Source organism: Cygnus olor, chromosome 1 (genome assembly GCF_009769625.2).
Source record: "Cygnus olor isolate bCygOlo1 chromosome 1, bCygOlo1.pri.v2, whole genome shotgun sequence".
NCBI classification, from domain to species: domain Eukaryota; kingdom Metazoa; phylum Chordata; class Aves; order Anseriformes; family Anatidae; genus Cygnus; species Cygnus olor.
This window is the reverse complement of record NC_049169.1, coordinates 129,931,382-130,003,470: the sequence shown is the minus strand read 5'-3', so window position 1 is coordinate 130,003,470 and position 72,089 is coordinate 129,931,382. Positions and strand designations below refer to the sequence as shown.

General features: G+C 39.9%; 1 protein-coding gene across 3 annotated transcripts; it reads left to right on the top strand.

The window, feature by feature from the left end:
• The first annotated feature begins 24,074 nt into the window (after window positions 1-24,074).
• On the top strand, window positions 24,075-69,818 carry EGFL6 (EGF like domain multiple 6). Of its 3 annotated transcripts, XM_040533511.1 has the most exons (12): window positions 24,075-24,185; window positions 28,995-29,107; window positions 31,242-31,334; window positions 34,184-34,303; window positions 38,019-38,138; window positions 41,159-41,293; window positions 43,050-43,172; window positions 51,840-52,166; window positions 62,827-62,907; window positions 64,931-65,017; window positions 67,717-67,982; window positions 69,175-69,818. In XM_040533511.1, the coding sequence occupies exons 1-12, from the start codon at window positions 24,106-24,108 to the stop codon at window positions 69,268-69,270; spliced, it is 1,641 nt and encodes a 546-aa protein (XP_040389445.1). In that variant the 5' UTR covers window positions 24,075-24,105; the 3' UTR covers window positions 69,271-69,818. The 3 variants fall into 3 exon arrangements, with proteins under 3 accessions (XP_040389445.1, XP_040389462.1, XP_040389453.1); XM_040533528.1 differs by lacking the exon at window positions 51,840-52,166; XM_040533519.1 differs by lacking the exons at window positions 62,827-62,907; window positions 64,931-65,017; window positions 67,717-67,982; window positions 69,175-69,818 and adding an exon at window positions 58,886-59,363.
• The last annotated feature ends 2,271 nt before the right edge of the window (window positions 69,819-72,089 follow it).

Here is a 72,089-nt window from a genome sequence, read left to right as displayed (position 1 = left end):
CAGACACCCTTAATGAGCAAAATAACACAATATCACAAGAAATGGGTATTGCACAAAAGCATAAATGTATTTGAACTAATCATTATGAGTTTCTGAATCCCCGATTCAGTAATACTATGAACTCACTCCTTCCTGTTACGGTGCTTAAGAGAGGGTAAGTGGTACCTTGAGACCTGTATTTTACCACAGAGACACAGAAATATAGACATTTGTGATTTTACACACAGGCTAATCTGTTCATAATTACCAAGAAACATGTTTCCTTGTAGCTGAGAAAAGCAGCATCCCCCTCTTTTTAAAGACCGTGTTTGAGAGACTCGTGAAGAACTCTGGCAAAGCCCGACTGTGACAGACATAGTGTGGTCCAACAGAGTGAAAAGAAAGAATTAGCACATCCATATGTCCTATTTTATGTATACCATGGCACGTGGTTTCACAGTAGCATTCTCCTCAGTCAGCTCTGTGTGTGTAAAGCAATTCTGTCTACCACTAACAACTAACCAAACTTGAGTCAGATTTGGCTTGAAATTTGTCACTCAACTGATAACCCACAATCACTATGGCAAAATATCCTCCTTCCATCCAAGCAGAGAACAGGATACAGGGTCTTCGCTTTGCTTATCAACTGCAGAATATTTCTACCATGCTGTGGGCATGCTGCTGCCTTGTATCCTGAAGGAAAAGTAATAAGGATACAAGCTTGAACCTGAAATGACTGTTTGCTTAGTTTTGACTGGGGAATATGATTTGAGGAAGACGAACAACTTTGTAGACTTCAGAACAATCATAACCAAATATGTATTTTCTTTGACAAATATTTAAAAAATAAAAATAAAAATCTAGAAAATCTCTCTTCTCTCCTTATTCCAATGGGAAAATGAATCTAAAGCTTTGGTGTAACTTCAGTTTTTGAAATTTTCAGACATGATTCACCATTTACTAACTAGTATATACTTACTACAAACTACTTTGGATGCTAAGAGTGACAGTGATTCTAGTCATGACATTTTTATTGTATACTTTTAAAACTATAATTGGAGTCCCCAAGCTTACTTTTTGTTGGAAGCTGTCCTCTGAAGGCTTTTCTGGAGACATGATAAGAGCAAATCTTACAACAAACATGTTGGTTTCAGTTCAGAAAAGGCAGGGAGAACATTATTTTAGCACTCTGAAAGGAATAAAATAATATAAACATCAGACTAAACACAGATAGACATAATGAAATAGCATATATGCAACCACGGAATTATGAACTCTTGGACCAGAGAACAGACTTGTGTGTTGAGTTTTTAATTTCCAAACTTTTCTACAGCTACTGTGTGTATGGTTCTTGATCGCAGAATCTAAGTACCTCACAAGCATTATCCTTCTATTTTTTTCCTCACATAGGGAAATTTCTGTTTTTGTGTGACCACATAAGGGGTAATTTGCTCATGTGGTTTACCCAGCATCATACCAGAAACAAATAGCAGAGAAAAATTCTAAAAAAAAAAAAAAGTATCAGTCCAAGAGTTCTAGCAAAACACTCTTTTTTTTTCTAAAATATATATGGGACAGAATACCCTTTCACTCTGAATTCAGGGCAGATTCAAGGTCCATTTCTATAATCTCCAAATTTTTATTTGTATACATAACATGATAGCATAGGATCAGCTCTGCTGTGGCAAGTCATTCTAATATGAAGAAGACGATATTTTTAAGGTCTCCCTACAAACCTTGGAGATAGTCTGCTGAGCTATAAAATTCAACAGTTTCCACCCTCTGTTTACTCAGTATGGCCCTATAACTCTTTCTGGAAATAATCCACACAGAGATAAGCAATAATGTAGGAGCAGGTTTACTCAAATTCTGTTAAAAAGTGGAGCACATATTCAATATGCAATGTCCTGATTTAATGGAAAGATTATTTCAATTTGACAATTTTAATGTTATAACTTTGCTGTTATGAAATGCCTCTAATTCTACAAAGGCAACGTTTGCTATACAAACTCATTTTGCAAGTGGTTGCTTTGTAGTTGTAATAATCCTCTTGGCAGATTTAATGGCAATTTTCAAAGCTGAGGAAACAGCACTGTTTATTCCTTTTACTGTTAACTTGAACAGAGGATTTAAAAAGGAAAAGGAAAGTATTTATTTAGCTTAGAATCTCTCAGTTTTCAAGTGTATTTAGTTACAGATGGCACTTTAAAGAAAACTCTAAAAATGCATTTTTAGAGTGATGTGGAAGGAATTAGATAATAATAATTCCCCCTTTAGCAACAAAGGGAAAATGTCTTTCCAGCTCTTCTCATTCTCTGTTATGCCTTAGCTACCCCAGTGTCTCTCCAAAGTGAAGGTAATGAGAAAGATTTACCTACTAGAGTTTATCAAAAACACAAAAGTGAAGTTACAGTATTTGCAAAAATAAATACACATCCACCATTTTGCTTACTGAACAGGACACAGAAAAAAACAACAACACTGTAGTGATAGTTAAGTAGGGCCTTATATTTTTCTATACTGTGAGATTTTTTTTTCTTTTATGCTGGTATTAGGGAAACAATGCAAGAGTAAAACTACATACTTTTCCTTGCAATTTCCTTGGATCTTGTATTAACAAAGCCGAAGGAGTCCCAATTCAAAATAAACAAAAAACAACAAAGAAAAAAACACACTTGCACATAAATGTTTTCAAGCAGGAAACTTACTCATCTCTCTCCAACTCAGACCTGATTCTCTGATTCTCTCTCTATACATATCAACATGCCATAGGAAAAAAAAATAAAATAAAAAACAATATTTTCAAAACAATTATAATGGCACAATAGAATGGCTCAGTGGACAAGAATTAGCAGATGGAGATGGAAAATGCTCAGTCCAAAGATGCTGACAGAAAAACGCACATCAAATTACTTTTCAGGAGTGCTCAAAAAATTAGGAGCTTCCTACAATCTGAAAGGGTTATGGCCAGGGTTTCCATTCTTCTAGAAACAACTGATTTTGATGGAATGGAGAGAAGGAGAAGTTTTGCCAGGTTTGAATAGCCTGGATTTTTTTACAGTCTAGGAATGAACAATGCATAGGTGCCCTCTTCTCTGAAGACTACTGATACGTCCAGCCCCTGACGTGGGCACATGATATACAGGCAGGTCTTTGCTTATGTACACTCACTCTTGTGAGACCACATCTGGAGTGGTGTGTCCACTTCTGCTCTTCCCAGTACAAGAAAGACACTGATATACGGGAGCGAATTCAGTGGAGGGGGCCACCAAGCTGGTCAGGCATCTGGAGCACATGGCATATGTGAAAAGACAGAGCACTGAGTTTTTCTCAGCCTTAACAGGAGGAGGTTAAATGGAAACCATATTCCAGGAAACCATATTCCAGACTTATAACTAACTGACTGGAGGATACAGAGAAGACGGAGCCAGACTTTTTTTCTCAGAGGTACACTGGAATAAGACAAGAAGCAACAGACACATCTTGGAACAAGGGAAATCCCAATTAGATATAAGGAGTATATGTATTTTTTAAAATGAGAGTGGCCAAATACTGGAACAGGGTTCAAGACCTGCCAGGGAACAGCCCTCAGTAACCTGATCTAATTCGAGCTGCTTTGAGCAGGGGGTGAAATAGATGACCTGCAGAAGTCCCTTCCATCCTATCTTAATTTTATCCAATCTAGCTATGTATGTATGTATCTATCTATCTATCTAAATACTATTAATACACAGACGCACACAACCTATATCCCAAGTCTGTAGATGGATGGAGTGAGAAGAGTCAGGCTTCTTCCAGAATAATAGCTGGGGATTATTAGTACTACTAACAATAAAAATTCTCTGAAAATACGCAGAAGTCATATTCAGTTGTTCCCTAGGTCCCCAATTTAATTTACCTTTTCCCTCCTTCCCTCAAATAAAAGGTTACCGTAATTGAAAGAAATTGTTTATTATCCACACAGCTCATCATTATAGTGTTCTGGGAGGACAAATTAGAGATTTTTTTGATGCCATGCCTCTCATAAAAAGATGAGGGAAGAGAAATAATAACCCAAAGCTTTTGTAGCACTTTACCATTGCTTCAGGGTGGTCTGTTTGTTGATTCTGAAACACAGTAAAGGAAGATTTAAGTCTGCATATCTGGCTGGATGGTATTTTTGACAGCACAGCATAATAACTGTATTTCATCAGTATCTGTCCTGCATGACTTGGCCTATCAGTCACAGGTGTTACTTCCAATCTTGAGTTTGTCTGAACTGATACCCTTCTGAGCTGCAGAGTGCTGAACAGGAGATATGTGATTTCTTTTGTTATGAGTTATTTATGCATTCTGAGTTTTATACCAGTGTTCTTTAAGGCATTTTTGCACTGTGTACATAATTTCAGTGTATTTGCAACTGAAAAATTTGGATTAAGTTGCCTACTGTAGGTACCGGATAGCTCCCTGACTGTCTTTGATGGGCTTGTAAAAAATCAATCTGAATCAAATTAGAAGCTAGTACAGACTACATGTGGTAGCTTATGCTGCCATTCCTGCGCAGAGTATCTAACCACTGCTATCAAGGAGTACCACTCCAAGACAGGAATTCAGCCTGTGCATGAGCTATGGATCATCATAAAAGAGACGTGTGTTTCCAAAGCCGTGCCTTTGCGTATTCTCTTTTTCTGTAGAACGACTCATTTTGGCTTGATGGTGCTGCCAGATTTTTGTGTGTTAAATTCCAAAATGATGCAAGCAGAAAACTGTTATGCTTGAGTAATTGTCATGGTGGGATTTCTGTTGCTGGCCTGGCTAAAGAAGCCTTCAGATGCTGTAATTGCATGAGCAGATGGTAACTTAAAGGTGTCTTCATCCCTCTTTGCCATCTTGTCCCCACTTTGATTGCTGGCATCATGTTTACACCCCATGCAGTTGACACTCCCAAGTTAAGTTCCAAACTGGGTTTGTACCACATCAGTGGTTTAATTTTATTTTTTTTACTTTATTTACTTTATTTTTATTTACTTTATTTTTTTTACTATATATATGAGGCTTGTTGGAAGAGAGAAGGAGATTTTCACATTCTTATTCCCTGCAGAAAGCCTCAGCCAGAAGCACAGGTCAGTCTAGTCCTCAAGGAGAAAGGAACAAAAAGAAAGGAATGCATGAAAACCCAAGAAAGAAAAAAATCTGATGAGTGACCTGTTCAGTGAATTAGCCATTCAAGAAATCTAGCTTAACATTCCTACACAAATATCTGTCACAAAGTCGAAGCTTAACCATTTAGTTCCTGTCACAGGCCAGGGCTCAAAGGCTGAAGTTTCTCAGGAATGCCCTGAAACGTACATGAACTGACCTACTCAATTCTAAATTAAGAACTCCATTCTAGACATATAAAACATACACAGTTATGAAACAACAACAAAAAAAGAATGCAACATATTGTGTGCAGCACAAAAGAGCATAGGTTTTGCGGTGAGATGGCTGGGATTTCTCCACTTTATGTTTCCTGTCATTCTTTCTCACATGGGGCTCTTTTATCAATTAGCAGCACACCTGTGAAATAAATTTCAACTAAATAAATAGAACCAGCACAAACACGCACACTAAAATCCTGACAGACACTGGCATTTATTCATTATTATAATCTTCCTTCAGAAAACAATGAACACTCTGGGGCACACAGTCATGCAGTTCTGTTTTGAGAGAAGAGATTTTCTCCAGAGGCCACTCTTGTTCAAGACAGGAGGTGTAACTTAACTCTCCTAAACAGTTTGCTGGGGAGAAGCAGGGTACTGAACATTGGTTTCTGCTTCCAAGAGATGCAAACACAACATTGTCTCTCAGCACAGTGTTAACTGCTTAGACTTATACTGTAAACAAGACTAAATTTAAGAAAAGAAGAGCTCATCTTCTACAAGTCAGTGATATAGACAGCTCACTTCAAACACTGAATCAAAACACTTTTAACACTCTGAAGCTCTTACTTATTCCTTCTCTCTTTGAAGCAAGAAGCCAAATATACCCCGGACAGTCAAAAGTTCTGGATAACGATCCATCTCTTGCCTTTTATTCCTCTTTCTTCTTGCACCCTGCTGCTTACGTAGCCCACAAGAGCTCACTATTATGCTACTGGCTAAAGCATCGGATGCCTCCCTTTGGCCAGATTTTCCTTTTTAATAAGCTGCATACCATGTGATTTGTATTTTAGTTTAATAACCTGTACACTTTACTAATAATAATATTGGAAATGGAAGACTGCTGCAAAATGTGAGACAGCTTCCTGCGGCCTCAGAATCAAACAGACACAGAAGGGTTTACAAGCTGCTAGTGCAATTCCCACCAATCTTGTACCAGTTTCTGCTGCTTCTAGCAAGAAGAATCCATGTGCTGATTCAAATTAATGACAAAGAAATTAAATTCCCAATTAAGCAAACTAGGTGACTAATACAGCATTCTGGAAACACGTAGTTTTTCTTTTCCATCTCCTGTCAGAACACTACTGTCAAGATACAATTAATGGACAAAGTATCAAATCCTACTTGTGGGATTTTTCCAGAAAATAGTGATTATCTAACGTAAATAGAAAATGGAGCAAGAAAAGATAGACCAAGTCAGCCTTGAAAAAGATGAGTGTCTTTTAAAAGTGTACCTTTTGGACAATAATCAATTCTCCACCTGTGCTTCGCTATATCACTGCTTTTTACTACAGATGGCCAAGCATCACTCCAAAAACTTCAAGAGCTAGCTCTGAAGACCTCAGAATGAATGAAGCCTTTGAGCAGATCTCTTGTAAAAAAGAAGAAGAAAGATCTCCTTCAGAAAAGAAGATATGCTGTTTATGCAGAAGATTAAAGTACTTTTCCTCTAGTGATCCAGTTTTGGTAATTAAGTATAGAACCCAAGCTGCTAACAGAAGGTAAGGTTAAGGTAACCAGTGAACAAAGAACTGATGCAACCATGGGCATAGCCGATGGAATCTGGATCAGGCCTTCGTTCGTACCATTCCTAGCCAGAGACTGGGGTGTAACTGGTGAGGTGCTAATGAAGCACGCTGTAGATGACATATGACAAGGGGGCCAGACTAACAGGCTCTGCTGTCCTATGCATGTTCCTTAGGGCATCATGAGGTGCAGAGCGCTCACTCCTCTCAGGTGGGGCTAGGCTACAGAAAAGTTGGGAACCACTGTCATAAAGGACTGAATTACCTAGAACTGGTGTATAGATATTCTTTAGATTTCCCTGACAGATGTTTAACAGGAAAGGCAAACTGATTCTATAAAAATCAAAGAGAACACTGAAGTCAGTAAATAATTCCAGTGCTCAGCGTCATCTTGAAAGTTTCTGAAATCTGTGCACTTCATCTTCTTGAAAGCTTTGCATTGTTGGCATACAGGACTGGGCACTAGAAAACACTTGTTACAGTAAGACTGATCCTACATTAGTATTTTAGCCACATGGATCTAAGAAGTTTGCATGCATCTGTTTGCTAAGGAACATCCCAGTGTCTAATCCCACATGGCAGCCACTTCCAGGAGAAACAGGATTGCACAATATAGGGCAAGATAGCAGCCTAGACTAACAGAATCACAGAATCACAGAATCATCTAGGTTGGAAGAGACCTCCAAGATCACCTAGTCCAACCTCTGACCTAACACTAACAAGTCCTCCACTAAACCATATCACTAAGGACTAAATCTAAATGCCTTTTAAAGATATCCAGGGATGGTGACTCAACCACTTCCCTGGGAAGCCTATTCCAATGCCTAACAACCCTCTCAGTAAAGAAGTTCTTCCTAATATCCAACCTAAACCTCCCCTGGTGCAACTTTAGCCTATTTCCCCTCGTCCTGTCACCAGGCACGTGGGAGAATAGACCAACCCCCACCTCGCTACTCCTTTAAGGTACCTGTAGAGAGCGATAAGGTCGCCCCTGAGCCTCCTCTTCTCCAGACTGAACAATCCCAGCTCCCTCAGCCGCTCCTCGTAAGACTTGTTCTCCAGACCCCTCACCAGCTTCGTTGCCCTTCTCTGGACTCACTCGAGCACCTCGATGTCCTTCTTGTAGCGAGGGGCCCAAAACTGAACACAGTACTCGAGGTGCGGCCTCACCAGAGCCGAGTACAGGGGGACAATCACTTCCCTAGCCCTGCTGGCCACACTGTTTCTCATGCAAGCCAGGATGCTGTTGGCCTTCTTGGCCACCTGAGCACACTGCTGGCTCATATTCAGCCAACTATCAACCAGTACTCCCAGGTCCTTCTCTGCCAGGCAGCTTTCCAACCACTCATCTCCCAGCCTGTAGCGCTGCTACAGTTGCGCCCCAGGTGCAGGACCCGGCACTTGGCCTTGTTGAACTTCATACAGTTGGCCTCAGCCCATTGGTCCAGCCCATCCAGATCCTCCTGCAGAGCCTTCCTACCCTCGAGGAGATCAACACACGCACCCAACTTGGTGTCGTCTGCAAACTTACTGAGGGTGCACTCGATCCCCTCAACCAGATCATTGATAAAGAGAACTGGCTCCAGTACTGAGCCCTGGGGGACGCCACTAGTGACTGGCCTCCAACTGGATTTAACTCCACCACAACTCTTTGGGCCCGGCTACCCTTAAATCCAAGTACAGAGCAGTGACAAAGAATTTGCAAATTCACCCCACGTAAATCAGATTTTCTTTAGCATGACAGGATTAGCTGTTATTTATTCTTATAAACCATCTGAAGTTACCACACATGGTCAAGAATGATAATACACAAAACACATGGTGCCCAGTGACACCACACTGGGGCACTGGTTCTAACCGCTGATATGAGGTCTATGAGTCTGGTTTTGTTACAAGCACTGCTGAGCCATGCTGATTGTATCATACAGATTGCTTCTATATCTGGCACCCATTCAGCCTGCATATATACTTATCCACCTCCACCTGGCTGTTCAGACAAATAAGCCACAGGGAAAAAAAAAAAAAAAAAAAAGAAAAAAAAGCCAGACGGCATATAAATCCATCTACACTGAATTACATAAGGGTTGAATATTAAACGCTGTGCAATGGAGAACCACTTTAGATTTCAAAATGGAACAACTCCATCTCAAGAAGCAGGGAATCCAGTCCACCATAAGAACAGAAACTGAACACACTTACATGTTTAAGCACAGCAGATTCTAATGGGATACAACATTACAAAACAAAAAGTATACAGCTGTCTATTCACTCTTACCATCAATGAGTATTGACTCCACTGTTAGTCTACAATGTCTAATTTCTTCAAGTCTTTGGTATGGGATCCCTGTTTCCTCAAATCCAATGGTGTAACAATTCCACTGCTTATCGTAAGGGGATAAAAATGAAGCCAGAGGGAAAACATCTACACAGTTGAATAAATCAAGTTTTTTCCACTGAATAAAAGCTCTGAACAGCCTAGTGCTGAAAATGTCTTTCTTATTATTATTATTATTATCAGGGGATAATAATATCATTCTTTTTCTCCTCAAAAGAAAGATAATCCTCAAGTTTGAGGTCAAAAGCTTTCTGTCTTAGCATTATCACACATGACCCGGTCATATTTTAATGGGACAGAAATGGCCTCTCCTTGTCAAATATTGTGTTCACACTAGTATACTTTTTTCATATGTGGCAATAAGTAGGAGCAGGTGTGGGTTTTGGTTGTAATCTTCTTTCCTACAAGTTTTAGAGTTATGCAACTTTTAGAGCTGTAGAGTTTGCCATAATGTGTTTTCATAATGAACCACATACTGCTCTTGTCTATTCATGGCATGGGGAGGAGCACCAGTTATTTGTGATGCCTGAGCCCTGCACAGCTGTAATTCCAAGCTTTTCCTAGAACAGAAACCAGGATGTAGAAACTTGTATCAGAAGGACTGAGATAGGTAAGAAATATGAAAGGAAATGTGTGGATGAGGACAAGCACCGGAAATAAATGGCAGAACAAAGGTTAAAAGAATAGTGTAATGAATAATGTTGTTCCCAGTCAAAGAGAGGAATGTGATGTGTAAAAACCAGACAACCTGCACTGTGATAAGACCACAGCAGAAACAACAGTAATGGAAAACACACTGAGGAGAAAGGATGGCAAAAAGCCTGCATCCCATCATATACACCATTCCCTCCTCTGTTAGCACAACAGAAGGATAATAGCAAAACACTACTCCTCCATGGATATGGAAGTAACAGGATATGGATCTGCCAAAAAAATAGTTTGTCATTGCCAATCAAGAAGAACCTCAGAGCTGTGATGAGGCCTTGGTAGCCAGTGTCCCTGCTCCTTTTGGACACACACAATGCCACACCACTCAGACACACCTGGGGCTTGTGAATAAATGGAAGTGTGAATGAAGACCATGAGTGAGAGAATGAGTGTGAGTGGAATCAGCTTACTCAGGGTTTTTGCAAATAACTTCCATGTTCCCCTTCCTTTTCAATCTTACGCTGAGTTTTGCTACACTAATTGCCAACATTTTTTTCTGTATAAGCACCTATACATTAGAAAATTAGAAAGACCAAAGCCTAGCTAGAATTTAACTTGGTTAGGGCGGAAAAAGACAATAAAAATGTTTTTATAAATAAATAAACAACAAAAGGAGGACTAAGGAGAACCTCCATCTTTTACTGGATGTGTGGGGAAATATAGTGATGAGACATGAGAAAAAGGCTGATGCACTTAATGACATCTTTGCCTCAGTATTAGTAAGACTAGTCATCCTCAGGGTACCCAGCCTACTGAGATGGAAGACAGAGACAGGGACCAGAACGAAGCCCTTCTAATCCAAGGGGAAATGATTAGCAACCTACTACACCACTTGAACACACTCAAATCTATGGGGCTGCGAAGGACCCACCCAACAGTACTGAAGGAGCTGGTGGAAGTGCTCACCAAGCCACTTTCAATAATTTATCAGGAGTTCTGGCTAATCAGGGAGGTCCCAGTTCACTGGAGCTTTGGAAATGTGACACCCATCTACAAGAAGGGCAGGAAGGAGGCTCCAGGAAACTACAGGACTGTCAGTCTGACTTTGTTACTAGGGAAGGTCACAGGGCAATTCATATTGAGTGCCATCACACAGCACATAAGGGACAACCAGGTGATCAGACCCAGTTAGCAAGGGTTTATGAAAGGTAGGTCCTTCCTGACTAACCTGATCTCCTTCTATAGTAAGATGGCCCACTTAGTGGATGAGTGAAAGGCTGTGCACGTCCTTTACTTGGAATTTAGCAAAGTATTTGATACTGTTTCCAACAGCATTCTCCTGGAGAAACTGGAAACTTGTGGTTTGGATGGATGAACTGTTTGATGGGTAAAAAAACGGCTGGATGGTGGGGCCCAAAGGATTGTTGTGGATGGAGTTAAACCTGGTTGGTGGCCGGTCACCAGTGGTGTTCCCCAGGACTCGGTACTGGGGCCAGTTTTGTTTAACATTTTTATCACTCATCTGCATGAGAGGATCGAGAGCATCCTCAGTAAGTTTGCAGATAACACCAAGCTGGATGGGAATGTTGATCTCCTTGAGATTAGGAAGGCTCTGAAGAGGAATCTGGATAGGATGGCTGAATGCCATCATCACTAGATTGATGGGTTGCTTCCAATTGCATGACATTCTACAAGGCTGAATGCCGGGTGCTGCACTTGGGTCGTAACAACCCCACCCAGTGGTATAGGCTTAGGGAAGAGTGGCTGGAAAGCTGACCAGCAGAAAAGGACATGGGGGTGCTTTTCAACAGATAGATGAACAAGCAGCATGCCCAGGTAGCCAAGAAAGCCAACAGCATCCTGGCCTGCCTCAGAAACAGTGTGGCCAGCAGGACTACGGAAGGGATTGTCCCCCTGTACTTTGCTCTAGTGATACCACACCTCGAATACTGTGTTCAGTTTTGGGCCCCTCACTACAAGAAGGATACTGAGTTGCTGGAACATGTTCAGAGAAGAGCAATGAGGCTCATGAAGGGACTAGGAAGCAAGACATATGAGGAGCAGCTGAGAGAACAATGGACAATGGGAAAGAGCAGAGCTTTTCCATCTTCCTGAACCCAGACCACAAAAAGTTGTAGATTAAATGAAAGAACACCTACCAAGCATGCAGACAGACTGATTGCTTTCAAGCTTGTATCTGCTGGCTGGACTCATTTAGAATGATGCTATGCATTCATGGGAACTAACTGCTTGTTAGTGGTGTGAACAAGGAGATTCTGAAATATTGCACAAGTTTTAAAACAACAGCTATTATTTTAACAGCAGTCATTTTCCAATTACTGTGGTAAGCACACCACCCAATGTGACTTGAAGCCTGAAGAGTATGAGAATGAGATATTTCAGAATGTCAAACTTCCAGGCAAGCAACCAAGCATCATGGAAGAGCTGCTGAAAGCCTTTTTGAGAGTTTATGGTGAGAAAATAGCAAAGCTCTTCACAAAAAAAATAAAATAAATAAATAAATGCTGGGAGGTCCTCTTTCTCTGAAAGTTGCCAAGCAAAGTTTAAGCATGGAAACTTCTTAATGAGCATTATAATTGTTTCTGTTTAACACAGAGAGTAATAGAAAGCAGATGTTTCCTAACAGCCACCTTGAATGAAAGGAGGACAGGGATGGATGAAAGAAAAAGGCTGAAAGGCAGTTGGATATAAACACTATGGCTTCAGAGTACAACTTTATTTAAAGTAAGTATGCAGCTGAGAAGCCAAAAAAATGAAGAAAAAATATTTTGCAGGAGGGACCTAAGGCACACACTTAGCTTTATATTCTGCATATCAGCAAGAGATAGATGTTAAACAGATGTTTGTTGTAAAAAATACTCATAATATATCCCCGCATATATGCTTAAGAAATAACTGGCTCACATGCATAATTTAAAAGAGAGGAATACATGTTATAGGAAAAAGTTCCAAGATAGACTGGTTAAGACCAAAGAGATAGGTGTCTACTCAGCAATGTGAATGGAGGAATAAGAGTAAGTGCTTCTCCGGAGGAGAGTGGCATGGTACCACAGCGTTGAGCGAAGAAACATGTCTATGTTACCTAAAGAAATGAATAGTTTTGAAATCCAAACGTCTTCTATTTCTATCCTTGGGAGAAATGCAGCAGATCAACCTCCAGAGAACAGTCCTGATACTGTATGAAGTGATCTCCAAACTTGGAGATCTTCTGCCTAGATCTCAGACTGGGACCAAAGCCAATGATAACAGTTTCGAGAGCACTGACACAACAAAGAATGAAATGTATGCATTTGTAAATATGAAGCTGCACCAACTGAATGTTTATGTGAATAGTCATTACTGAGAAACAAAGCAAGTTTTATAAAATACTGCATATAGAGACTTTTTTTTTTTTTTTCATTTGGCTTAATTCTGCATCGCTTCTGCTTTTGTTGGATCTTCTTTATATCCTACTAAGATTTGTATGAGGGCTGGAGAAGTTATAACATTTATGACAAAAGGAGGTGAAGGACACTGATCAAATATTCAAGGAATACAGAGTAAGAACATCACCTCCATCAGAAAAAAAAAAAAAAATTGTGATCCAGAGGAAAGCACTGTGTACTCTGTTTTGTGAAAAACAGAATAAAAGCAGATGACAAGGTTCATTTAGAGGGTATCTAGAAGTAAAAAACACTTTCCACACATATGTCACAAGATGGTTCTCTATTCTAGGAATAGAGATCAGTAAGGTTTGGTTTGGTTTGGTTTGGTTTGGTTTGGTTTGGTGTGGTTTTGTTGTTAAAAAATATGATGACAGGCAAAGTTTTGAGCATTGGAAAATGAAGGTCTAAGTAACAGGAAATATCTCATGGTAGGAGTCACATAAAGACAAGCACAGAGTGCCAGATTTAAAAAAAAAAAAAAGAAAAAAAAAAGATTTGAAGAGTCCCTTTGGAAAGATTTATTTTTTTTTAAGTATTTATTATAATACCAGTGCTGTGCATAATGTATTGTATATCTACATCTGCATTTTAGTTCAAACTCAGAATCTCACTTTTTAAGTGAATCTCCTGATTGACCCTACTTAGTATGCTTGGGTTCACACAGACCTTGTGAAATGCACTCCATGAATTTTAGATAAAGTCTTAAGATGCACTCCAAATGTACACATAATGCAAGTGAAACAGTAATTAACTTCTGTGCCAGAGGAAAGGAAACCTTGACTAGATGTTTTCACACGTATTTTAATCCAGGATCCCCTCAGATATTTCATTAGTTCCATATTGTCTTCCTTTCCTTCAGCGACCTTTGTCTCATCTGACAAAATCAAATTTGTCAGCTTTCACAGAATTCTTCGCATTCTCCTGAATAAGTCATTAAATATGCATATATATAGACATCCTGCAGTTCAGTCACTTCTGCCAAGTAACTTTATAACCTCACTTGGAAATCCAGACTGTGGAGTGTAAACTTAACATATGGAACCTCTTACTTATATGTTATGGAACCTCTTACTTATATGTTTAGAAAAGTAAACTACTACCTGATGGTATAATTTTAACAGGATCTTGTTACTGTTGTATTAGGCCACCCACCATCTTGAATGCATTTTTAATTAAAGTATAACCAAATACAAAGCATTTCCTAAGCACTAAGCTTTTATGTTTCCCATTATTTTGGTGAGATATAAGGATTCCCTCACAGAAAGCAGAATTTAGCTAGATACACTGATCCCTTAGGGCTGTCCAGCATTCATGGTGACCGTGTCAATAGATCCATATCCTCTGCTGCACAGAAGTCAACAAGCATTCCCTTACAAACTATGGGGTTGAGTTTAACCATCGCACCAAAGTGAGAAGTGTTAACAAATATCAGAATGACACAAAAAGTCCACTTTGTGGGATATTCCAGAATTTCAGCCAGAAAAGGAGGTTGAAATTCTCACTAAATTTTACTACTGGCAGAGGTTTGTTAATACCTGTGCTCTACTTTTAACAATCTAGTCTGTCAACTTCTCCTCAAGCACACACTGTCAGGGAAGCAATACTACCAGATCTCATAAATCTCTTGATATTTTACAGTTTTCTTAAAGTCTCAGATCCTAGCTAAATGACTGCAAGAATGTCAGCTTTCACATATTGATTTTAATACTCCAGATAGCCTGAAGCAATACTAAATGAGTGATTTCTGAGACTCAACCAGCAAAAACAAAAATTAATCACAATTCATTTTATAATCATGATTCTAACTCAATTCAGAAATTCCATTCATGACTTCTTCATGTTTCTGAATGGTCTGTTAAAGCCAGTAGAGTGATTCACTCTAAGAAATGAATGGATTGTTCTTATTCTTCTGTTTATTCAGTTTATTCAGTTTATTTATTATACTGTATGAAAACTCTGCAAAGACCTGATCTGAAACTACTTGGCAAAACAAATGGAAACTTCAGTAATCTAAAAAAAGAGACATAGTCAGGATTGCTATTGTAGCAATATTTCCAACCTTAAAGCTGTAACTGAGCTATTTTTCATTCTAGCCAAAGCCTGATCTAAATGTTCTAGCTCAAGTATTTGTTTCAACTTCATAGGTCCTTCCTGACTTCTTCATGACTACTTCATGACTCCTAATTAGAGATTAGGTAATTGATATCTCCAACATAAGAAAAAAATAGAATTGTAGACTAACGCTTACTTCCAATACTAAGATGCAGAGAGAACCTGCAACTCACGTGTCTGATAACAGAAGGGTAGTCTTTGCAGCTAGCATTTAAACTATAGAAATCTGTCAGCTGAGAATACAGGACCAAATGCTTTTGAGATGTAAAGCCATACAGATTTCCCCCCAGAACACCTTTGCATAGGGAAATCAGTCTCTGGCCACTCTCGGACTGGACTTTTCCCTGCTATTAGAGAACTTTTTCTCCAAAATTATTTGGATGGTCACACAAATAACAGATGGTCATTATACATAACTGAATTATCTCAATGGACTAAGGGGATTTAATTGTTTTAACAGATATAAGTCATAACCCTCCATTCAGTATACAAGTAACTTCAGCTGCAACATGAGAAAATATCTGCTATAGAAACTAAGTACTTTAACACGCAGAGGAGGTCTGAAGAATTCTGCAAAGCAGCTCTACATCCTGCCTCTCAGAAATATAACTGCTTTCAAGATAGATATGATCATTTGGAAACGTACAAGGAGAGAAGAACGTCTAGACCCTCAGCCTCCTCTAGTAGATGCAGAGCCCAGCTGCTCAGCATTTCTCACTCCAGTGGTCCTGGATGCCTCCTGACCACTGACAGTTTTCCCAAAATGCCAGGTGATTATGAAAAGAATTCAGCTGTAATTTTTAATTTTCCATACATATTATTTGAAGAGAAGAAAAAGTCTCAAAGGCAAAAAAAGATTCATTACTAATTTTAAGTCTGTCTTGTAATTTAAAATTATTAATAGGTATGACATGGGCAAATAGTACTTTCTATGCTAGAGACTATAGTGGTTTTTAAGCAATGCTGCAACTGGAATGTTAAATATTAATAACCACTATTGTAAAAGTAATAACAATCCTAACAAGACTGTGTCATTATAGATTTTGAAGAAAATCCCTTATTGTTTAATTTAATTATAAGTGTTTGATTTTTTTTTTAATTAAAAAAAATCTCAGGTCTGTGACTTTCAAATTGTTACCATCTCCCTCCTCTCAATCAGTTCTATAAAATTAAAAATATTACATGGAAGACATTCCATGTTTCCCCTCTAAGTTAAGATTTTTGTGTTGTTACTGAGCATGCCTGTACTGAGATGGTCAAGGAAGCATCTTCAGGATGCAATGTAATCTACTGCCATACTCCATACAATAATTTCAAAGGGCAATGTCAAATTAGCAAAAGCTGAGGCACTTCAGCTATGAATCCATGATAAGTTCTGTCTGGCTGTATCTGGTTTAATCCTGACTTTTTTCACTCTTTTCGCAAATGTTGAACTGCTACATTTTGATGATTCAAGATAATATGGAAAAAAAAAAAAAGTCTGAATCTTTTTGGCAGGAAACCGGAAACTAAAGAAAATCACGTCAAAAGCCAGGAATTTATACTTATAAAATTCCTCAGTAAAAAAACACACAGTGATTTCTTACTACATTCATTCACAAAGCTGTTGGAAATAGTAATCCCTGATATATACATGGATCGTATAGGAATCAATTAAAATAGGCCAGCTGGGAAACAAGAGCTCACGTGGGGGGCATTATATATTGATACTCAGTGTTAGGTTCTTTACTCATGACTCTTCAGAATTCAAAGTCTAATCTGAAAATGCAATCCCCTCCTTTCTAGTGGAAGGGATACTTAAAGCATGGGAAAGAAAGGAGCAAGCCTAGCTCAATTCTTTCACCACCTCAGTAAGCCATCTTCCACCCCATACTTCCATACCTTTGAGTACAAGCTTTACTGCCTTAGAGGAAAAATCATAGAATCACAGAATCATTTAGGTTGGAAAAACCTCTGAGATCATCTGGTCCTTTAACATAGTACTGGTACTTTAACATAGTACTGCCAAGCCCAACGTTAAACCATGTCCCTAAGCTCTACATCTACATGTTTTCTGAAGACTTCCAGGGATGGTGACTCAACTACTGCCCCGGGCAGCTGTTCCAATACTTCACAACCCTTTCAGTGAAGACATTTCTCCTAATATCCAACCTAAATCTCTCCTGGTGCAACTTGAGGCCATTTCCTCTTGTCTTATCACTTGGTGCTTGGGGGAAGAGCCCGATCCCCACCTTGCTAAGCGTGGTTCAGCTGGAGTTGCACCATCACATGCACATTGTGTACTTCAGCATGCTGTGGAGACTCCCACTCTTCCCCCAAATGAGAACTACAAGCGTAAACAACAGGTCCTCAGTAACTTTCACAGGGGAAGTAGCGAGTATGAAAAAAATAAGTAAATACAAACTCAGGGCATTTCACAGCACTTTGCAAAATATGCCATGAGTACACTTAAGTCTATGAGAACACTCAAGGTCTTATGTGCTTGATTGTATTAAGCTGATGAAATAACTGTTCCATCCAGAATCTGGTTTTAGAGATTATAAAGGAAGACAAACACAACCATATGGCAGTATAATTTTAAGTCAGAAGCCCTTCTCTCAGCCACCACAATTACCATAACTACCTTATAGCACAGCTTACCTGGTGAAAAGATTGCAGGAATATTGATAACCATAAAAGGCCCTCAAAAATAATTTTACTTTTAAGAAACGATCAGCATTGGTTTTCATTTTCTTTTTCTTTTTTTGTGTTTTCTTTCTGTTTGCTGTTACCACTCCTCACTTCGGGACATAAACATGTTTAGCATGAGAGCTCAGAATGCTACATGGTTCTTTGCCTGCCAGGAACCTGACAAGGTGCTGGCAAGAGCAGCCACTACAAGGCTTCACCAACCTCTGCCAAAGCAAATAAGTTGCCACTGTAAGTAGGAGACAGATACTGACTTCCAAGTAGGTTTTAATAAGAAGAAAGCACATATGTGTGTTTCACTCTTGCCTTTCAAAAGAGACATCTTTCCGTAGAGATTCTGAAAATACTTTTCTGTAGCAGCTCAACAGTTTATCTGGGATTAACATTGCTAATAATGATGATAACTATGAGTTATAAAAGAACCATGACTTTCGCTAAAGCCTAATCTGATCTTTATTTTATGGCTCAAGCCTAAAACCTTATTCACAGGAATTGTATGATTGACCTGAAGTGGAATCATAACTGTAAAGACTGTAACAATTTTATAGCAGGATTATTTCTGATTAAGCTAAAATACCATAACTATATAGAAAAATTGCTTTAAAGCTTATTTTTAATTTTGAAGGCAAAATATAAAATGCTTACCATTTGGCTTAGCATTTTTATTTTAAATAATTGCAACATTTATGACCTGCAAACCAAATCAAAGTCAGCTTTTCGATTAAGTTGCTATTGACCAGGGAATTTTATTGAGAGCATTTTGTGCATGACTGAAAGCTGCCTTTTAAACACAATGCTGGTAATCATTTCATGTGACTGACAAGGGAAATATTGGGGGATTATTCTGTGCTAGTAAGAAACCTAGTTAATCTCAAAGCCATATCACCTCATGGGTCAAATGCTTTCTGCAGTATATTTTAATTTATATGTGCAATGCTCCCTTTAAACACAAGCACAATTTTATATCAGTGATGAAAACAAGATTTCATTTCATAGAGAGGTCACTGAGATGCAGAAGGTAAAATTTAAAATATTGTGTTTTCATACCTCTTCCTGCAAAGCTCCAACCTTTAATGAAATCAACAGCAAAATGCTGCACAGTTGTAACAAGAGCAGAAATAGGCTTGCAGAATGAGTCGCATTTTGAGGCTTTTCACTCCTTTATTATAAGCACATTTTCACATGTATCTCAATGGGAGATGTGATCCAACAGCTGTAGAGATGCAATACCTAAGTCAAGCAGACTTAAACCTGATCAGAGGTTTTAATTTGAAATGTCAACAGCTTCCCTCCAGCGATCCACTTACACACTTGCAGTTTAGCATAAACGTATTTAACTCACTAACGCTGCAGAAGACTACTCTTTTTCAAGAAAATATATGGACAAGAGAAGCCATGAGCTCTGCTTTGGGACCAGGATTACACAGAGTTAAACGGGTTATCTGAAACCTGTGGGAGATCCCTGTAAGACATATTAAAGATGACTCTGGAAGCCATGAGCCACTCTTACGTCAGCCTGATATGAACTGGCCCCTGCGTGAGCTCAGTGCCAGATGGGAAGGAGGATGGCCCAAAGACTGCCCATTACCTTCTCATCCAGCAGACAGCCGTGACTACAACCCCAGTAAATTGCTCCCTTGCAAATCATCAGGAGTGGGAGGAGACCCAGGGCCAGTCCTATTCCAGCAAGCACTACTATTTATTGCTTAGCAGGGACCACCAGGGCTCACAGACCATGGAAAAGAGATCATGCTGACCTTTGGGAGCAGCTCAGAAAGACAGCGCATTCTCCTGAACTCTGCTGCATGACTTTTCTGCTCATTTGTGCAGGCGGGAAAGACAGGTTATTTCAATGAAACTTGGTAGTACAAAATAAATGTAGATTCACTGGTACAAAACCGCAGTATTGACAAAAATAAAAATATGTTCTACAGATGGCCAAGGAATACACAGAAATAAAAGTGGTACCAAAACCATACATATTTGCTATGCATATGTATGTCTCTGTGTTCTATCATTAATTTGGAAATGGTCTTTAAAGCAAAAAATACAAAGATGTTATGAGTATTAACCATGTTTATGACTGCACTGATGCTCATAAGTACATTGGGTGAAAAGAAGCAAAATCATTTTCAGGTAAGGATTTCTCTAAGAGAAAAAAATCTCTCACAGAAATTCTCATTTTCAGATACCTTCTTTTCAGGTGAAGTTCTTTCATATCTTCTCTTTTCTTTCCAAAATTATTTTTCTAGTGTTTTTGTTGTTGTTGCTTCTGCTCCCTGGAAACAGTGTGTTGTGACATCAGGCCTCTGCAGCTGTGCTAGTGATTATGTGCTGCCATTTATAAATTTATTGCAAAAGACCATTTCTTCTTCATAACTGCCTTTTGGGGAAAAAAAAAGTTCTAAAATGCATATTAAAATATGCATGTTTAAATCATACATTTTCCAAAGAACTGCAAAAATAACAGTTTTTGCAGTAAAATTGTTTAGATTTTACAGTCATATAAATGTATTTTGAAATAATGAACTTCTTGTACCCCATTCTTCAGTTGGTAGTCTTCTTTAACATACCAAACCATCAAATGCCTTCTGTCTGTGGCCCAGTTAAAAACTAGTATGTAAGAAACACAGGTTGGACATTTTGTGTGTTATTCACTCAGTGCAGCTCACCTCAGTTTGCTGTGACAACCTCTCAACATTATTGATTCTTCTTCACCTTCTGCCAGAGTAGTACTTTTCATACTTAGAGGAAGGAAAAAAATTGGTCATGTTAGGAAATTATATTGAGCTAGTGTGATTTGTTTGTAACTAAAAAAAACTGAAAGTATAGGTGGAGCCTTTTTATCACCTCACAGTGCAATAGCACACATGCTGTTCTCATCTTTTTTTTTTTTTTTTTTAATTTCCTTTCTATCTAAAATTGTCCCCCAAAAGAAGGACTAAAGACTCATTTCAGCTCTTCTGCCTTGGACTGCCATGTCACCAGTTCCACTGCTACTGAAAAGCTGGTACAATGTCTTCCCAAATTCAGATTCCTCTTATACAATCCCTAACTACTGAAAATAAAAAATACAATAAAATAAAAGTATATAAATCTTAAATCAGAACTATGCTAGTGCATTTGGACAGGAAAAAAAAAAAAAAAGAACAAAGAGAAGGCAGAAATACTACCAAAAGAAACTCAAGTTCTTCCCCTTTGTCCTTTAAACAACCTGTTGACACTCTGGACAAGCAACAATGCTTTGGTAGTTGAGTGAAGTTTTACAGTGAGCTTGTCTCCCACTGCAAGGCAACAGTGAGGCGGCTTCTACAGCAAGCAAGCGACCAGGCTCCGGAGTTTTAGCTGAGCAGAAGCTGTGTGTGGAGGCTGTGCTGCTCTCAGGCCAGCCTTTGGTAGGTAGGAGCAACCTACAGGACTGCACTGTGGGGCACAGGAGCATCTGCCACATCAGCCAGTGTGAATAAAGAAGAGAGAGTGGCAAGAGCAAGACTAGAATTCCTCTAGTATAAACCTGCAATCTTCTATTGGCAAATTAGCATTATAACTCTAATGGAGATCATTTCACACACTGTGACTCCGGCTGATTTCCTAAAATTTTCATTCCCGTTATAATCAGATCACACAAGTATAATTTAACAAGTTTCTCACATTCACAGGTAATGAAAGTATAGTTGGAGCCTTGACATTTTCTGTGGCAGAGATGCACATAACTTTTTGGATGCTTAAGGCAAAAACTAATTAAGTGTGAACAAAATCTATTTTTTTTGTCCCATCTTTTCAGAAATTGAGTTAATTACCTTAGACTTGAGAATTTCTCAGCTTGGGAATTATCCAAAAAGTGCCGTGAGACAGTGGATCTCGGGAAAGCTCAGAATCGTGCAGATTAAGATGGCCAAAGAATGCAGATATATTAATATCCTAGCAAATATATGCATTCTCTATGAAGCCCCTTGTTCTTGTTTCTCTAATTATTGTTCTAAATCAAGGACAGAGTTTCAGCTAATCATTTATTATCTATCCACAAGCCACTCTTTATAAAAAAGAAGGATGTTAAGGAAATAATTATAGCTCTTAGCAGACTATAAACAATAAAATTCAGAATTGAATTCTCTTCTGACCAATAAAACTTGTCTTGAATACTGATCGATATTTGAATAGCAAGTCCAGCATCAAACAATACATTCATTTCCATTTGTTGGAACAAATGTGCATAATGAAAACCATGTGTCTTTGAATACAGACTTAAGTAATTGGAATGCTTTCTACACAGTGCTGATTTAACTAAAATGAAGGAAGGCAAATCTAATGAACAGACTAGAAGAGTCTCAAGGTACTATGGCATCTCAGAAAGACAGCAGAGGAGATGCAAACCAGCTTTTGTGCAAACCAGCAGCCAAGAAAAGTATGTCTGTACCTTTCTATACAGCACATAATCAGCATAGCAATTTTCCTGTTATTTATTTACATGTAATTTGAATCCTGTAACTAAATTCCCTACCTTTTGGTAGACCCAACTTTGCTACACTCTCCACTGTTCCACTTAGCTCCACTGCTTCACTCGCTAAGATGACTTAAATCTATTTTGGGAGGATATGTGTAGTTTAAGGTGTCTGAAGAAATCAGGATGACAGCCTGGCAAACACTCAAAACCAGCAGTGGATGGGCAACACAAGAAAACCTCAATTTAGATCATTTTAGATGGCAAAGAGTTGCCATCCCAGCTTTCTTGGACATTCCCATTCCCATGGTAAAGATGACAGGAAAAAAAAGCTGCCCAAAGACGTGTGCTAAATTCAACATGCCAGCCTACAAATGCTCTCCTTCATCATTCCAGCCAGTCCCTGGGGACTGAAGACAGCTAGCACTGTTGACTGTGTCAACCATCCCAGCTTAATCTGCTGAGGAATGCTGGTTGACACTCTCAGAATTGAACGGGATGACCCAGGGCAAGTGACCTCGCTAGAAGATCTGTCTTCTTTTCCTTCCTATGCCACTGACTTCCTGGGTGATGCCAGGTAAGCCACTTACTCCCCAGCTTTCCCTTCTGTCAAAAAAAAAAAAAAAAAAGTTGCTTTAAGAAGGGACAATTATCCAGATCTTGGGACTGGGAAAATGGCTCCTATTAGGCTCTGGGAATTGGGAATAGAGTCAATACTTTTTGACACAATATTACACAAGAAAGTGTTTAGCAGGTAGATCAGTGTCAACATTGGTATCGAAGGAAAGGGGAGGAAAAAAAAAAAAAAATCTTCTCCTTCTGGGTACTTTTATAATAGGAGGAAAGCATCAAGGGATGCCACACAGACAGAACATAACTTACCCATACTGCACAAAAAAAAAAGAAATTGGCTGACAAATGTTGGTCACTTTACCACACTTCTCCAGCACTGGAAAGAAAGAAAAAGAAAGAGGGAGGGAAAGAAGGAAAGAGGGAAAGAGGGAACGAAGGAAAGAGTTCTTAAAGAATCTGGAAAAAAAAAAAAAAAAAAACAAAAACCTGTCTAATATGAAACCCAGCACCCCCAAACGCCAGCATTACCCTAGGATACACAGGTTGAGGCACTTCAAATACCTTGAGCAGCAACGCCAAAGCCGAAGGATTATCTACCAAGAAATAATGTATTAATTAGCTTTAGCCTCTTAAATAACAAGCTGAGCCCCCGGGCAGCCGCCTTAGCAGCCCCAAGGTACCTAAGACCCCACAACCGGGACCCAAACCAGCCCTCAGGGCACCCCCTCGGAGGTGCGGGCAGGGCCGAGGACACCTCCCCGGCAGGCCGCCTTCCCCGGGGGCTGCCCCTTCCCCAGCGAGGTGACCTGGGGCCCCCTCCCCGCCGCCCCGGCCCCGGCCCTCCCTCGCCCCGCCCGGGGGTCCCGGGACAGGCGGTCCCGCCCCCCGGCGGCAGGTTTATGAGCCCCGTCCCGCCGCCCGCCCGCCTCCGCCGCCTCTACCGCCCCGCCGCCGGGCCATGGTGCCGGCGCCCGGGGGTGCCCTGCTCCTGCTGCTCCTCCTCCTCCTCGCCGCCCTCCTCCTCGCCGCCGCGGGCAGGTGAGCGGGGCCGGGCCGGGAGGGGAGCGGGAGGGGATCGGCCCCGACCCCCGGCAGCGGGGGGGGAGAGGCTCCGACCTCCGCCGGTGGCCCCCGGCTGGGGGTAGCTAGGAGGAGAATGCGCGGCAGTTAGGGATGGTCTTGCAGATGGTGGGGGGCTTGTTTGCTTCTTGTCAGGTCTGACAGTGGATGCGCGTAACCGACAAGTGGCAATGTGCTGTTACAGCGCGACCACAAACCCGCTGCCGTAGGAAACGTGTTTGCTCTCAAAGTCAAGTCCCGCTTAAATAAATGCTTGTGTTCCTGAGATAATATCTTCGTGAGATGTTGGGTGTTTGCATTCCTAACACCTTGGAAAGTGTAAAACTGCAAAGCAAAATTGGTGTCTTCTGTTATGACAAAGCATAACCTGGAGTTACCTGAAGCAAAGATGGATGTATTCATTAAAAAATAATGATGTTGTTTCACAGTGTGTTGGGAAACCCAACAGGAACCCCTGCCTAAGGTTGTTCTACAGCCTGTCTTGTCCCAGTTGATGTTGGATGATGGTATCTCTGTCTTCTACCAAAACTGTCGTTCTCCCTTTTTCCTTGAGAGGAAGGGAAAAGAGGAGCAGCTGGAGCATCTTGGTGGAAGTCGTGGATGACAAGAGGTTTTAATATAAGAGAGCAAAGAAAGAACAAAGAAATCATATTGGCTCTGAATAGATGGAAAGAGTAGAAATTAAAATCAGTTTGGAAAAAAAAAATGAATTACTTATGATTATTTTTGTCCTTTAGAAGTGTGGCTTTCAACACCTGGACTGTTAACTTTTCTGCTTTGAGCCCTTCCTTGAAGGAATCTGGTGGTCACAGGAGGACTTAAAGGAACTTCTGCAAGCCCAAGCTAAATTGTATTTAGTGTTTTGGAAGGGGCTCGCAGTAAAGCAGAACTGTTGTGTTGAGTGCCTGAGACAGACCAAAGGGATATCTAAGACAGTCATTAAAAGATAATAGGTGATGCATGTTGGTTTTGTTTAATACCATTATACGTGTATAACTCCAACAAGCAAACAAAATTCCTGTGCTGTCATCTGACAAAATGTTCACTTCTGTTTCTGCACGGCATGCTCTCATAAAAGACTTTTTAGGAATCCTTTACAAACTGCTAAGCTGTAGAAAACCATCTTTTTGTTCTGAATACACCTGTTGGTCAAAATTTGAGGTCTGGTGCTATCTGTTAGCTAGCAACAATGTCCAGATTTTTTTTCAGAGGCAAAATTAAAGAAAGAGGTAATATCCTGTCTTTGAAGTTAAGTGGAAGTTGCTAAGAATGTAACAGATTTTTTTTTCCCCTCAGCAGCAGGCAGCTATTGTGTGTGCAGGAGCTGACCAAAAGTATCCTGTAGAGATCTTATGGAAATAGTGCACTAAATCTATTCAGCAGCTGTCTTGAGGGGGGAAAAAAAAAAAGTAAAAGCTCATAAATGTCCTTCTACACAGAAAACATTAGTAAAAGACAGAAAATCAATAGGACCTGAAAACAACCAACTTTATTTTAACTCAAACCATAATTGACTTTTGTTATCTATTTGCTTGGTTAAATCACCCTTTTGAAGGCTTGCTCACTTTTCCTCTGCAGCTGCGAATGTCATATAGTGCTGGTCAGACAGGGAATAGATCACTCACGTTCACTAGTCAGGAGAACGTGACAAGTCACTTTTTCCATTGTTGGGACTTTTACTTCTATTTACTTTACTGGTATAATGGCTGCTGATGAGGATTACAGTCCAGCACAGCCATCTGCTCAGTTACCACATATGAAAATTTTGATTGCCCATTGGTATTGCGGGCAGTAGCTTGTATTGGTCCATGGTCATAGACTAATTTTGAGAAGCTGATGCAAGGCAAAGCTTTTTTCTTACTTTATAGAATGAAACAACAAAAATACTGTGGGGTGGCAGAGGGAGTCAGTTGAATAAATAAGTCCCAGCATCCAGGTGTGCTTTATTCCTTCTTTCACTAGTTATTGCACTTGTAATATTTTCCTTTGCAGGTGTGTGTTTAAGCAATTGAGGGTATCAGTCCTACCATATCAATCAACCTAGCTTAATTGGAAGATCTCTCTAGCCACTTGATCAGTAGAGCAAAGGAACTTTCTGAATGTGTTTTGTTATAAATACCTAAGTTTTCTCTTTTTATATCAAATTAAGTAAACCACTACAAGAGGTCAAAGTTAACATACAGTAATTTAAGGTCTGACCTCACATCACACATCCAATTGTTTTTTTTTTGTCTGCTGCTCATGTCACTGTAGGTATGGAGTTATATAACTGCCTTGGCCTGGCCAGCATCTGACTGCTTTGCTGTGCATTAATCTAACTTCTTTTGAGATAAAATTCAAGCTCTTTATATTAGTTCATAGAGGAACAATTTCTTTCAGCAGCAGATGAATAAAAATACGGGATATGACTTCATTCAGACCCGTTTGTATCATTATGGGCAACATCACAGCTTTCTCAGTTTGTGAAAGACTCCGTATCTTAAAATTAGATAAGTATTGTCCTCCTGGCTCTTCAGTACTCTTCAAGACTCTCAAGCTTGCTCATGGCTGTGTTCTTACTCTTATGCCCAACTCAAAGCCGCAATGGAAAGTAGCACAAGAACAAATTGATTTTATAGTAGTTTCTCTCTTAGCAAGTTTTTCTCTCTCTGATTTTGAGCTGTCAAACATGTAGATGTTTGTTGGATGTTAAGAGCTGTACATAACATATCCTGATATAGCAGCAGTAAAACTTTCCTGTCACTGCTGGAATTTTGACTGAAGTATCCAAAGGTCCCACCTTTTATTTTTTTAATACCTGTGCTTGTGTCTCACAAGGATCTTGTGACAGCTAGCATGGCCAGCTATTTCTTTGTCATCCTAACTAATGAGGCCCTGGCTTATTGCAGAAGCTTTTATAATTCATCTTCAATGTACTTCATTAAATGCTATCCTACTAGTGTCAGCAATGTCATAGCCACATAAATCAGTTACTTCTCTGCTGCTTCAGCACTCTGTATGGCTCTGTTTGCCACTTGCTGCCTATTGCACCAGTGCCATAAGCTGCTGAGTCTGAGGACAGACCTTCACTAGAAATGAAGACTGGTGTCGCAGATGACACGCTCGGGTTTTCTTCAGTCACACATTTAAACTGCAAGTTATTTGAGGCCAGGCATTTTCGAGTGGACAGTGCCAAGCACAGCAATCTCATTTAGGCCTCTAGGTACTATAGGTGAACTCCTACACAAATACCATTTAGGGAAGGATCAGACACCTCTGGTTTGCATTGCTTCTCCCAGCAATGTCCAGCAAAGTCATAGTCATGTTCTCCTTGAAAGCATCTGCTTGCCCTGACAGGATCTACCCTATCTCTTTAATTTGTACAAAATGCTGAACCTCTGACAGCAATAGGAAGACTAATCTAACAAAACTGGTTTTGCTCACAGATTTTGGTATCTGGGTGGACTCTCAATGATCCATGTTACCTTTCCCACTGCCAAAGGTAGGCTTTAGCCTGGTGCTTGTTTTGGAAGTCAGAACCAGAGAAAGACCTTGTCCAGGGCAGCGTCTGTAAAGTTCAGCTATATTCATTTTATTCACAGTATTATGGAAGATCTTCCAGTTTTCAGAGAAGTTTGTACCAAAATCCTGTGGATATTGTATACCTTGTAAAGACACTTTCATGTACTTGATTCTGAACTGAATTATTAAATGAAAAATTACTAAATGAGCTTGTCTTCCTGTGGAAATGAGCATCTCTTGGAAAGTCATAGGAGTCTATTTCCTCTGAGCTTTAGGCATTTTAACCTTCCAGGGGAGTCATAGCACTATCCAGCTGAATTCAGGGGTGTTTTTTGGGATGCAAGCAGAACACACATTAAAGGCAACTCTGAAGTAACATCTTGTACCTTTGAAGTGTATGTATATATTTTTTAATAGTATGCATTAGCGATGTTTGCAGTAAGAGTGCAACCCTTACATACAAGTACAGGAGGATATAGGCAGCTGAAGTAACAGCAAGCAGAGAAAGAAGATAATTAGGGTCACAGCACCCCGTGCAGCATAGACTAAGCCTGGAATTCAAGGACAATTCAAGTTGTAGATTTCCATCAGATGTACAACTTTGACAACTAACATTGCAGGGCTGCCAACACTTGCAGCTGTTATCCACACAGTAACTTTGAGCCACCTGGCTGTATTGGCTGATTAAATTAACATTTGTATGATCAGGGAGTCCTGTGCAACCTGAATGCCTGGGAATATCTGCACTTATCTCATCAATGTGCACATACACGGTGGCTGCAAGTCTGCAAGACACTGGATCTGTGGGGCTGACTGATGTTCAGAAAGGTGCTTTTCTGCAGAACGAGTAATTTGTCATCCAGAGCAATAGAGCTGAGCAGGTATGGCAGCATATATCCAGTCCTGATTCTTCCTCTGATGCAAGCTGCAGTAGCCCCACTGACTTCACTGAGATTAAAAAAAGACTAATTCTAGCAGAGGCCCTGGTTCTATTTTTTTTTCTTTGCCATGTTTCTCGTTAGAAAGGATTTATGTTATTTATGTTGCAGGGTTGTTTTATTGCAGGTGAGATGCTCCTATCACCCCTTTCTCCATCTAATGCAACTTTGCATTCCTGCCAAGGAAGTGTTGAATACTCCGAGGTTCATTGAGATGAAAATGCCTGACAGTGGATAAAACATGAGAGAAATGCACAAAGGAATATAGGGAGGAATGGATTAAAGTGTACCTGCCTGCTGGAGCTAGTGTTTATCCTTTCTTATGCAGCTCAAGAGTTCGTGGGCAGCTGGTGACTGTGAGCCAGCCTGGGGTGTGTCGCTATGGTTCTCGGATGGATTGCTGTTACGGCTGGAAAAAGAACAGTAAGGGCCACTGTGAAGGTAATACTAACAGTTTGTGCTTGTTTCCTCTCCATGGCTGTGTACTTGGTACAAATAAAAGGACTTGATGTGAATCTGCCAGAAGTTACAGAAGAAAGCTTGTGAGGGAGTGAAGTCTCTTATCACTTGGGTGGGAGAATGAAAAAAACATGCTGGAGAGAGTATCTCCTTAAAAAAGCAGAGCTTTAGGTAAATAACAGCAAACAATAAAATACAGATTTAAAAATTCTTAGGTCCAGAAGTGGCCGTCTGTGCTAACCTCCTGCATACCGTGGCTGAGAGACTGGAACTCGTCAGTGCCTGTGCTGTTACAGCTGTCAAATAAATGCCAAAAATGCAGCATCTTCTGGTGCTACATATGGACCCATGAAATCAATTGGTATCCTTTGTCTTCAAAACTACACAGCCTGTGAGAACCAGGAAGCTTTAACTTTCTAAAAATACAAATAAAACCCAAGTAATAAGTGCACCTGACTTGAGCTCAGGTCAGCATTCTGGTCTGTGGATTGTTGGCTTTATAAGAAAATCAATGACTCTTGAGAAATTTCTAATTTGTTACAGGTCTACAGATCCCAAGGAGAAAGGAAAGGTGATGTGAAATCTTCCTCTAGCTCTGCTTGGGAAAAACACAACAAAATCCTAAAATACGTATTTTAGGAATCTTTCTCAGATGTTGCACCTGTTGCCCCAGAGTTTGGCATTGTCTATCTAGTGAATTTGAATAGAGGCTTAGAGTTGTTCACTGCTGACTGATGCTTTAAACAGAAAGGTGCCAAAATGTCTCTGCTCTGTATATATAGCATATCAGTTTATAGAAAGAAAGAAGTGATGAATACACTTATTAATATTTCTGCATTGTTTAACAGCACGTTAGTTTTGCTGCAAAAGAATAGTAGAGGGACAACCAGCAAATGTAACTTCGAGCTAGTGGAATTAAGTTGGTCTCTTCTAAAGCAATAGGTTACTTTCTTACTAGAAACCAATTTTCATAAGTTTTTAAGGTGGTTCTTTGGCAGATTTCATTAAAACAACTGTAGTGTACTACTGCATTGAAAATCCAGATGCAGTGCTGTACTCTGTTTCAGTGTCAATACTCAACTGATCTCACATTATGCCACTTTGCTTTCAGGGGCAGGGACAATGTTGAACTATGGCTAATCCGCAGAGCCAGCGGTTCAGTACTTCTGAATGAATCTTTTAAATGTAGGAGAAGATGCTTGAATTCAGCAGGATTAATTTTAATTATGAATTTTAATATAGTAACTGTGATTTTCCTATTTCCTGTAGTTCAGAAAGCAGATTAATTACACAAGGTAGTTTGGATGCCCATACGGGTGCATACTCTTTTACTGCTCTTCTAGAGCTAGTACTGACTTAAATGCATGTTCAGTTTGATTTTCCCAGATAACACTCATTTTGATCATCACATTGACTTTAGGAAGTATTAAAGATCAAGGCTTAAGCATTATAAAAGCCAGCATTTAATTTCTGACTAATGATGAGAGTTAGAGAACTTCTACCCTTTAACACATTGAGGATAAGCCCAGCCCTTTCAAGTCATTGTAAATCTGATGCAATTGTAAATATGGGGACGTGTGGTAAGGACAATTGTCTGGTTTGACAGATGTACTCTGGGTATTCCACCATGAGATGGACATGTTCTCAGCTGTAAGAGAGGAGATCTAAAAACAGAAAACCGCTCTAGGGTCTTCTGTGGCTGCAGGAGAGTGCTGTCACCCCTTCCCTGCTCCAAGTGTAGAAAATTAAGCTGCTGGCTAGCTGCTTCTCACATATGGCTTCCCAAAAATAGGAAAAAAGCAGAGTACAAAACTAAATGTAAGTTGTAACCATGGCAGAAAGGAGCATTTGGGAGGGTGCTAAAAGGAGCCCCTTCTTTTCCAGGTCTTTACAAACTGGGAAAAGCATGTGTTCATGTAATCCACGCTAGCAACCATTTTCTCCAGCAGAAATAATGCACTGATCAGTAGATACCATGCTCAAACTAGAGGGAGAAGTATGGAGGATGTTGAACTTCTGCAATAATTTTTTAGGCAGTTAAGCAGGGGAAGAGTTCTCAAATAGAATCATCTAACTTTTTTTTCTCTCTCTCAATTTCTCTGCCTGATTTCCCCAGCTATCTGTGGACATGGCTGCAAGTATGGCGAGTGCTTGGGACCAAACAAATGCAAATGTTTTCCTGGATTTACAGGGAAAACCTGTAATCAAGGTTTGTGCTCATGGGAATATAACTCTAGAAACCAGACTGCTGATGTTGTCTTCTTGTCATTTATTAAGAATTGTCATTTTCCAAAATAGTAAAATAAGATCTTTTCTTATTTACATAGCAGAGCTTAGTGTTTAAGGCTCTTGCCTGGGATACTGGAGATGCAAACTGTAAGCCTCCTTCAGCAAACAGGAGTTTGATCCTATATCATGTATCTCCTGCAGGCTGGTGACAAGGGCAAACTGTCTCATTTATAGTCAGAGGATTAAGGCATGGAAAGATTATATAGGAAAGGAAGAGCCAAAAGTCAAATCTGGAACCCATGTTATTTTTTTTAAACTAAAAATCCGTGCTATTTTCTTAACTAACCTCCTCAGAAAGACAGGCAATTATATGCTAGATGTGTTATTTCTCAAGCTGCCCGGGCCAATGCCATCTGTTTGCATATGCTGACTTTTTCTTTTTTTTTTTTTAGAATTACATACTTAGAAACTTTGAATGCACCACTTTACCTCCATAAGCGTGCAGTTAGACATTGCAATAATTCCACCAACACCGTGGTGACACCTCAGCTTTTGTTGTTGTTCCAGTATATGATCTCTGTATGTGATCAGATGAAAGGAGCAGATCACTGTGCATGGAGAGGCCTTCCTACTGCAGCACAGATGAGTGAAGCATGGAATGAGAACCACATGAATGGAGGGGTCTATTGATGCTACCTTCCTAAGCACCTGTGGTCTTTGCTTAAAAATGTTACATTGACATTGAAAAATAAGAGAATTTTTAGTGAGTCAGAACAACCCTCTTTTACTACACAATATCTTTCAAGCAACATGGTATAAAGCTATAATGTTAAGTATTTAGAAAGCACCATCTTATGCACTTTTGATACAGGGAAAGAAGTCAGCCTCTTGGTACTCCTAGAGAGCAAACAGCAGCTTTGGTTGTGTATAATAGATCCATGGTTACCAGTACAGCCTCAGCCTCTAAACCAACAAGTTTAACCTCCAACATGATTTAGCAACTTCAGTGTACCAAAAGACAACAGAGAAGCCCCCTGCTTGTTTTTTTTGTGCAGTAACTCCAGCTGGATTTGCTATGCCCTCCGTAGGCAAGAAGGTCAGTTCTGTGCACTTGCGGTAGATTCAAAGTCTAAGGCTTCATGGAAGCACTATGTAGACCTGCATGTACAAATTGTCCAGTAGCTCCCTGGGCTGTTCTGTCTTATGAAGTATGGCCAGGAATTTTTTTAGCAAGGTGGTGGCTGGCACAGGCCAGAAATGCCCAGGAGCTATTTCAGTAGTATAGCCATATAGGTGTTCATGTTCCAGTAGCCAGGAATGCTCGGAGCCTCTTTAATTTCCAGGCAGATACAGCCTCGGTCTGTCCTTACAGCAGAATGCCCGGCTGAGCAAGCTCAACGTGAGCTAACTAAAATAACAGAGATAAGGGGACTCTATTAGTCTGCCACTGAGTCTGAGCTAAATTAGCCTTATCTCCATAGGTTCTCTTTTAGAGCTGTGTATGCTATCTCTGCATTACTGTGCATTGTGCAATATAGGTGTAGCTAAGCACTTTTCAAAATGTATGGTCTAAGTGGAATGACTTTTTTTTCACCTCTAGTTTCTTTGTTACGAGAATCTTGGTTTTTCAGTGGAGGCTCAGTAGCAGAGAAAGCCCAATGTGATTTGCAAGTTGATATGTTGTCATTTTTCAAACAGACTCTGTTTAAATAGCTGAGTGCAACCGTCTTTTTCTTCCCTGAACTAAGCTGTAACAAATACTTCACACACATCTATAACTACCACAAAGTTTATGCTTTGAATGGTCTGGAGGTTTTTTTTTCTGGTCTGCAGGGTGCATAGCTGTGAGAACAGCTGCTTCTCCCATTAAAACTGGAGCTCTGCAAGCTAAATGCTGGGAGAGTTGTCTTCATTGAAATTATATTATTGGTCATGTGCTGTTAAGCACCTGTTGAATGGGTCGCATGTGCTGGTGTATTCTGTTAATGAGTTCTGTCTGTTTGCTAATCAGGTATCAAAATACAAGAGGTAGAGGTGTCAGTTCACAGAAATCACAAACACAGACGCTGTTCCCTTGTTACAGAACCAATACCATTGACAATAGTGATGCCTATACCACATAAATTGAGCTTTTTAGGATTCTGGTTTTCTACCAGTGAAATAAAGCTATTGAGAATTTGAAATCAATTTAGTGTCTTGCAAATCCTTTTAAATCCTGGATTGTAAAAAGGAGTTAGGATGCTTTTATTCTCTGGATTTTAAGAATTTGAGATTTTTGTACTTTCATTCTTAATGTCACATGACTCTTTATATTTGGTGTTTCATCTTGGCTATATGTCCCTGCCCTGATAACTTTGGTGCCAATGTGTAGCTCAGGGAAAAAAAAAAAAAATATATATATATATATCTTTGTTTCACTTTAGACTAAGAAGAGCAAATCAGCTTCAGATAAAGATTTAGCCTTTCTAGTACAGAGGTCAGCTGGAGGGCTGAAATATCCAGCTAGAATCAGAGAAATCCAGAAAAATAACTCCCAGATAATACAGCAACTACAATTCTCTTTCCGCCCCTCCACTCCTTCCTAACAAGCTGCCAGATGGGGCCAGAGTTTGCATTACTTTTTCAGGTGTAGAAGTCTGTGTGTTAGTTTTCCTAGCACTCTTTCAGCCAGATGGTCTGCTAAATTCTCATCTTGCAAGGGGTTGGCTTGTTCTCAATCCAGGCTGTTTTACTGTGGGGAATTAAAGGCATTAAGCAATATTATCAGGCTATATGTATGGATATATGTATATAAACCCAGCAATCATCTAATTCCAATGAATTCTGCAGATCTGAATGAATGTGGACTGAAACCACGTCCCTGTGAACACAGATGCATGAATACACATGGCAGCTACAAGTGCTATTGTCTCAACGGGTACATGCTCATGCCAGATGGCACATGTGCAAGTAAGTAATAGAGCTGATAGGATAGGCACACCAAAATGATCTAATCACATTTGATCCCAGCAAAATTTCTTCGTGTGATGAATGGATTTAGCTTGTTCAGGATAGGATTTTTGCCTCAGCTCTTTGGTGCTCTCAGCAGCTGACAGAGGTTTTCTGTTTGGCAGTATATGGACAAAGTGAACTAGGTAATAACTGTTTTTGGTGCTCAGAAGAATTTTTGTCCTGCTGGAAGTAAAAATCTTTGATAGTGTTACTTCAAATGAAGGACAGCTTGTATGAGCTTGGCGCGTAGCTGTGCTGGTTCATCTGTTGAATAAGGATGAATGAATCAATCCAAGCAAAGCACCAATACAGACTATGCTTTACTGTGCTGAACTTCACGGCATTATTCTTGCTTTACCTTTCTGTGCTCCCTGACTAACTTATTTTCTCTCAGTGCTAATATGCTTCCTACAGTTGCTGCTGGCTTCTTGCAAACATTTGTCCACTGTGCTAAGGGTTATCTGAACTGTGTTTCTACCTATTTTCTCGGTCTTTAAGCCAGCATGTAAAGGAAAGCATTCTGCTTTCTTAGTCAACCTGATTTTCAGATGTGAGGAAGCTTCTTATTTTTCAATGATACTGTTTTGTTTCTAGAAAACACTTTCTTTTTGCCCCTTATCTGTTTGAAATAGTGCAGGTATTTCTGCTTTGAATTTCACAAAACCCTAAGTAAAATGGGGACAGCCCTTTCTGGAGTCTACTGGGCTGAAGCAGATGCATCAGTGGGACAAGAAAGCTAGTTGGTCTCAGCAGTGGACCAATCTGCTTTAGAGGCCTGTCCTGAACGTAGCTGTATCAGGTGCAGCCCAGCCATTCCCATGGTTATAAGAGACAATCATAAACTCTGAACAAATTTATATATCTTCAAACTCTGGAGACAGCCATTCACCAGTTAGGGTGTCCATCTGGTGAGTTTGATGTCAGTCTTGAGATAATTGGAAAAATACCCAGCTTTGGCAAACATTCAGGGGACTGCAGTGTCAGCAGCTCTGGGGCAGGCAGAAAAGCCAGATCTCCTAGTTTGTCTCCTTGTTATGGCAGGAAGACTGAAATTGCTGTGAAAGGTGCCTGGGGTCTGAGCTTTTGAAGGCTTCCCCTTCCCTGCAGCACATGGTGGATCTCAACAGCAGACAACAGCTGTGGGGTCTTTGAGGTCTCTGAGAAATGGATACATCCAAGATAATTTGTGTATCTGCTGACATCATGAACTGAGCTGGTTTCAGTCACGCTGCTGTCTTATGGACAGCTGAAGTTGGCAGAAACCAGAGGTACTGTCAAAAGAAACCTATCCTTTGAGCCCAGTTCCCTTTGAGCCCAGCGGGAGCTTGTTCCTCCTTTGTCCCATCCATCTGTCATTCTCCCTCCTCTGAGTAGGAGCCACACTACTGAACCAAGTCAGAAAACTAAATCCAGACTGTAACAAGCCTTTTTTGTTTGATTAGTTTTAAGCCAGTCTTGGTTCAGGATAGGTTTCCTGATTTAAAAAACTTTGTACTAAATTTGTACAAAAATCAGAGTTGTGCTATACCTTGCTTGAGCCAGCACAAAACACTGAATTTCTCAGCAACAGTGGCCTGTTCAGAGTATATATGAAAAAATTGCTTGAGCAGCTGTGAGCCCTGAAGGGTGTTTCACTTTGGCACACAAATGTTATTTCCCAAATTAAAACGGTGGTGGAACCCTGACAAGCACTGATACAGATTGAATCCAAATTTCCGGGGGAAAAATGGTTTTCAGTAGAATGGACGCCTTCATTCTTCATGGCTGTAGTTCAGGAGGCAGAAACCTGTATGTTCATCCATCCTGTTTCTTTACCACCTTCCAGTAAAGAAACACCTTCCAGTTTCAAAGAGCTTTTATTTTTTTAGGCATAAAACATGATTATGAAATGAAATAGTAAATTGTTTGTTCAAGTAGAAATCATTCTTGGTTAAGTCTACTAGACTCTCCTCTTGCTTGATGCTAATTTAAGCGTGTGCTCAGATGAAATGTTGGTTTAACTCACTACTTAAATAGTTTATTTACCTAATTACTGTTTTATTCAAGCAAACATTTTGAGCAAGATGTAGTTCCTTTTGAATCAAATTCTCCATGATGCAAATCTCCTTAACAAGATGAAGTCTACCTTGTCTGAGCAGTCAGACTTATCCAGAACCATGCTGAAAGACTGTGGTACTAGAAACAGAAAGGTATCAGAAGAATGTGGTTTTGAGCCACAGAGAACCATTGCTTCAAGTAGATAGTAGGTTAGTACCTAAGACAGTCACACAAATTCTGCAGGAATCACTGTACTAAATCTGATTAGCAGTTCATCTAAACCATTCATATTCTGTCTAACTATAGCCAGCAATAGAGATTTCAAACATAACAGAAAACAGACAATTACCAATTGGAGAAGAATGATGTTTAGTAAGTTTCTTTATTGCCACTTAGGAGGTAGATAATGTGACAAAAGTATCATGATCTACAGTCCATGTTTTTTAATCTTACCCACTGCTACTGTGTACATCCTCATTTGTACAAAAGTAAACTGCTTTTGCAAATACAGTGAATTTTTGGCCTTGAATATTTATTGCTTATCCACAGGATCTACATAAACCAGCCTAAAAAAAATAATTTTACCACAGATTAAACATTAATTTTAATAGCGACAGAAATAACATGCATTATTATATATTAAAATAATATGGCTGTAGATATATGCGCACTCACACACATCATTGTCTTTTCTATACACTTCATTACACACCATTTTGAAATTGCTGGTACTTCTATCAATGAATGTGTTGCATTTTAAAATAATATCCATATATTCTTCTATTTAGGTGGTGAGCTAGGACTCAAGGTCTTGCAGTTTGTGTGATATAGTAATAGATAGATAATCAGAGCGACATAGTGGAATGTACTTCCTTTGCACACACCTCTAACTCCTCCAGTAAACACTTCCAAATGCTACTTTTCTCCCTGGCATCATAACATTAATGCTTGCAGAATATCCTCAGGATTTAAGATGCATCTCCCTACATACTTAGTACATTTGGCCTGCTTTTCTAGCATCTCATAATGCTCTCTCAGACAATATCTAGATCCCTACACTTCTATTTACAGGCTTACCAAAATCATCTCCAATAATTTACACTCATAGCCAATCTACTGTGTACTGACTACCACGTGCTTCTTTAGATTCAAGTATCTGTTCAAGATATAAATAAAGGATTAAAATAAAATGCATTTTCAAACTTCATCAGGCTAAATAATTTTAAAATCAGAATGTCTACTAAGAGCATGCTCAGTGGTAAGCAATGAAAATATTTCTTTACTGAATTGCAGTTTTCTGTATGGTAAAACTGTAGTGATGAAAAATGTAAAAAGCCTTTTTTTCTGCTTTGACCAGTTCTCTCTGAATCTAAAAGATAATAGTCACAGAACTGGTAGCAGAGAAAAAAAGGAGGCATAAGGGCAGATAAGGAAAGAACAAAGTGAAGGGGAGGGAGAATTTGAGATCTATCTCAAGAGCTGCTGAATTGTGTTAATGTATAAATAGCTTGATTAATGATTAATGGAATTTTGTTGTTCTCATCAATTTTCTGCATTCATTCAGATCTAACATAATAACAAAGTGTGTGTTTCCAGCCTAGATTTTACATTATTTTTTTTTAAATTCTGTTTTCAGGCTCTAGGACTTGTGCCATGGTTAATTGCCAATATGGATGTGAGAAAGTCAAGGAGGACGTACAATGTCTTTGTCCATCAGCTGGCCTTCAGTTGGGACCAAACGGAAGGACATGCGTTGGTATGGTTAGAGAGCTCACTCTCAGCTTCTTTTCTATAAGATCCCATAAACCTCAAGAGTCTGAGGAAAGGGTAATAAGTAGTTAGCCCTCCTCACTGACTTCAATAATGCTCCTTGTTGCTTGCAATGTGATGTAAAGTTTGCATGCTTTTTTAATAATTCTTCTCATTAACATTGGCTATGTAATTCTTTGGGCTAGTGCCATCCACAATAAATAATCAGATGTTTTAACGTGTTTTGGAGTCATTAACAGATTCTCTATTTCTCCGAGACTGTTACGTACAACACAGGAAGCTGTCCTACTGACATAGCACATGATAGGATTTGGGGTTGTGTCGAGATGTTTCTTTCTTGTATTGTGATAACCTACAATACAAACTTCTGGATTTTTCTACAGAAGCCTCAATGTCATTTTACCTAGGGATTTCCTGTGGTGAAGTTAGCGTTACTTCATAACACTTTGTTCTATGATACCAATTTTATGGTGGCATCTGACAAGGCAGTGCCACAGCATTGCGATCCAATGCTGAATTGGTACCCATCTTAACGTTGAAGCTAAACTAATTTCAAAACACCAATGGGTGTGAAACAAACCCTCCAAAGCAGGGACCCGTCCAAGAATTAGAGAAGCAGTGGCAGTGAAGTGCATGTCAGGGAGTAGCAGGAGCAGGGTAGTTCTTCAAGGCGGGTTGAGCAATATGCAACCCCAGCACCCACAGTGCTGTGTCCTCACTGACCAGGGCCCCCTTCTACAGCATCTCATCATGCTGGCAGACGAGAGTGCTGATAACAGGGTGAGTGACAAGGAAAGGTGATAAATCAGGTCCAGTGTCCATCCAGAGGGTCCAGTCAAGAACAGCAGAGATGGAACACAGGGTGGGAGATAAGGCTACAACATACATCTAAGGAGGCCATTCAGGAGGTGCGTCTGGAGACCATCTACCTACAGAGTCGTTCTGAGGTCCACCCAGAGGACAGGGAAGGATTGGGAATGGGTGTAACTACAGCACAGTTTGGACAGAGACTCAAGGCCCAGGACTGAGCTGAAATAGGACTCCTTGGTTCATGAGTGGGTAGAGGTCCATGGTGAAGCTGACCGGGGAGAGCAAGACCTCACAGAGTACACAGGAGGCCCTGACAGCATGTAACAGAAACCTTTCCAAAGCTGGAATGTTCCTGTTACTGGTCATCACAAACAAACTTGAAAGGCTATGAAAGCATTCATTTTTCACAACAGATGCTCTCCACTGAAGTGTTTTAAATTTGGGGAAATATTGCTTTATGCAAAAATACCTTTATGCAAAAGAAATACTTTTATGCAATTTCATCTTAAAACAGGGCCAGTAGCAGTTTCATACGCAACAAGTATTCAATAGGAGTCTGGAACTGAAAATAACTTTAGCTAAATCTTGACATGCAAATTGTCCTTTTGAATCAGTATGTTTTCATTTAAAATGCTAACTCATAAGCATTTTACCAATTCCAAATTTCAAAAACAATTGATACAGAAAGTGGTTTTTGTTTCCTTCTTTCTTACCCTCCCTGTTTTCCAATCTAGCGTTTCTTTTCTGAGCTCACCTGGCCTCCAAATGGGTAATGCTCTTGGTCCAGAATGATATTTTATTGTATTCTTATTTTTTTTTGTTTTGTTTTAATATTTCTTCCACTCAGGCAAGCATAGAAGATTGAAAATTGCAGCTGGGAAATATTTAAATTGTCCAAAATACAATGGAAAAAAGTTTTTGCAATGGGTACTATTTACTAAAATGTCCTTAACCTAAATTCACACTTAGTTATGTTATTTCTGTCACAATAGTACAAGTCCTCCAGATCATAAAGGGTGGCTTACAGGCAAGGAGGAATAACTAGCAGCTCCATGTCAGATACTGCTTACCAATACATACTTGTGGACTGATATCTACAGCTTAAAGAATGTTTTAGATGTTGAGAGGTTTAACATGTCAAACACAGAAAATGAATTTTAGCTCCAATGGCCAAAACAATATTAAGCTTAACATTTCAAACAACAGATGACCCAAGAGACACTGCTGTATAGAAGGACAATTACTATATGAATTGTTCTCCTTAATGCACAGCTGTAATATCAAGTCATGTATGAAGGTCGTGTGTCCTGAGACTATTTTTTTGTTTTTAGGATCTATAGAGTAATGGATACTTGCCTCAACTTCCAAAGTATACTCCAACTCCAACATGAGAACATTATTTCTTTCTCTCAAATGAAATGATTTTTGTAATTGGAAATGTCCTGCTTTGAGTAGATGCTTCACAGATTATAAAATACTCTAATACTCTGGTATTAGTCACAGAAAAACTATAAGCAGATAAACAATTCTTGACTATTAGTCTTAGCTTAATCTTCCTAAGAAGCTGCGTTGTTCCTGAACCTGCAGAGCGGAACAGCACATTGTTTCACTTTTCCTTTTCAACACGTTCATAGGTTAAAAAACAAAAAACAAAAAACAAAAAAAAAAAAAAAAAAAAAAAAAAACCACAGAGTTATAGATGAATTATAAAGACAGAGCACTTGCAGTCTGAAGTCTGTATCTTGACTTAGCCCAGCAAGGGGAGGTGCAGAGATTCAGTAGGAAGAGCTGCTGCTCCTGCTCCTTTCTGCTCTTGGTTTCCTGTTTCTGAGGCTTTCTCTTAAACTGTTCTGATATTTCCTTTCTCAGAGAAATCATAAAATATTTCTAGTTCCTTCCTGCCCTGCCCTGTGACTTTAGGGGCAAATCATTGTCCCCAGCAGAGTCCCCACAGCCAGTTACCCTAGCTTTTACTGTGCCAGGTCTCAAAATCTCCATAAAGTTAGTGGATATTTTGCTGCTTCGTTCATATTTCCACATGCAAAAAACAACCCCAAGAGAAAGAATGATAGGACTTTTTTATTAAACAACTTGTGATAGCTAAGAACAAAGCATTCCTGTGCAAATCCCAGCTAGTTCTTGCTTTCCCATTTTGTCTTCTCATGGATCTGACCAGTATCCCTGTTCCCAATCTAGATATTGATGAATGCTCCACTGGCCGAGCTGTCTGCTCTTTCAACCGCAGATGTGTCAACACGTTTGGAAGCTACTACTGCAAGTGCCAGCTTGGTTATGAACTGAAATACATCGGCGGCCATTATGACTGTGTAGGTAAGATTTAGCCTATGAATTTTCTTTCTCCATTTTTTTTTCATTCCAACATAATGCATCTTTCCTGTCATTGCCTGAAGCATGTTGGCCAAGTCTAGGAGTTCTGCCTCAGAAATGATTAAAAGATGTTACTAAGACTATTCCTTAAGACACCTGCAGCTTTTGTCCAGGTTTTCTCTGTAGCCTTATGAAAAACCTGACCACAGGCACTTGCAAATTAAAATGCCTCATTGTACCAAATCATCTCTAGGCCCTTTGCAAAAGATCTACAAAGGCACATAGTATATATGACAGCTGACTGACTACAAGGAAGTGCTAGTTCCGGGACAGTTTTAGTTAAAGAGCCTGTTTTATCCTCTCAGCTTTCAACCTGTGATGAAGAAGCAGTCCCACAATCTTTTTTTGTGCGTGTGTGTAGTTAATCAGCAATGTGAATCAAGTTGCTTCATGACTGTAAAAATAATTGCTTGGATGGACAGTACAGAACTTAAAGAAATAAATGTATGAAAACAGTAAACGAACAAGCAGTTCCACAAAAAAAAAAAAAAAAAAAGTAGATTTTAATTAGTTTTTAGGTTTCTTTTGCATGTATAAATTTCTCCCAAACAGAAATACAGGCGAAAAGTTATCTTGATATGCCCAGGAGTTAAAATAAACATCAATACACCTTTACTCCTGTTTCAATCTGTTAACTAAATGGTGAAATAATAGCAAAGGATAAGGTACCACAGCAGACACCACCACAGTATTGTTCATGCAGTTCACTACCTGAGAGCCTGGAAGGGTTGGAACTAAACTGCATCCAGAAGTGAAATTTTTTTTTTTTTTTTGGTTTTATTTGTTTAAGATTGGGTCTTAGGGGTGGGAGGGAAATCTTAAGGCAGGTTTTGGACACTGAAATTTAAGCTTCCCTTTGTAAGCAGACCATGGGAGTTTTAAAGTGGAAAATATGCTTACATTTTCATAAAATTTCTGCTCTGTGTATGGGGGAAAACCTGGAGAGTTCTCAGTAGTCAAGATTTTATCTGGAAACCTGAATCTCGCTCTCAGACATACCGTAATTTTTAGTCATTCTTCCTGCTACTTGTCTCCTAGCTGACCTACATTACGCAGAGAACCTATCAGCTGCAAAAAATGAGGCAATCTGGGTAAAATGCAAGTGGTGCAAAAATGAGAGCAACAACTTGGCTCCCTCATGTGGGAGAAATAAGAAACATCTTTGTGATGTAGCAAAATAATGAAAAAGAACAAAATTAGTTACTCTTGATGCTTGTGCCTTTTGTTGTACCTAGCTGAACATAGTATTTTCTACTGATTTTTTCCTAATTATACTTTTTTTCATGTAGCATCATATGTATGCCTGGAATATTAGTAGACAAGAGATCTCAAGATCTTGGCCCGCCCATTGTTAGTTTCAATTACATTTCTAGAGCGAGTGAAAGAGTGGGGAAGAGTTGCTGAATTTTTTTGATTGATGTCACACGTTTTCTTGGTGCCTTTTGTTAATAGATCACTTTGTACAACCTATACATTGAATCCTGTTCTCATTCAGTAGATCTCTGTGTTCACTTTGTGTTTACTAGGATACTAAGTATTCTCTCCTAGTGTGAATTCTTCTGCCTGCAATGGTCCCTGGATTGTCTTGGTCTAACTCTAGTGCTTACAATACCTGAAAACAGATGGTAAGCACAAACAGGCTCTCATGAAGCTTAGGTTTCAGGACAGTTTTCACTAAGGCACTTATATCTTTCCCTAGATGTAAATGAATGCGTGGCAAATACACACAGGTGTAACCTCCATGCAGAGTGCCTCAACACGGAGGGATCCTTCAAATGCAAATGTAAACAGGGATACCAAGGAAGTGGATTCGACTGTACTGGTGAGTACCACCGGATGCCAGGAATAGTACTACATTGCCTTCCCCCTGTAATTGATGTTTACAAGGCATTTGCTAGGAAAGATCATGCTGAACAGTGCTGCAATACCTACCAAGGCAAGCTTCTCCATGAAATAATATACTTATTATATGAGTCATTGCATGGTTAATACAAGTATTATTAGCTAAAATTAATTTTGCCTGTGAACCCCCCAAGTCCCATCGTATCACTAGGAATCACAAGTAGAAGAGAGAAGATAACTGTGCCTGAAGGAATAGAGAAAATAGCTTTAAAACATCTACTATGTGTTTTCCTCAAACTTCCACAGCTAGCCTCTTGGAGGGCTGCTCAATTCCTTTCAGAAGAGTTTCAAGCTAATTTAGCAGAAAGTGAGAGAAGGTAGGAAAGCCATGACTTCTGCGCTAAATTATTTTCACTTATATTTTGCCTTTGTTTGTTTACTGAATATTAAAGACTTCCTATAAAGATGCCATTGTCAGTTTCTAAGTGAATGTGACCCTCCAAAAAAATCCAGTTATGAGCCAGTTTCCTTGCTAGTCCACATCCCTTGTGATTTGTCACTGCAGTTTACTGCAACAGAAGGATGCAATGTGGCTTGAGACCTGGGTGAATATTAGAGCAAACTCACATTACACATATTGATATGGTTCTGTTAAAACAAAATGGATAAATTCTTAAACAAATACATCTCTGAGCAAAAGGGCTTAGGACTTTTTTTTCTTTTTATTTTTTTTTTAATGAGAAGCTGAAAATTTCAAAGGAAAATCTCTTTGACGAAGTTACTGCTTCCTCAGACAAACAATTCAACAGGAATGCTTTCTTGAATATGAACAAAGGAAATATTTTAGCTCATGGAGAGGCTATCATGCATTTTTTAATGTCTAGCCCTATAAAAAATAAACGCTGAAGATGGATCATTTCTGTCTTCTCGCTGATTTTCCTATTAAATTGTTCATTCTCTCTCTGCATACTTCCTCATGTCGTATTTCCAATTACTGAAGTCCATTTCTTGGTTAGAAGAGGAAGAAGCTGTGCATTCATAAACGTAGTGGAACATACTAAATGGAAAAGAAATTTAATGCAAGAGAGGATAGAGGAATAACACAGTAATGAGAGAAATCAGAGCCATAGGCAGAAAGTCAGAAAGCAAGGGACTAGCTAGAAAGAGGTATACAGTAATAAAGGGGAAAAAGTTATTGGTACATAAAACCCAAAAAGCAGTGGTACTAAAAAAAAGACTGATTTCTGTGGTTGTAACTCCCGTATACACCTCCTTTCTTTGAGGGAAAAAGAGGCAGTTGTTTTACCTTGAAGTATTTCAATAGTTGATTTATACTGCAATTGTCAAAACAGGTGAGCATCACAGATGACACAAACACCAATTAGATGTACGAATCTACTCTGAAATGCTCAGTTTTCTCCATGTCATAAGGCAATCGTGGAAAATCTTTGGCTTCACCGAAGTCAGAGAAAGGTTTGCTGTTGGGGTTGATAGGTTGATAACACCACCCTGGGAACTTGGGGGATGGAGGCTGTAGCAGCATTTGCAGCTCCTGCAACTTATTCCAGTTCCCAGCATACATGCCTAGGGTTGTGCTACAGATAAAAGAAAGGCTTTTCAAATACACCCTCAGGACTACATATAATTATGTATGGGATGAGAATCTTATTTCAACAGGGAATGATTAGTTCTTTATAGAAATTGTTTAAAGTATATCACAAACTGGTTGCTGTGGCAGCACTATTAGCTTTTTGTAACAAATGGAAAGCATTTTAATAAATAGCTGCATTTTCAGAATATGAAACGAGAGGAACTAAGCACATTGTTTATAATGAAACCTCTTTGGCTACATCTCCTCATGCTACCAAATAACTTAATAAGTGAAGTAATGTAAAATTCAGTTTTTTACAGAAGTTGGAGAATTTATTTAGTTTGTATATTAATATACTAGCTTACCGGAAATCTGCTGAGACATCAAGCTGCAAACAGTACTGCTTGTCTGAATACAAGCTGAGGTTGTTCAGGCAACCTTTTGTCATTCAGCATTCAGATATGCATGAGATGTTGGACACTATTTCTGAACTGTCTTTAGCACACATTTCATTTGAGAAACTGTGGAGGTGTAATTTTCCAATGGTCCCTAAAAGGGTCCAAGCCATTTCCACATCTGGCCTCTATTTTGCTGCAAACTATTGCTCTTCTCAGGTTCATGTGTTTCCTGATTTCCTATTGTGCATTGAAAAAACACATTTCCCTCACCATATGCTTCAATGTGTATTCCAGCTTTTATTTAAGAATAGGGTCCCACAAGGTTCCATAAGCAATTAGATTTCTGGGGAAAATTATTCTATTTTTAATTCACTTTTCTTGTAGGAAGCTACAAAATAACAGGGAAAAAAAAAAAAAACAGCACTAACTTAAAGCCTACAACCTTCAGGCATTACTCTAAAGAGCAATGGCACTCTTTTTATTGCCCAGCTGGAGACAGAGGTTGCTATTCTTGATTATGCTTCGCTGGATATTTAAATGGCAATACAAAGCCATGACAATTCTCTCCATCCCTCTTGTATTAATCAGGTTCCTTTTTTTGCTCGTAGGGTATCCCCTAAAAACTCTATGATTTGCTTTCTTTTTAACTTGCAAGTTCTGAGAAAAGTTTGGGTTGTCACCATAACATAACAAGCTTAAAAAGCCATTCTAGTCATAATATTGGTCAGGTTCTTAGGATTCAATTCAACATGGAGTCAAATGCGGCTGTCATCCCTTAATGAATAATGCTTACGCTTTTTTCATCCCACATGTCCTACTGGAAACATCTTAGTCATGACGTAAGTACAGTCTAGTGTGACGAACTTGCCCTGATTTCTCAAAGCATCCACCCCCAAATAAGATGACAAGAATTTTAGAAATTAAACAGGTGATACATATAGTTAGTTGATGGTGCTTAAAAGAACATAATAGTATAGAAACTGTGTATTAAACTATGTATTAAAACTTTCAGAATCTCTAATGACTCTCTAAAAGAAGCATCCTTCATTATGAGGTCTAGGACATTTTAGAATGATTTCTGAAATTATCCTTGTGATATAATCTGCTCTCACATCTAAAGACTCCCCCTACACCCCACAAATCTGTATCCCTTGTCCCCTTTCTAATTTTTATATACAGAAGCTACAAAGGGAACTACAAAAGAACTTTTAAGCCAGTCTCTTAGGCTTGTCTCTCACCAGATTTTTAAACCTATTGGTAGGTGTTAAGGTGGAAGCAGTGTGGTGCCTGTCAGAGTGCAGAGTAAGGCATCTCCTGTTGCAGCCGTCTTGGGTTCAGAGCCCTAGTCAACACCAGCTGCAGTTGCACAGTGCGTGTGAGGAAAACAGATTACTGCCTGCTCCTCTTCTACATTATCCCCAGTGCATTTCCCTTTACATAGTACAGCACAGAGACAGGAGGTTGACATCTGTTCTCTGTATTTTTTACGAGTCAACTTTCACAACTTAGTCATTAGACATCCCATACCAAGCCATTTCAGTGGTCTTGTAGTCTTGCACTGCAGCTGATGTCAGAAAAGATTTACTTCTAGCCCTCAACCCACATTTGCCTTTGTTTTTCCATCACTTGCTTTAATTCCCTCTGATTCAAAGAAATAAAATACCTTTGGAAGCTGAAATATTTTTGTACTAGGTCTATAAATACAAAATGTAAAAACAGGAGGTCTTAATCTGCATGCTTCCTGATGGAGGGTGCATAAAAAGAAGCTGTGATAAAATGCACTACATTTCTTTTCAGGTTCTAAAATTCTTTATGCAATCACATGAATGCATAAATGCACAAACGTTTGTGAGCAACACCTGTGTGTTTATATAAATGTCTGGGGTCAAAGGGTCCTGAAAAATCATTGCCTCAGCTGTGGCACCCCAGACTGTCAAAGAGGGTAAGCTGTGCATTCATGCAAGTCCACAAGGAGTGGATTCTGCAGAACAGACTGAGTTTTAGGTGTTCTATGCTTAGATTCATTCATTCCTACTGCAATTTACTGGTAGACATAAAAATCCGTACCTTAGGCTATTTATTCTACAGCTGAATGCAGATTAGGGTACTCATGATATATCCTAAACTTGGTGTCTAGTCCCTCTTTGTCCATGATATAAAATGTAAGCATTAAAATTTTCATATTTCCATCAGCAAACTGCAGTCTGCAAGCAAGTGGGGATTATACTCATTCATTCCCATATTTTTGTCACTCCTGTCAGTTGATTTTCTACACTGCTTAGTTTTGTACATGCAAGGAGATTGGTTTTCTGACACCACAGAGTTTTTTATGTTGAGCTGTAAGAATTTTTCATTTAGCTGGGAAGACTTCAAAGTAGAAACTAAAATCAGATGTTCAGGTTTGCTGGGCAGTCAGTCCTGGCTTCCACAGCCTATTTATTAATGGCCTGCAGTTTCTTGTTACTGATTGTCAAGAGAAAATTCATTTGGAATTAATTCTTCCTGATAATTTTTACTGCTGAATTCTGAGTTTAGACTCGAGTACCACAGCAGCTGAATTACATATATCCTTCAGAACATCATCCTCCAGAGGAAAGGTGTATTAATAGAACTTACTTGCAAGTATCTGGCAAGCAAGGGTACGAGTTTTATTCAAATGCTAAGAAAAACAAAATCCTCAATTTTTATTTATTTTATGTATTATTGGCATTAATTTATTTTATACTTCCACCTGCAGTCTCAGGAGATCTGAGCACTCCAGTGAGCTAACCAAGAGAATCTGATTTTGCTCCTGGCATACTAAATAGAAAATTTAGTTGCATTTACCATGAATAAAATGTGACAAATTCACATTGATTAGGATTATATTATCCAGAAATTAAGATAAATTCAGGGAACTTTCCTCTTTTCCTACTAGACTACAGTACTGTTCTTTAAGTGGAGTTTTTTCTTCTGCTCCCTTTGTTTATATGAGAAGAAACACACAGAAAAGAGCATCATCAAATCATAGAATATCCTGAGTTGGAAGGGACCCACAAGGATCATCGAGTCCAACTCCTGGCTCCACACAGGACCACCCAAAATCAAACCCCATTTCTGAGAGTGTTGTCGAAATGCTCCTTGAACTCCATCAGGCTTGGTGCCATGACCACTTCCCTGGGGAGCCTGTTCCAGTGCCCGACCACCCTCTGGGTGCAGAACCTTTCCCTAACACCCAGCCTGACCCTCCCCTGTCCCAGCTCCATGCCATTCCCTCGGGTCCTGTCGCTGTCCCCAGAGAGCAGAGCTCAGCGCCTGCCCCTCCGCTCCCCTCATGAGGGAGCTGCAGGCCACCATGAGGCCTCCCCTCAGTCTCCCCTAGGCTGAACAAACCAAGGGACCTCAGCTGTTCCTCATATGTCTTCTCCTCTAGACCCTTCACAGTCTTCGTTGGCCCTCCTTTGGAGGTTCTCTAATAGTTTTACGTCTTTCTTATATTGTGGCACCTGAAACTGTACCCAGTACTTGAGGTGAGGCCACACCAGCACAGAGCACAGCAGGACAATCGTTTCCCTCAACCAGCTAGCAATGCCATGCTTGATGCATCCCAGGATGTGGTTGGCCCTTTTGGCTGCCAGGTCACACTGTTGACTTATATTCAACTTACCATTAAGCAGAATGGCAAGCCTCTCATTCTCCAGTCTGTACACATATCCAGGATTACTCTGTCCCAGGTGCAGAATCTGGCACTTGCTCTTCTTAAATTTCATACAATTGGTGATTGCCTAATCATATGAAATTTAGTACTACCCAACGTTACAGGTCCAGTCCATCTGTCCCAAAATACCACTATGAAGTTTTTATCACCACAGAGTAAGGAGCAAATTAGGAACATATTCTTGCCCTGATAACACAGTCATTAAACAGCAGAAGCACGGGGAAATAAAAATAACTGACTTTCCCCACCAATTGCAATTCAGAAAGACTTTAGGCACTTCAGTATCAATACTGATCAAGAATCAAAGATAAGAAGCAGCGCATATGGCTGTTCTGACCCATTGGTGGAAATAGTCTCCATCTGTGAAAGAGCTTTTGTACGTCACATTGGAGCTATGCAGCTCTTACTATTTCTTAAGTACTTATGGACTTAAACTGCAGAAAGCTCTCAGTAGCTTCTCACATGGTTGTGCTATCATACTTACCAGTCCCTCTTCCTAACCCAAACAGATTCAAGCCATGGCCTGCACTAGGGAGCTGAATATTTAATTGCATACTGACTGGTCATGTCATAGCAGTCATGAAATCCTGAGCTGATTTAAAATGCCTCATTGTCCCAAGCCCCAAAGTCCATTGCCATGGACTTTAAACACCAAAGACACCGTCTTCCTCAGTAGCTCTGATACTTAGCCAGGGACTTCGTTAACTCAGTTGAATCCTTATGGCAGAACTAGATCATCTATCTTATAAACTGGAACTCCTCAGATTTACGTCTTCCCTAAAACTCGCGTTTTTGTCATACTAAGTCTTCCAGCCCTGGTTTCTGCACAGTGGTGTTCCTCAGCTGATGTTGAGCAGCAACTGATGTTGCTGATAAAATGCAGCATCTGCAGTCTTGCCATAATTTCTCCTTTGAATTTGCTCTGTATTGTACATGTATTTTGAACAAACTGATCCAAAGTAGTCCTGGCTTTAATCCTCAGTGATGACTTGTCCATTGGCACCAAGAGCTATCATTTTCTGTCAGATGACAGAAAAGTACATCTGGAAGGGACTCTAAGGGATCGGTTTGTCTGTTCTTTCATTCTGAGGCAGATCACATCCAGCATATTAGTGACAGATGGTAGTCTAACAATTTTTTAAGGCTTCAAGTGATGCAGTTCAAATAATCTAAGTAGCTTGCTCCCGTGTTTTACAATCCTATAGCAAGGATAGGAAACAAGTGTTTCATAATATGCAACTGAAATCTCTCCTCATATTATGTGAACTGATAATTTTCCTATCTTAGCATAGAGAAAAGCTGACCAACATTGTGCCTCAAAGGAGCCCTTTGCGCTGCCGCTGGGTCATATACTGGCAGAAAATCAATCCTGGCTCCCTGCACCCATAGAAATGCATCTTCAAATGGGTTCCTATTAAAAATAGTCCCTCATTTAAGCATCCCAACATAGTTTGATAACTGTAGAGAGAATAATGGAATTTAGAAAGAAATCACAGAATCATTTAGGTTGGGAGAGACCTCCAAGATCACCCAGTCGAACCTCTGACCTAACACTAACAACTCCTCCGCTAAACCGTATTACTAAGCTCTACATCTAAATGTCTTTTAAAGACCTCCAGGGATGGTGACTCAACCACTTCCCTGGGCAGCCCATTTAAACGCCTAACAACCCTTTCAGTAAAGAAGTTTTTCCTAATATCCAACCTAAACCTCCCCTAGCACAACTTTAGCCCATTACTCTTGCCTTATCAATAAAAGGCTTGTACCTTGAAACAGTACATTGACAAGGAGAGCATGCTGTGAAAATCAGGAGTGCTATGTCAATGTTAAAATATCCTCTTACCACTAATGGTTTTGAAGTTTTCTGCCTGGATATAAAGGATATTTGACTTCATTATAATCTATGATGGACCAAGAATGGGGAAAATCCCCAAATCAATTTTTTTTTTTTTACAGTTTTGAACAATCTTGGTTGACTTTTACCCCACAGAAGTTTTTCACTTCTGCCAGCCTTTGTGTTTCTGAGCAGGATCAGAAGTTGCAAGATACTACAAAGCTGGATTTCCTTGTAGTATTTTGCAGTCAAAAGGAATCATAAAACAGTAACAATATCAGAAAATTGTATATTTATGTTCTAGTCCATCATTGAATTGCAAGAAGATAAGAATTTGGAGTTCTCAGATGCCTCTCTGAAGTTTGGAGGTTTTATCCTTTAGACCTAAATAAAATGTGATTAATCAGTTTGATATATCTCCTCTCAAAATATACTCTATTTCAGTGTCTTTCAGCCTTTGGTGCAAGAAATGTTAGGTTAGAGAAGTTCACAAAAGATAGCTAAGAAAAATGCTCACTGCTAGTAGGCTGACATATGTTTTATAGGGAATCAAGTCTCCATCGACAATTTTCAGTAGTCCACAAACTGAAGGATTTTTTTTTCTCCAAGCTCCAGTGTAAAAATACAGAATGTAAGGAACTTTGTGGCCTGTGTTATACAGGAGGCCAATTAAGGTTATGACAGAGGGTCACTTCTGTGTTTTCACTGTAACTCATGGTAAATTCTTTACTGTGAGGGTGGTGAGGCCCTGGAACAGGTTGCCCAGAGATGCTGTGGGTGCCCCATTCCTCGAGGTGTTCAAGGACAGGCTGAATGAGGCTTTGAGCAACCTGGTCTGTTGGATCAGGAGGGTTGGAACAAGATGATCCTTAAAGGTCCCTTCCAACCCAAACTATTCTGTGATTCTATGATTCTAAATCAAACCGAGTGCTGTCTGTACAACAGAGGTAAATGCGTAACTAGTGAATGCGTATTCAGTTCTGTGGAGAGGTGAACTTAAATCTCACAGTAGAGAATTTAATTGTGTAGGTCTCTGGACGTTGTAAAGAACACCTGGGTGCCATTTATGAATGTGATTGCTGAATGATTCATTAGGTTGACATTTAATATTTTCTTCTTGGTTCTAGTTATACCTGAAAAGTCAGTGAAGGAAATTCCAAGAATCCCTGGAACAGCTAAGGACACAATTAAGAAACTTCTTGCCCATAAAAACAGTGTGAAAAAGCACAAAGCAATCAAGAATGTGATCCCAGAATCAGCGATGACACCAGCTTCTAAGACCCACTTGCAGTCACTGGACTATGAAGGTGGTATTGATCTTGGTGGGAGCTACACTGTTGAAGAGAAAGAAACTGAAGTTACTATAGAAGAGGCAGAGGAGACAGGCAAGGAAGAGAATGAAGATTATGAGAATCAGATTGACCATGAGCAAACTCTAAGAGGAGATGTCTTTTGTAAGTTTCTCCATTTTTATACTGGTTTTAATGCAAATAATTATGTAAACACTAAAAAAATAGTCACCAAACATTATAGCTATTTTATCCTAATTTACTTGTAGAAAATGAATCTAATATAGGTACTGTGAGATTTCAGGTTGGAAATTAGGAGAAATTTCTTCTCAGAAAGAGCAGTCAGGCATTGGAACGGGTTGCCCAGGGAGGTGGTGGAGTCACTGTCCCTGGGGGTGTTCAAGGAAACATTGGACGTGGTGCTTAGGGACATGGTTTAGTGAGTGACAGTAGTGGTAGAGGGATAGTTGAACCAGATGATCTTGGAGGTCTTTCCCAACCTTTATGATTCTAGGATTCTATGAAAGTTAGTGAATCCTCCTTTTTAGAGGAAACAGTCTGCAGTCAATGTTGACAGAAGGGAGTGTGCCATCCTGACAGTCACTCTGCCAGCTGTTGTTTGACAGCAGCTTACATGTAGCTTTTCCTCATTTTCTTCATAGAAGCCCCAATAAAAAATGATATTTTGCTGTTTCATTATGCATAAGACAACAACTAGCTTTGGTTCATGATAGGCATATTCATCATCCTAATAGTATGCATTGTTCAGAGGAAAAACATACACTTTGGTATCCTTGTGTTTCAAATAATGTAGACTATACAATAGGCACCACTGTTGTTCATAGCATTCACATCAGAAAAATAATGTCATGAATCACCAGAGGGTTTTTTATCACTTTTGTTTACATGCGAGAATCTATCTGAATAGGCACTCGCATTTAAAACATTTGATGGTATCTGAGCAGGTATCTTGCTTAATTTCTGACACTAGTCATTCATCAGGAAGATTGACATGTTTCCTCAGTCCACTTTCAGGTGTTTTCTTTCAATCACTATGTTGTATGATACACGTTTTCTTGCCATGTTGTTTTCAGTTTTCAAATGCATTTTAATTTTATTTTTATCTGGCTCATTCAAGTGTTCTTCAAGGGGGTGGCAAAAACATACAATATGAAAAATGCACCCTGATAAACATTTATTCATGATACTTTTTCTTTTCCAAAGTATAGAAAAGCAATAAATATTATCTCACAGTAAATAAAATTATGCGCTGTATTTCATAATGATATAAATGAACATAAATGGAGTTTAAGTTAGAACTCCAGTTGTTGCTATTGGATTCAAAAAAACATATGCACATATGTTTTTAAAAAGGAAAGATAATTTTAAAGTCCTCTAGAAACATGGTCTGTAATACTGCTATTGTAGGAAAGCCAAGAACAAATGTGATTAATCATTTAAATACATTTGAGAATACAGGCTTCTTTACCCAAGGCACTATTCTCATAAAATTGCCTTTTTAAAAAATAAAAATAAAAAAAAAATCAGTGGAAATTGGTCTGTTTCAGTTTAGGCTAAGGATATAGCCTAATATTGCTTCCCCAAAGTATGCTAGAGTATGCCAAAGTATGCTGATAAACGGAGTAAAGTCAGGTGTTTGTTCACCAATCTCCTCCCTTTCTGCAAATATTAACAACAGTGACTGCTTGTGGCATATTTCAAGTTTCCTGACAATACAAAACTGGGGAGAGTGACCTATAAGCCAAAGGGCAGCGCTGCTGTTCAGAGGGACCTGACAGGCTGTTGCAATGGGCTGACAGGGCCATTGTGAAGTTCAACAAATGCAAAGGGAAAGAAAAGTGTCATGCAACATTACAGATGTGGGCTGCCTGCTTATAAAGAAGCTTTGCAGAAAAGGACTCGATGGTATTGTTAGATAAATTGAAGAACGTGAGCCAGCAAGGTGCCCTTGTGGCCAGGAAGGCCAACCACACCCTGGGCTGCCTTAGCAAGGTAACCAGTAGATTAAGAGAAATGGTTCTTCCTTCTCTTTGGCACTCGGGAGACCACATCTGAAGTGCTGTGTCCAGTTTTGGGCTCCCCTTTAAAAGAAAGACATGAACATACCGGCATTAGTCTGGCAGTGCTCCACCAAGGTCAGGGACTTGGAACATGCAGCATATGAGGAGAGGAGGAGAGCAACTGGCTTCTTCAGCCTTAAGATGAATGGAAGGTTATGGAGAAGGAAAAGTTTCATCTTGAAAATATAAAGCAACAGGACAAGAGGCAATGGATACATGTTGGAACAAAAGAAATTCTGATTAGTTATAAGGAAAATATTTCTTTTTACCATGAAGTTGGCCAAAAAATGGTGCAGGTGTGCATGCAGGTTGTGAAATATGCGTCTTTAAAGATACTCATAATTTGACTGATTTGGGCCTTGAGCAACCACCTGATCAGCAGGTCAGATTAGGTGACCCAATGATGTCCCTTCCAACCTATATGATTCTATGACTTGTTCTATTCTTTCAACCTAGCATTTCAAAGTAATATCAAAAATAGTGTTATCTAGTGTGTGTAGAGCTGCACACTATGTAGACCTTCCTGTTCTGGAAGACACTTAAATGCTTCTCTAATGCTGTAAACATATAAAGTCACAAATCAGGAAGCAGCAATATTTCCAAAGTGTCCAAACAGCTGCCACGTAGCCACATGCAAAAATACGTTTCTACATGTCAGCTTTTAGCAAGATCAAATGGTGAAAATACTCAGAACTTACTTCCCTCCTCAAGTCCTTACATGCACAAGAAGAAAAGCCCAGGATGGGATTACTAAAGTAAATGGAGAAAAGATAGATAGAGCTCACTCATGGTGGGCCCTTGGCGTACTGAGAGCCCTCCTCTGACCTTATGACTGTCAGAGGCAAGAGGCAATTAGATGTATACAGGCCAACACAAAAAGAGGACAGCAAAATACTGAAGTAAACGCACACACACACACATACCAGCCTGAGGAAGTATGTTTGTGTTTCCAACTGATAAATTAGGACGCTCAGCTGGCATGCAGGAGACCCCCTAATTCAAAATGTGTATTGCACAGACAGCTGGGACTGTGCACCCACCTTACTTTTTTCATTGAATGTCCTAACCTCCAGGCTTTGCTCAGTCTCCATTTTTTGTGAAAGGTTTCTAGCTCTTGGCACCGTGACTCCAAAGTTGATGTTCCTGTGCCAAGAGCACCACTCTTCCTCTGGCCAGCTACACCAGATGCACTAACCCCAGCCTACCTCCTTACTCAGCCTTTCTCTCCTGACAAGCTTATGCAGCTTTCCACCAAGCTTCTAAGGATCTCTTCATAAATAATTTACCTGAAAAAAGTAGCAGGGGCAGGAGCTGAAGCCAAATTGGGGTTGAAGTTTTCACTGGATGGCAAGCTACCCTTGGATAAGCCTTACCATACTGGCACAGCCATGTGAGTGTCTCAAATAAAAGTATTAGGTGACTTGCCTCCATTCTCTCACAAGAAAACCCGGGTCTTCTGATGACCAGTCTTGTAATGTTAGAGAATTCTGTTTTATACACATTTCCACTAAAAGACTAGCCTAGAGGAGGACACAGTTCTTCCCAGTCATGATAATTAACCCAAGGCTGGTCATACTTGTGCAGAAAGTAGGGAGAAAGTGAACAGAAACCAGCTGCAATATATATGGCAACTTGTGTTAAGGCTAGGTTCTCAGGTACTCAATCTTCTTCATGAAGGTAAGTTGATGGGGAGCTTTCTTATGCAAAGAGAATGGTAGAAATTGACCAGCACTGGTAATACCAGATATGTTCAGCTAGATGTGGTTCGACTGGGAAGGAATCAAAATGATTGACTAATTAACTGGAACCTGAGGGACTGGGACCTATACTGGGCTGTGTGACCCAATGCAACTGCAAAGGGTAGATCCTGTAACCTTCGTGTTGAATACTCATTGCCATGTTGTTTGAGTGGATTCATTTCCAAGTTTCCAGTTTGAGTGAGAGCACACCAGGAAAATCCTTTGGCCACAGCAAAAGCTAAGTCAAAATAATACACAAGAGATTTTTGTAATGAAGTTTAGTGAGGTTCATTTTCAAGGACTTTCTCAACCAAGCCAGAACATTTGAACACCATATGCCTGGGCTAAGCAACAGCTATCTGTGGCTACAAATCTCTATGAAATTGCCTCTACAACTGACAGCAGTGACTATGACTATTATTGCTTGAAAATATTAAAGTATTGTGATTTATCTGCATTTTTCCCCTACTCTCTTTGTTCTTGTCATATTTGACTGGAATTTTAAATTAGTAATATAAGGGATTTATATGCTGAACATGCCGGTGGGATTTTACTTTGCCAGGGGGAGCTGACAGAATATTTGTGTGCTTCTTTATACAGGGAAACTACTATGGCCAAGATGAAGTTTCATTAAGTATGTGAACTTTGTTTTATTTATGGCTTTCTGTTTTGATCCCAACTTTGTATAGGACCTAAGGTGTCATGCCATTTGCATTTTTCTTTCAGGTTGGGTTGCATGTATTAATTGTGTTTCCTTTCCTTTTAAATTGCCATATGCCATTCTTGATCCTTGTTAATGTACTAAAATTTAGACAGTTCATGGGTTTAATTGATTCCATCTTTAAAATCACTTCATTTTTAATGGTATTGAATGACCCTTTGGAGTACAGGATTATCTCAAATTTACAGCTACTAATTTTACACATCCTTTTTTTTTTCCTCCTGTGCTGATGTGTATTCACCAGTGATTCCTTTACTACCACATTAAGTTCCTCTGTACAATCCCCTGAAGTATCCACATTGCATCTGCCTTTTGTATTATTAAAAATGGTATTGTTTGTCTTCCAGGAAGGGGAGTTAATTAGGAAAAATGGATAGTTCACACTTTCCAGAGGTCCTAATTATTATTTTTAAATTTGTGCATTATTTTACCATGGTAACTTTACTACATCTTAAATATATGGGGAGCCATAGGAAAATGCTGTAGGGAAAGAAAAAAAAAAAAAGAAATTATTATATGAGGATTTAAATTATTAAAACAGGCCAAGTATCAAAATGCAGGATGTCTATGAAAACTTCCACTCAGTTTTTTAAAAATCCAGTAGTTTAAGATAGCAGAATAAAGCACTCAACATTTAAGAAATGTCGAAATTACGGTTATCTGTGAAAACTTTTTTTTCTTCTTACATTTTTATACCTTTTGATACAGTTTTTAATGACTTTAAATGTGTGTTTTCTGTGGGATCTTTACCTTGTTCAGTGTGAAGGAGGGATCTGTCTTGCTGTGCAAGGAGTAGTTCAATAAACAGCACTGTCCTATTGATTACAAAAGTTGCAGATGCATAAAAAATAAGCCAGGGGCTGCAGGGAAGGGGAAAAAAAGGTTGTCGTTTCGTGTTCTGAGTAGTGTGTGTTCCTTATTTTCTATGTGAGATGAGATCCTAAGGTCTGATTTCCCAAAGTGATAAACACCCACAGCTACAGTTATTAACTCAGTAGGAACTGCTTTTAAACAGTGATATAAAACACAATGGACATTGAAATGTCAAATCCCTGATGTCATACTCTGAGTGTGCACACCTAGCGAACAAAACAACTTCCTGGGCTCCCTAAGAGTCATATGAGAGTTAATATGTTAATATTTGTAAAACACAAGCATATAATCTAGCCAACTGTGTTAATTACCAAGCTTCTTCCTTTGATAGCACCAAGAATGATAAGGAGGTTTTTGCCTTCTGGTTCATTTGGCAATAATATAAATGGGCTGCTTATCTTATGGATTCTAGGCTTTTAATTATGAACAAGATACCTCTCCCAGTTAATCAGGACGTTGGCTGTTAAACTCATTCTTTTCTACACCACTGTGCAAGCAAATAATGATATACTGAATGTAAAGGAAGCTAGTCTTCATTTTACTACCTATTATATTGTTTGACTTTTTTATAGTGCCCACTCTGGTCTTCTGGTTGTTTTTGTTTTGTGTTGTTTTGTCTTGTCTTTTAACGAGCTTCGAACATCAGAGAGCAGTGATAGATAGACAACAAGAACCATTGTTGTGTGAGTTCCCACATGCCACAGTTGTAAACACTTTGGGACTGTGTATGTTAGAATTACTAACAGTGAGTTATTTCTCCCAGATTTTGTGTGTTATCTTTACATTTAGACTAACTAGACTACCTAGGCAAAAACAGACATAGGCATTTTCCAGGGGATGGAAAAAACAGCCATAGCAAGAAACAAAAATGTACCACACTCCCCACAACTAGCTTCTTTAAATATTTGGGTGCCTGTATTCCTGCTGTATGTCTGTTCTTCCAGTATTGTCGCCTCAGGATGCTATGGGTGATTTATAAGAAATATAGACCCATTAACAGGGAAAAGAAAAATAAAGCTTTAAGGATAGCACATGCGTTACTGCAGACAAAAAGAAAATAATTTTCAAGCTATAAACCAAACCATATTTTTTCAGACAAAATATTATTTCCAGGAGTATTAAATGTACTGTAAGTAATCTTATATACAGTTGTTGGCAAAGCAGAGAGGTGAAGCCAAGTGCACATAAAGGAAAATCTGTCCTTTAGTACCAGAGCCACTTAGCAGTGGTGTTCTGTTTCTGAAGCATGCCCCTGAACCAGTGCTGCACAGCTATTGTACTGAACTTCTGCTCATTGGGTTTGGGGTTTTTTGGGTTTTGTTTTCACTTTGGGCCTTTTAAAATTGCAGCTTATCCAAGCAGTGCATTTCCAGATGTGCTCCTGAAGACTTCCTGTTGCTTTTGTGATCTCATTATCCTTTATTTGACTTGTAGACTGACTTGAAGGTCTGTCTACATGATACTTTGCAGGTGGACCTGAGCTCATTCCAAGCAATCCGAGCACAAGGCAGCTCCAAACAAGAAGTCATGTAGTCAGAGTTGGTGCAACTGGTAGGTCAGTGATAACAAACCTGTTCAACAAGCAAAGGGAACTGCTGTCTGCCTGCACGTCTAGGAGGACACTGCTGTGCGAAAGGATAAGTGTGAACCTAACTAGCTCTTTTGCAACACCTTGTAGTGGTGGTCTGTCACCTTTCTTTACTTAGCTACCCAAAGTTCCCCTAACAGGGGGAACGTCTAGAAGGTGGTTCTCAAAACCTGATCTGTTTCATTATGTGCAGCTCTCCCTGGAAGCCTGTTGTTTTTAGGGTTGAATTCTGAACTTCTTTTAACCAAGTTTCATTTCTAAATTTGTTTCTAAATCCCCTTCATGGCACTCTATTTAGGCATGTTTATATTAGGGCAATGTCTGAATGCTTCTTTTTAGCAGGACTTTCTCAAGTATTTTCTGAAGGTATTCCTAAGAAGCGTCCCCATGACTGCAGTCATGTCATCGGTTATTTCAGAGTCGGTTTATGTGAGTCCTATTATTTTTATGCAAGTATGTTTCTCAGGATTGTTTCAACCATCTGATCTAGCTGGGACTGTTGCATTTTGCAGAAAGTCTCTTTCCTAGGCACAGTTCCTGCAGCCAATACAATTGACAAGCTGCACCTCATGTGACTCAAACTGAGAGATTACTTTTCCTCAGAGCAGGGGTGTTACTCAGACATATGTCACAGACAGCAACACTGACTTTCTTGCAGTCCCGGGAGACTGTGTCAGCAATAAGCTGACTGCTCTCAGGAATGGAACATCACCAATTTACTTATGCCCAGCTCGTCAGGCACTCAGAGACACAGCTCCTATGGAAATTGGTGGTAGTTGGTTACATAGATATCCCTGAGGACCTGGGCATTAATTCTCTCTGCCATTAATTCCTGCTCATAAGATTAATCCATCGTAACTCGTAAGAGTATAGTGATGGCAGTAGCACTTAAGAATGTGTAGCACCCTGGTGCAAAGGGGTTTATATGTAACTGGAGATAATATGATAGCTTTTGCTGCAGATACATTGGTGGGGGATACCAGCAGTACAGAAAGAAAGGGGGGACTCTGCTGCACCTGAAGTGAGACTTAAGTGAGCTTTTGTTGGTCGGAGTGTATTCTTGTGGAACAAGAGACAAGGACTCTCTGGAAGGCCTGCATTTCTGCAAGCACCAGTGGACTGCAGAAGAGCTGAAAAGTGAAAACCTAACTCCTGGCTAGTACTTAGGAGGGACAGACCTTGGATTCTGGTTATGTCCCATGATGGTCCAATGTCAAACGTAGGCACCTTCCAAGAAGTTAGGCTTCTTGAAAACGTCTCTGTAAGCTGAAGCATACTGTTTCTCCTAACTCGCTGGTGATATCTTCCAGTAAGTGGAGAACCTGACTGTAATGCCTGACACTGAAAGCAAAAATAGATTTGGATATAAAATTTTACTCTTTTTATGTACATGACAGTTCTTCACTGGAAGCATTTGCTGCACACAGGTACACCTGCATGTATATCCCTCAAGTGAATTCAAGTGTAATTCAATAACTTTGTAAATAAATCATTCTGGCAGCTGCTATCTTCTGTTAAATTGCTCTAGTCTTTCCAGAGCTGTTCATATTTTAATAACTTTCTTCATTTTGGCAAGGGTTTTCACAGCCTGCGCCTCTTTCACAAAGCAGGAGGCCAAGTTTATGGCATGACAGTAAACTTAACACCGAAGCACTTTGCGCATGTTCCTAAATCTGTATATGTAGACATATATTAATTTGGAGAAAGATATATTAATCTTCGCCTTAAGTAAGAATATTATCTAGGTGATTTAAGTAGTGGTCCAGGTGAGGAGAAGGCTGCAAGGGCAACAAGAGGGGACACGCTCCTGGCAATTCATCAGAAAGCTCATAAGATTGCAGGAGTCTCCTTTCTTGGCTCAATTCAGTCCCTCTGGAACTGCCTCCAGGGCCTCGTCATTGCTGTGTGTTTTCCCTGGTGTACAAACAGAACACTTTTTTACACTTTTGAAGGAGAAGAAAGGTTAAGAAATGGTATATTCTATGGCACTTGGAGGCTCTGGTTTGAAGGGTTTGTAAGCATATGCTTAAACTTGAGCATGTGCTTATGACTTTAAATATGTTGGAGTATTTTGTTGGGAAGCCCTAGATAAGTGGAACTCACTGGAACAAACTCCCAGTTGAACAAATGTGTGTGTATATGAAGTCATGACTTTTGAAACAGTTGGCAGCTTTCTAGTAGCATGACTAATATAGTGCTGAGTAGAGAAACCAATGTCCATTTCCATAGCTCCAATCAGCTGGCACCGTTGAGGAAGCGTGAGCTTTTCTTAGTGCTGCTTCCCATGTGGTATGGCTGAAAAAGTGAACTTCTTATGTCAGGCTTTCCACTAGCACCTTTTGTAAGCAGTAATCCAAAGGATCATCCTTCCCTCCTCCCTCCTTACCCTTCCCATCCTTCCTTGGCCTCAAGTTGAGCCAGAGGAGGTTTAGGTTGGAAATTAGGAGACATTTCTTCTCAGAAAGAGCAGTCAGGCATTGGAACGGGTTGCCCAGGGAGGTGGTGGCGTCACCGTCCGTGGGGGTGTTCAAGGTTGGACCTGGTGCTCAGGGACATGGTTCAGTGGGTGACATTGGTGGTAGGGGGATGGTTGGACCAGATGATCTTGAAGGTCTTTTCCAACCTTAATGATTCTATGATTCTATGAGTCTTCTTGTATTCCTAAGTATGTATGTATATATCACAGGTATCATCTGCATGTGTGTTTCCAATGGATGGAGTCCTCTGCCAGTGAAAGCAGGTCTTCCCATTGCCTTGTGTGATTAGTTACTTACGCAGGCACCACACAGAGAAGTTGAGGTCATCATTTTTTTTAGTGTGTACACTTCTCCTGTCACCACTTAAAATAATACAAAAGAAGCTTAACCACAGAACTTCAAAAATACTTAGGCCTCAGGCTGACAATCCATGGAAAATAAGAGTTTGCAAGCTTCTTGTACCTTTGTAGCTCAACAGATGTGAGAGCTTTTGCATTTGTCTCTCAGGCTGTGGCTGATTTTTATTTTATTTCTTGCAGTACCTCCTTTAGTCTGATATTGTAGAGGAGGCACCTAATGTTCATTTACTGCTGCTGTACCAACTCTTCCAGTTTGGCATAGAACAAGTCAATCAGTTTTTACAAAAGAGCTTGCTCAGGGTTTTCTGCCACGTCTGATGATCAAAACATCAGGCTGTGCTTGCCAGCTGATGCAGGGAGGGTGAGGAAGACACAGGGCAGTCGCTGCACCTTTCCTTCCCAACAGCCAGTGGAGCTGATGAGGCCTGCAGGAGAACATGTGCCCCAGGAGAGAGCACAGCTTTGGAAAAATCATCTCCTAGAGATCACGTTACAGCAGCACAGATACCACCCACCTGAACGCACAGCTGTGGGCCTTTGGTCTCCTAAAGTTTATGGCTTTTACGAAGTCTCTCACATTACCCATTTTTTTGAGGTTCCTATTTCCAAACTGCTGCCAAGCCATTCAGTCATTGTCTTTGCTATCTCATGGTGTTCATCTACGGCAATCAATGCTTGAAATTTTGCAGCAAGAAAGCAGATCATCATGCCAAAGAAAGATCATGTGCAAAGATATTTGACCTTGCAAACCTTGCAACTCCATTGCCCACATTTTAAAAGGCACAGTGATGTGGAAATTAGCAATTTAAACAACATTTTAATATTCAGAGTTAGTATCTAACTGGGGTTAGAAATGTTATTTCGGTGGTGGAGTGAAAAACACATACATTGAATTATATAAATAAACTATGGCAACTGGTATAAAGGAATAAAGTTCCATTTCCTGTTCCTGTTATGATTCAGCACTTGATGAATTGTTTTCACCAGTTCCCCAGGGTAAAGAAGCAGCTGCCTTTGGCCCTCTCCTGGCACAGAGAAACGTTCCAGTTTCGAGACCAGAGCAAGAAGGTACTTTATTTTTATTCTGTAATATTTATTTTCCTGCATATTGTGTGTTTTCATGACAATCTGTATCACCTAAGCCTCAGAACCTCTTTAAAAGTCTTTACATAAAACAAAAGCTTAATGAGCATTTAGAGACAATATCTGGTGAATATCTGGTGAAACCATTCTGCCAGTTCCAATATGGTTTTGTGTCCTTTTCAAAACATCTTTAACTGTTGATAAGACATGTATAGAATGTCCTCCAACATGGAAAAGTGACTTGCAATTGAATTTTACTTATTTATTTCAGATTCATGAAAAAATAAGGTAATTTTGGTTACTTACAAAATGCAGCCATGTTAAAGGAGTGTTGCATAGCACACAACCATATCCCAAAGTCCTTCAGCTATTTTCTTTTTTTGTGTGTCTTGTAATCAACAGGAATGAGTGTCCCCTGAACAAGACTGAATAAGTATTTACCCTAAATCTTAAATAGCCTAAATAAATTCATGATAGCTCCCAGTTCATCAGTAAGTCTTGTGGGTATCAGAGTAAGATGATACTCCTTTTCACATTAAAAAAAAAAATAATTGTAAAATCATTCAGTGGAACATACAAGGCCCAAGACCTGCCAATTTATGTACACAATTTAAATTTCTGCCATGCCCTAGGAAACTACTTCACACATTTGCTAGCATAAGACTGCACTGCCTTCTGGTAACTATAACAGATTGCAGAGTATCTCAGGTCAAAGCAGAGCATACAAGCAGATCAGAGAGCACTCTCACCCTCGTTCCTGGTGGGAAACAGTTCCTCTGTGATGCAGTGACTTGATTTTAAGTTGTGCAGCCTTTCTGAGGTAAGTGGAGCTAGCAAGAAGCTAAAAACAGGCTTTGGACAAAATGATGAAGCTGACAATAAGGACCTGATAACGAGAGCCAGGAAAAAAAAAAGCAGAATCCAAGAGAGGGAACTAAGAGATCATATCGAGCTAATGCATTTACAGGGCAGCGACCTTCTGTGGAGTCATGAGCTAAGTGTGCAGGGGCTGAAATGTTGGGATTCACTGTAGCTGAGATTCATTTTAGGACGAGGTGGATTTCACAAAAAAACAATGGAGATATGATTCCAGATCTTTAAAAAAATTTAAAAAGGCAAACATGCTGGCAGACATTTAGTGTGAGATAGTTTTTGTTGTTTGTTTGTTTTATTTTGTTTTTGAAGTCAGAAAGTAGTGCTTTTGGAAACAAGACTTAAATTTATACAGTAATACTCTCCAAATGTCATGTCCTGCACTTCTCTGTCTCATGATAAAATGCATGAAAAGAACAAGAAGGATCCCTCTTTCTAAGGAAATTTAGATGACTGACATACTGTTCTTAATCTGATCTGTCATGCTGGCATTTCACAGTGTTTGTTTCTTTATATATGATGCTTTTCATCTGCACAGTCACAAAGGCTGTGCTGTGCTCTGGATGATACATTTTTTGCAGCGTGCTCTAAAGATCAACTGATTTGGGCTACTTCCAGCTCTGTATAATATAAATTGAGTGCTGAAGTAAAGGATTCCTCTCATGGGAAGACAGCTTCTCGCTTTCAATGGAATGAACTGGAGCTCGTGCATCTCAGCTGATTACAACTACAGCAGTGTCACATATGGAGAGAGTAAAGCTTGCAAGTTGGCAGATCCTAAACTACTTATGATGTTAGAGTTCAAAACTGACATCTCAAACTACACCTGGCAATCAGCAGGCATTCAGTATACAAAACTCACAGCACATAAAATCATGTGCACATGGAAATTTGGCAGTAAAAAGTCACAATAGGTATTTCTGTGAATTAAGGAAAGAATTACTACATAAATTCTAGTGTTGTGCTTTTTTTGCTATTTAATCTAGGTCAAAACTATCTGAACTCAGATTGCACATAATTTTAGAATGACCTATACACTCATAACTAGGTGAATAAAAAGCAAATCGTTTTTATCAGTACTTATAACGCTGCACTTATCTCTGTGTCTCCATTGCCAATTTATTTTTTTTTCCAGTTGATTGCAGCTTCAGTCGAGGGGTCTGCGACTGGAAACAAGATACTAATGATGACTTTGACTGGAATCCTGCTGATCGAGATAGAGGTATTTAAATGTCTTCCCCCTAGCCATGCTTTGATTTGGTGTCTCACCCCCTCCAAAAAAAGGGGGATGACGGAGAAAATAAAACAGAGAATTAATTTTCCTATCAGTGGGTTTTCTTTGTAAAGAAATAATCATAAAAAGAGGCAGCAGAGAAGGCTGGGAGTGGAAGCTGCTTCTTTGAAATATCCAGTGGCAATTGATACTTAGCAATTTCAACACAAGGGAATCGAAAGATGAGAAAAAAGGGGTTAGAAAATAACAACCGTTAGGAGCTGCAAGGTACAAAACAATGGGAGCCATATTAGCTGCATGTTGTGTCTCTCCAAGGCTGGTAGGACCTTTAACTACACATTTGCCATTTAGATTGATGTGGCAGTGTTGCCACTCACACGGCTTAGAAATAGCACTGTGATAACTGCTCAGAAATCTCAAACTCCACAAGACAAAATAGTGAAGGCATTCCTTAGAATGAAGCAAGGGCAGGGTGCTACTTAAGAAAAACTGATACCCGATGTGCTGGTTTCATCCAGGATAGAATACCTTTTCTTCATAGTAGCTGGTATGGTGCTGTGTTTTGGACTTAGGTGAGAATAATGCTGATAACACAGTGGTGTTTTAGCTGTTGCAGAGCAGTGCTTAAACCAAGTCAAGGACTGTTCAGCTTCTCAGGCAGCCCTGCCAGCAAGGAGGCTGGGGGTGCCCAGCTGGGCACAAGAAGCTGAGAGGGGACAGAACAGCTGACACAAACTGGCCAAAGTGATATCCCATCCCATATGGCATCGTGCCGAACAATTAAAGCTGAGGGGAGTTGTCCAGGTGGTGCTGCCATTGCTCAGGGACTGGCTGGGCATCAGTCAGCTGGTGGTGAGCCATTGCATTGTGCATCAGTTGTTTTGATTATTCTTTTTGTTGTTATTGGGTTTTCTCCTCCCCTCCCCTCCCCTCCCCTCCTCTTCTTTCCTTTTCCTCAAGGGTCCATGCTGGGACCAATACTATTTAATATCTTTGTCAATGATAGAGATAGTGGCATTGAGTGCTCCCTCAGCAAGTTCCCAGATGACACCAAGCTGAGGGCTGCAGTTGATATACTAAATGGAAGGAATGTCATCCAGAGAGACCTTTACAGACTTGAGGATTGCACCCATGTGAACTTCATGAAGCTCAACAAGATCAAGTGCGCCTGGGTTAGGGCAATATCCAATACCAATACAGACTGGGTGATGAGTGAATTGAGAGTAGCCCTGATGAGAAGAACTTGGGGATAGTGGTGGATGAAAAACTCAACATGAGCTGTCAATGTGTTCTTGCAACTCAGAAAGCCAACTGTATCCTGGGCTGCACCAAAAGAAGTGTGGCCAGCAGGCCAAGGGAGGTGATTCTCCCCTCTGCTCTGCTCTTGCAAGACCCCACCTGGAGTGCTGCGTTTAACTCTTCTGGGGCCCCCAACATAAAAAGGACATGGACCTGCTAGAGCAAATCCAGAGGAGGGCCACAAGGATGATCAGAGGGCTGGAGCACTTCTTGTATGAAGAAAGGGTGAGAGAGTTGTGGTTGTTCAGCCTGGAGAAGAGAGGCTGTGAAGAGGTTTCACTGTGGTCTTTCAATAAATAAAGAGGGCTTATAAGAAAGACAAAGAAAGAGTTTTTACCAGAGCCTGTAGTGGCAGAACAAGGGATAATGGTTTAAAACTGAAAGAGGGTAGATTTAGGTTGGATATAAGACGTTTTTCATGATGAGAGCAATGAGGCCCTGGAACGGGTTGCCCAGAGAAGCTGTGGATGCCCCATCCCTGGAGGTGTTCAAGGCCAGGTTGGATGGATGGAGCTTTGAGCAACCTGGTCTGGTGGGAGGTGTCCCTGCCCATGGCAGGGGGTTGTACTAGATGATCCTTAAGGTCCCTTCCAACCCAAACCATTCAGTGATTCTATAATTCTGTGATCTTCCCCTGTGACCCATGAAATGTTGCAGGTGTTACAGTGGGAACCAGTGGATTCTGTGGACCACTTGCTCCAATTCCAACATACACATTCTCTGTCTCTTCCCTCGCAGTCTTTCCATCCCAGTCTTTCCTTGCTAATCCTTCCTCTCCTGCTCCTTGTATTTCCTTTTCCCCAGCTCCTTTCTCTATCCTGCCACTTCCAGGAAGACTTTACCCTGACCTTAACCCATTTTCCCAAATGTAGATCTGCTGATTATGACTTCATTTATGGGCCCAGATGTTTTATCCCTTTCTCTCTTTGTGTGTCTCATTCATTCCATCGGTCCTACAGGATTTGTGGAATAAGCTGTCAGTTCCTTTATGAGTTTGTCATCACTGCAGAGGACAGTGGGGAGAGTTTTGAGATAGCTCAAGTACTGGAAATGATCTGACCACAGAGGGACAGCAGCATGTTTCAAGCTATTGCATTTGAAAAAACTGAGTTGATTTTGCCTTTGAAAGATACAGACAATTGCAATGCAAGGAAGAATGACTGTAATTGCCAGTGAAATATGAACTCATCTCCTTTGTAAACCGATCTGACTTCCAACAGTGCAAGCTGATTCCTTGTAAAGTATAATCCCTGCTGCTTTTCTCCAGTCTGATTTTAAATTATTCAAGTAACACAGCTTCTACTTATTTTCTTAGCAAAATTTTACTCAATTTGCTAATAAATAGCTTGAGTCTATTAAAGATGTATTTTCCTTTTTTTCGTTACGAGGTGATGGGTACTACATGGCAGTTCCAGCCTTTGTGGGCCACAAGAAAGATACAGGACGTCTAAAACTTCTCCTCAATGACCTCAAACCAAAGAGCAGCTACTGCTTGATTTTCAGTTATCGACTTGCTGGCGAGAGAGTGGGGAAACTTCGAGTGTTCCTCGCCAACAAAAAAACTGCTCCTGTCTGGGAGGAGAACAAAGGGAAAGATGAAAGGTGGAGAACTGGAAAAGTAGAAATATTTCAGGGGGCTGAAACAACCAACACTGTAAGTACAACACAGTTCATAAGCCAACTACCATAACCAACAGCTAATTTCCCAATCCTGAAATGTTGTGCCAGCTGTTTTATAGGCATCACATACTGGCAGTTGAAAGGCTTATGTGGAATGGGAAACAGGAACACAGATTTTAGGAGGCAGAAAAGTTATTATCTGGTTGTAATTTCATAACTGAATTGCCCAGTTGGTTAGAACGCTAATGCCAATAATTCTGTCATTTTGTAAAAACTACATCAGATCACAAATTATCACAAACAGTCAAAATCCATTTAATATCTAGTGCAACAGAAGGCACACATATATCCCTGGAAAAATGAAAAATATCCCCATTTCATAGAAAAGGATGCTCTCAAACCACATTATCCAGACCAGTAGTTCAAAAAGAGACATCATTTATTACCAAGAGCAGACAATCACCCTAGGAGTAGGACACGCTAGCCAGCAGGGAGCACTGTGCCTTGATGTATATCTGAAAACTAGCTCAATCAGGGCTTCAGCAAGTTTCTCCTTGAAATTTTAGAGCCTGATTGTAATTTATGTGACTGAACGTTTTCAATGCTGTGTAAAGGGTTATATGGCAGAATTGAATACTGTGAGCATACAGGAAATGCTAGACCTTTTCAAGGTTCTTTGTACTACTAGAAAGACGTAGAAGAGCCCTTACATAAATAAGAATCAGACTATAAAAAATAAAACATGGACATCCTATTCATAAAATCAACCTACTATATATGTGTGTGTATATATTACTGTAACTAGTAGCCCACTTTGTATGTAGTTGTTAGATACATATGTATTTACCGGATATATATCCAGAGAGATGGAAAATGAATAATTGTAATATCTGCAAGAAAAGGAGGGAACTAACATCACATACTGTGATAGTGTTACATTACTATAATAGGATTTCACTCAATTTGCATTGTCTTTGTACAATGAAAATAAGTAATCTTATTAAATGAATCCATTTGGTGCTGTAAATCTGTGCAGAGGATTATCAGCCTAGTTCAAATAATACTCACAAATTCTAAAAGCTGCAAGGATTTGAGTCATTAAGTCTTTCCTGTATTGTAATAAAACATTCCTCAAATATAGCGTTGTAACTAATTACCTTTAAAAGTTGCTAAATGGTTGGATAAACTACATTTTCACTGTTAATACATCTCTTTTCTTATGACAGATCACTTTTGAATCAGAACGTGGGAAAGGCAAAACTGGAGAAATTGGAGTGGACAATGTTATACTAGTTTCTGGTCTGTGCCGAGAAGAGACCTGATAATGGATATTTGAATATACTGGATTTAATCCTATTTTAAATATTTACGTTACTAGTAGTTTATTTTTTATAATTTTCATTACAAGGAAATGAAAATATAAAAACTGTGCCTTGAACTTAATGCAGCAATGCAAACAATAACTGACGTGCAACATGCAGAGAACACTTTTTAATGAGTTATTCTAATACATGGTTTGAGTGTAGCACTACTGTATTTTAGCATTCAAGGTCAGGGTTTCTAAAGTATTAAAACGTTTGTCTAGCTTTATTACAAATTCTATATGCTTTCATTCCTTAAACCTCTTTTCAAGGCTATTCTTAAGTCTTCTATTGCTTTCTTCTACTTCACAAGAACATAAAGCAGTATTTAAGAGGATATTACTACTTCTGGTGATGTAATTTTAACTTCCTAGTTAGTGTGAAGATATTAAATTTATTCAACAGGTAAGAGGAAAGAGAGAAGCTTTTTTCTGTCTTGACGGAGCTGAATTTTAAGTGGAATCATGTCTTTGAGGAACGTTTTCATTGCTAATAAAGTATGCAAGATACCTTGTTTGTCATCAGTGTCTTCGAGTCACACAAATCACTGTTTAGAAATGATCCTTTTACATTGTTATAAGCATGTAATGTTCATCACATACAGGCAATGTTACCGACTGCCACTGGAAAAACAACAACAAAAAGAATGACCCATTATACTTAAGAAACCTCGTATTATGTACCGACCTTCAGGAGCAAACTGGTTCCTGCTGGATTGCAGACCTCCTTTACCCCACAAAGGCATGAAACAGCTGTCTTCATTTTCCAGTAGACAGGATGGCTTAGTGGCCTCACAATAAAGCTCCTTCTTACATAACCAGTACACACACACACACACACATATATCTTTGTCACAAGTTCTTCATGTGTCATGTTCTTCGAACTTCAGCTAAATGGATGGAGACTACCCACCATCCCCAGGAATGGGGAGGTAAGCAGAATCTTCTCCCACAAAGCAGGAGCTGATATCTTGCCCCTCCTGCCACACACGCATATGCACACATAGGCACGTGCCTACATGCTTAAGAGGGTCTGGAATCCAGGTTCCACCTTTTATGAAAAGAAGCTAAATGACTAGACTGTGGGGCGAGAGACCATCTTCTCTTTTGTGATCTCTTTTGAAAATACCCAACAGTCCACATCCCAAGTAAACAGAGATGCTCATGGAGAAGCTCCAGTTCAGGCAATGTTCAGCTAAATGTGTATGATTTTCCACTTGGTTAGCTCTGCATATCTTCTTCTAGGCTGACTCCTCACTGTTTATTATTAGTGATGCTCTTTATTTCACTTCTTTTATGAAGAAGGGGATATCCAAAACAATTGAATAGACTTTTGGAGAGAAACACTGGAGAACCTGAAAAAATTCAGCCTACACAAACGTATTTTTTTTTAACAAAAAACAAGTAAATCCAGATGCTCAAACACCTTGTATTGCACCTATGAAGCAAGTCAGGGATGCTTGAAACATTTCTTGTTATAACACAATCTTTTTGTATTTTGCACACAACTGAGAAAAGTGTAAGCAAGATTGGAAATGTCAAGAAAATCTACAAAAGCTATATAGTTTGGAAATACTTAATCTTTTTAAGAAATGCTGTTTTATGAAACAGATGCTCTGAGAACTTACGTGTATGTCAGCTTTGATGTATCAATTTCTTCACCGGTGTCTTTGGATGTGCTGAATAAATTATGAAATAGGGATTTGAGAAAAGCAAACTCTCTTCAATCTCAGGGCAAAGACACTGGGATTTTCAAAGCAAGGAGAAGCTTCCCTCAATAATGGATTGAATGCTCACCGTGATCTCAGAATACCAGGAGAACCTGGTCAGAGTGAGGCACAAAATTAGGCTTGAGTGAAACGAGCATTTATTTCCTAGACTGGGGTCTGACTGTCTGAAGCTGAACTACTGTGGTGGTTTCACCCTGCTGGGGAGCTGAGCTCCACAATCGCTCTCTCACTCCCCCTCCTCAAAGGGACAGGGAGAGAAAATAAGATGAAAAGGGCTCAAGGGTTGAGATGAGGACAGGGAGATCCCTCACCAATTATTGTCACAAGCAGAACAGACTCTGCATAAGGAGATTAATATAATTGCCTATTGATAACAGACAAGAGCGATGAGAACTGAAAGCAAACTAGAGACATCTTCCCCCATCCACCTTCTTCCACCTCCTCCCCCCGAGTGGCGCAGGGGAACGGGGAATGGGGGCTGCGGTCAGTCCCTGACACTTCATCTCCGCCGCTCCTTCACGGTCCCTCTCTGCCCCTGCTCCACGTGGGGTCCCTCCCACGGGATGCCGTCCTGCCCAAACTGAGCCTGCGGGGGCTGCCCACAGGCAGCAGCTCTTCAAGACCTGCTCCCACATGGCTCCATACCACGGGGTCCATCCCCCAGGAGCAAACTGTTCCAGCACGGGTCCCCCATGGGGGGCTCCTGTGTGGGCTCCTCTCCACAGGCTGCAGCATGGAGATGTGCTCCACCATGGTACACCATGTGCTGCAGGGGAACTGCTGCTGCGTGCCTGGAGCACCTTCTGCCCTCCTGCACCGACCTTGGGGTCTGCAGGGCTGCTTCTCACTCCTCACTTTTTTTTTTTTTTTTTCCCCTTCCTTCAGTCTGCTCTCCCAGAGGCCCACCCAGTGTCTCTCCCTGACTCTGGCCAGCAGCAGGTCCCTTTTGGAGCCGGCTGGAGCTGGCTCTGATCTGACACAGGGCAGCTGCTGGGCTCTGCTCACAGAGGCCACCCCTGCAGCACACTGCCCACCTCTGAGTCTTGCCACA

Coding starts and splice junctions, on each gene's coding strand:
- EGFL6 (XM_040533511.1), top strand. CDS start 24,106: ATGGTGCCGGCGCCCGGGGGTGCCCTGCTCCTGCTGCTCCTCCTCCTC. Junction 24,186..28,994: donor CTCCTCGCCGCCGCGGGCAG/GTGAGCGGGGCC, acceptor TTTCTTATGCAG/CTCAAGAGTTCGTGGGCAGC. Junction 34,304..38,018: donor GCCAGATGGCACATGTGCAA/GTAAGTAATAGA, acceptor TTCTGTTTTCAG/GCTCTAGGACTTGTGCCATG.